General features: G+C 38.6%; 1 protein-coding gene across 1 annotated transcript; it reads left to right on the top strand.

Annotated features, from left to right (window-relative positions):
- Positions 1–41,026: 41,026 nt before the first annotated feature.
- On the top strand, positions 41,027–42,990 carry LOC109241862 (ethylene-responsive transcription factor CRF4-like). The gene has a single exon (XM_019408687.1). It carries the CDS (start codon positions 41,523–41,525, stop codon positions 42,681–42,683), a length of 1,161 nt encoding a protein of 386 aa, XP_019264232.1. The 5' UTR covers positions 41,027–41,522; the 3' UTR covers positions 42,684–42,990.
- The last annotated feature ends 29,099 nt before the right edge of the window (positions 42,991–72,089 follow it).

The raw sequence follows: 72,089 nt of genomic DNA, 5'->3' as shown, positions 1-72,089 counted from the left end.
ATCGCCAAAAAGAAGAATTCGGCCTCGTCTGAATCAACATTCGGCCTCGTCCGAATCAGAATTCGGCCCTGTCCGAACCAACGTTCGGCCTCGTCCGAACCAACATTCGGCCTCGTCCGAATCAACAATTCGGCCTCGTCCGAATCAACCTTCACCCTTACGGCTAAGGCTGTCGCCAAAGGAAAGAGTTCGACCTCGTTGGAACCACAACGAGTTAATATTTCGACAAGCTCGAAATAATACCCTGACGGCCAAGGGCCATCGCCAAAAAAGAAGAGTTCGACCTCGTTCGAACCACGACGGGTTAACATTTCGACCAGCTCGAAATAACACCCTTGACGGCCAAGGGCCATCGCCAAAAAAGAAGAGTTCGACCTCGTTCGAACCACGACGGGTTAACATTTCGACCAGCTCGAAATAACACCCTTACGGCCAAGGGCCATCGCCAAAAAAGAAGAGTTCGACTTTGTTCAAACCACGACGGGTTAACATTTCGACCAGCTCGAAATAACACCCCTACGGCCAAGGGCCATCGCCAAAAAAGAAGAGTTCGACCTCGTTCGAACCACGACGGGTTAACATTTCGACCAGCTCGAAATAACACCCCTACGGCTAAGGGCCATCGCCTAAAAAGAAGAGTTCGACCTCGTTCGAACCACGACGGGTTAACATTTCGACCAGCTCGAAATAACACCCTTACGGCCAAGGGCCATCGCCAAAAAAGAAGAGTTCGACCTCGTTCGAACCACGTTGGGTTAACATTTCGACCAGCTCGAAATAACACCCCTACGGCCAAGGGCCATCGCCAAATAGAAGAATTCGGCCGTCCGAATCAACATTCGGCCTCGTCCGAATCAACCTTCGGCCTCGTCCGAATCGACCTCCGGCCTCGTCCGAATCAACATTCGGCCCCGTCCGAATCAACTATCGGCCCCGTCCGAAACAACATTCGGCCCCGTCCGAATCAACATTCGGCCCCGTCCGAAGAAACTATCTGCCTCGTTCGAAACAACATTCGACCCCGTCCGAATCAACATTCGACCTCGTCCGAATCGACCTTATGGCCAGGAGCCTTCGCCAAAGAAGAAGAGTACGACCTTGATCGAACGACGACGGGTTAATATTTCGACAAGTTCGAAGTAACACCCGTTAAGGCCAAGGGCCTTCACTAGAAAGAAGAGTTCGACCTCGATCGAACGATGACGGGACCATCACCAATAAAGCCAAGGTCGGACCGTCATCAGTAAAGCTGAGATCGGACCGTCATCAATAAAGCCGAGGTCGGACCGTCATCAGTAAAGCTGAGGTCGGACCGTCATCAATAAAGACGAGGTCGGACAGGCCAAGGTCGGACAAGCCGAGGTCGGACAGTGATGAAACAACTAGTCTGCTTTGGAATCCTCAAAAGGAATATTCTACTGAATATTCCCTCTAATTGTACCTTTTCTTTTAATGTTTTTCTAGGAATACCCCTTATAAATAGGAAGGGAGGACTTCCCAAAAAGGGGGGCTGGCTCTCTCCCTCTCCCTTTTGCTAGAAAAATATGTAAACACTCCTCTCCTTCGAGAGGAGAGGATCTATGATCCCATACCTTCATCAGATCCCAAAAGGGTCCAATGGGTCTTGTATTTTTTCGATCATTCATCTTTATCAAATGAAAGAAGATCCGACTCACCCAAGATCGGGTGAATCTTCTCCTTTATCTATATTTTGTCGCCATTTAATGTTATTCAATGCATCTTTCTTTATGCTATTAAATCTGGCTATAATCACGCCCAATATTTATACTCGGCTATGTTTTTCTACTCGTATTATTCGTCTAGGATCTAGAGCTAATTATCTTTAACTAGGATTTACCCCTTCATCTTTGATTGATTTGTTCAAAAAGATTTAAACTAATTAATTGACGAAATAGATATTCTTAACTATGTATTCATATTCGTTAGAAAAGATATGCTTTCGATATCTTCAATCTCTTTACTTCCAAAGGTTTCTTCATCATCCTCTTCAAAATTATACTCCTTCAATTTCAATTATATGATATACTTTACTTATTAATTAGTTCGTACAAAAAAAGAAAAAAAATATTTATATGTTTGAAAATAATTCAACTTTAAACTTGTTATTTTGTTTATTTTAATCATAATGAAAATTTTTTATAATCACATAAATATTACGATCCCACAAAAATTTTAAACTTTAAACTGTTAGCATCACAAGTTTTAAAGATCTCTTTTTTGCTTAATTCAGTGTCGAATTATATTATTTTGTGCCTTTTGACAATATTTTTGTGAAACCTCTTTTTTGTATCGCAATTTTATGGTCGCAAAATTTTGTGGACCTAAATATTTAATATGGATCCACAAATGTGTGAGATAAGAAAAGGCCTCGCACAACTAATATTATACGTATTAATATCCGTTCTTTTTTCGTTTTTCGCATTCAGTGGTGGCAAAATGGTTAAAAGAAAATAATTAACCACCCATATTATCCACGAAAAAATGGGTTGGATGATGAACTTTTTAAAACGGGTCAAATATAGATAAGAACCATATTATCCATTTAAAAAATGGTTAACCAACGGGTAACCAATAAATTTAACTTTTACATTTGTAAAGTCTCAAATTAGATGTTCCTCAAGTTTGGGAGACTAGAAATTCTTCCAAAAGTGATTATATTCAAAAAATCATAGATAATATGGTTAACCATATTATTCGCCGGTTAATCTATTTTTTTTCCGTATTAAATATGGGTCGGATCGAATAATTTATCCACTTTCATTACTCGTTTTCGACCCGAACTATATCCGACCTTTCCTGCTCGTTGGTCACTCCTATTCCCATTCATTCCTACCTCCGGTCCATGTCTAACTGCACTTGACTAAAATTGAAAAACTAAGATGTATTTGTAATAAAAAATTCTCTAATGTAATTTTTGTTGAAAAATAGATTATTTGTTGAAAATTTTGTTAAACACTTTCGCTAACCTATTTCATATATTTTTCAAAATTTAGGAGCGAATTCTGATTTCTGAAAACTACGTAGAAATTTAAAAAATAATTAAGCTTTTATATTTTTATTAACTTAATTAAATTATTAAGAGAACTTATTCATGTGTCGGAATAATTTATATTTGCCAAGCACTTGATTCCTTTATCCCCAATAATTGATAGTGGTAAGTTACAAAACTAAGAAATTTGTTTGTTTGAATACATTTTAGGAGTACATAATCGGACAATCTTATTTAAAAGAATATAATTTTTGTTACTTTAATTATATCTTCGACAACTTAAACAACGTGCGAAGTCCGTTTAGCGTTATTGTTCATAATATAATCTTTACAAAGATAATTTAAGAAAACTACAAAGCATGTATATTAAGAGAGAAACAAAACAGCTAAACAAGGCTAGATTTTAAGATCATGCAACCGATGCACACTCGTGTTCTTCCTACTGACTATGGTAGTAATCATGTTTGAGAAGTTATTTACGTATTTATTGGAAAAATATTATAACACCCAATACTATTAAGTATATACCTCACTTATTATTGTCGTAGATAGTGTAAAACGGGAACCAATATAACCGTTATTCCTTCCGGTCCACAATAAGTGACCATTTTATCTTTTTGACATACCCGTTAAGAAAATGCGAACTCATAGAAAAAAAATGTTTTCACTAAATTAACCTTAATTAATTGTTACATTAACACACTGAAATATGTAAATAAGGGCAATTTTTTAGAATATAAAATTAATTCCTTCTTGGTTATGTAAATTGACACTTATTTTGGACCAAAATAAAATGGGTAAAATGGTCACCTATTGTGGACCGGCGGGAGTAGTAATTATATTGGAAATCATCCAATATTGCTGTTATGTACTCCCTTCGTTCACTTTTACTTGTCCAGTATTATAAAAATAAATTTTCACTTTTACTTATCACTTTTAGCATATCAAAAGAAGACAATTTCTTTTTTTTTTTTATGTTATAACCACGGTATTAACTATCATTACTTATTTTTTGCTAAAATTTATTATAAATCTGCATCAATTAATATAGGTAATACGGTAAATTATGTACTTCAATTATTATTTCTTAAGGGGTACGTAAAGTTCATTGTGAACAAGTAGTTGTCAAATCTAATGATTAGTTGAAACTAGAAACATTAACTAACCTTACATTGTTGTTCAAGACTTAGGACTTTATGTCATGAAAAAGGGAACCAGTGCTACTCTGGACTTTTGCGATTCTCATCTTCTATATTCTGGATAACTTCAATGTCCCATGTTGAATTAAAGCTAGTTTACATTAGTTTTCCAAAATTTGAACCACTCTGGTCTTGTTTGGACTAGGTAGTGACACGTAAATTTGAACTAAGATTTTCAAGTACAAGACACATCGATATATATATATTTATATTGACTTCCTCTTTTGAAAAATTGCAGTTTAATTAAGTATAAGTATCATGTACCGATAAAATTAGTTAAGGTGCGCCCGAGCTAACTCACACACCACAATTATTTAAAAAAATTCCCAGCTTTGCATTATTATTTAATTTTGCAACACTTGAATGGTAAGTAATTTTTTTTTTATATAATTTATGTAACGTTTAGTTTGCCGTATTTTATGTTGATGGAATGGAGATTAAGTATATTGGTGTTAACAATCCCTGATTAGAGTATTTAATGACAAAACTAACTTTAAAGTAGGCAATTTCTGCAAAATAATATATCTAAATTATGCACCGCATAATAATTTCAGCATAAGTAGTTCGTGAATTAAACACCCTCAGTGTTGATGCATTCATAAAATTTTTTGAACTATTATTATGTAGTTTAAATGAATGCATTATTATATCCCACTTGCTAATTACAAAGACCAACATCTCTTGCTTGTGAGAAAAGGTTGCAAGTGTTCATCGTCTCACATGCTGAAGTTAATGCAATGTACTTAGTGATAATAATTTAATTAAGACATGAAAATTCGAGCTAAGGGTATTTTGTTGGCTTCCTCCTCGATCACTAGTATCAAAGTAGAGGCCATTAATAATGAAAAACTCGAAGATTGTGTTCATATGTGATGGCCCTTCTTTTAAGAATATAAGTACGCTTGTTTGCTTACTTCTTGATTTCTTTGGGATTAATTAGAGAAACATTGGGATTTAGCCGTTGTTTATCTTCCTATAATTTTGGTTTTTCATTATCTTCTCCAATTTCCACATAAGTCGAAAAATTATCATTTTCAGAGATACCTTAAGTTGCATAACTCTTCGTTTTTGGTGCAGCACCCGTCTCGATACGGGACGGGAGCGGGTGCGGGAGCGTGATACAAGTTCATCGATAAATTTGGGGGAAAATTTAGATTTTGATTTCGATCAAAATTAAAAATAAAACAGATTTAAGACATGAGAAATAACATACCTTCAATATTGTAGTACTTTTGTTTCATATTTGCTGCTTTGTATTTCAAAAAACCCAAGAAGTCAAAGGGTCGTGTTTTGAGTTCGATCGGACTTCTGGTAGACGGTAGCAGCGATATAGATGGAGAGTTGGTGGAAGCCTTGAAATCTTGAATGGCTTTCTTTTTCTCTTTATAGCTCTATTTTTTATAATCTTTTTAGCGGAAAAATCCTGCACTCATATCCATACCTGGATCCACAGCCCCGAGTTTTAAAGTTTAGATTTTGTCGAATCCAACATCCGGATCCGTGCTCGTATCGAATGCCCGCACCCAAATCCGAACAACTTAGTTAGGAGATACCCATGCTTATCATCAGCGTGCTTATATTTTATGTACCTTTTGGTTTTCGTTCTCTTGTGACTTCTCTAGTGTCCGGTAATTGGTAAACTTATAATTTGCTCTACTCATCGCTTTAAAGTTTTGCGTAGAATATTAAGATTCTCTCACAAGAATTCCATGCATGGAGTGGAAAAGTTGACTTACAAACTTGATAAAATTTCGAAGGTAATTTAATATAGGGAAAAGCGAAAATTACCGTTTACTACTGGAAATGTTTTAAAAATTTACCCGACCTATGATACCATTCACTTAACGAAACGCGAATTGGGGACCTTAAACCATGTCAAATTTGAAACAATAAATTCCATGTGTTAAAATTATAAGGAAAAATATTCAAACTATACCTTTCTAGTTTTGACTCCGTTTTAAAATGAACCAATATAGTTAATATTCGTTTGTTACTTGTAAAGTATTTTTTTTAATAAAAGTTTTAAAGTTTTAAATATTTGGTAGCGAAGTTATTATATACGGGTAAAATCGGACCTATAAGACGGCCCGGTCACCGATAAAACAAATCAAGTAAGGGACGTGATGGCAAGAAGTCGGAATCGAGGTAAGGGAGTCATCGAGACAAGTTACGGGGGTACGACGCCTGCCCTCGAGATTATCGGGGCCATGACCCCGGATCAGTCTAAATCCCAAAAGACTTCAGAGAACATTATCGGGCAATCTAACACAATTAACAGAAGGCCGTAAGATTCGTCACCAGCCGGATATCACGGCGTGGATCTCGGCACGTATCGATAAAAAATCGGAGATTAGTTAAATAGAAGATCTTTTACCTTTTATAGAATTGTTCTTAGGATAAAACTTCCCTACTACATAAAAGGGAGTCTCATTATTCATTGGACACATTGTAACGCACGCATACCAAGGCAATATACTATTATTTTCTCTGTTATTCAAAGCTCTTATTCCTGTTCATTTGTGCTGGTCATTGTGAGCCCGGATCGAGGGTCGATATTTCATTGAGGCTGGAATCCTCCTCCCTCATGTGGTTTGAATTTACTATATCTTTATTTATTTAATCTAACGCAATTCATCGTTTGTATCGAATTAATCTGTGTATCCTTAAAACCACTTACAAATTCAATTGTTATCCGTTTTTTAGGGTAAACAGTTTGGCGCCCGCCATGGGGCTAAGGATAATAGTGGAAATTTGATACAAATTCCCATAACACACTCTATTTCACACTTGTTATTTGAAGAGTCTTTAATTTCAGGTCAGAGTTTAAAATGTCAAACTCCCAATCTGCCCCTCTAAACATATATGCTGAATCCGCCCACCATCGCGAGAACATAAATATGGTACCCAGTAACGAGGTGGCCCCTGTCGATCCCAACGGGGTTCCTGCTGCGGACCCGATCGATGCCAACTCACATGTGGCCATCAATGCAAATTTGCCTACCGATCCTAAGAACAGCATCTGTAGGGGAGTCCGATCGATAGCCCAAAATACATGCGACGGTGAAGGAGATGGGATCAACTTGCGGGTGATCTTCGAAATGCTACAGGCTCAACGGGGAGCAATAGCCTAATTGCAGAACCAAAGCCGCGCTCCCAGTAGAGTTGAGCCCGAACCATCCCAAGAAAACACTCGCAGAAATGAATCAGCCACAGATAGGCCAAGTGAAGCTGAATCCAGGACCAACCCTGAGATAATAAAGATTCTTGAGGAATTGACAAAAGGGGTAGAAACGGGAGAAAAGAAAATCGAAGCTAACGACAAAAAAGTAGAGACCTACAACTCCAGGGTCGACCAAATCCCAGGAGCACCACGTATACTGATAGGCTAGATTCCAAGAAGTTTGTTCAAAAACCTTTACTCCCAGCGCAGCTCCGAAGCCGATCCCAAAGAAGTTCCGCATGCCCGAAATTCCTAACTACAACGGAACAATTGACCCAAATGACCATGTGACCTCCTACACATGTGCGATCAAGGGGAACGACTAGGAAGATGATGAGATTGAATTTGTCCTGTTGAAAAAGTTCTGAGAGACCTTGTCAAAAGGAGATATGATATGGTATCACAACTTACCCACCCACCCCCCCCCCCCAATTATATTGACTCATTTGCTATGTTTGCAGATGCTTTTGTAAAAGCGCACGCCGGGGACATCAAGGTCGAGACCAGGAAGTCAGACCTTTTCAAGGTAAAGCAAAGAGACAACGAGATGCTCAAGGAGTTCGTGTCAAGGTTTCAAATACGGATGGACCTGCCGCCGGTGGCAGACGATTGGGCCGTTCAGGCCTTCACCCTAGGACTCAACACTCGAAGCTCATTGGCTTCGCAGGAGTTGAAGAAAAATATGATAGAATATCTGACTATAACTTGGGCCGATGTGCATAACCGATATCAATCAAAAATTAGAGTCGAAAATGATCAACTTTGGGCCCTTTCCGAGTCCGTTTATCCCGTCAAAGCTAGTGACATATCCAAAAGAGACATTGATCATGAACCAAGATCGAATAGAGATCGGTATCAACCGTACAACGGTGATCGAAGGGGTAATGGGTCTAGACGAAACCCCTGAGAACTGAAAGTAGAAGCGATCGAGATAAAAATAACCGACTCATGAGCAAAAGCAGTATCGACAGGCCCATAGGTCTAAGGAAGCACCAAGGTTATCGGAGTACAACTTCAACGCCGATGTTGTTGCCATCGTATCAGCCATCGGACACCTCAAAGATACCAAGTGGCCTCGACCTTTACAGTCCGATCCTGCCCAAAGGGACCCCAACCTAATTTGTAAGTATCATGGCCCTCACGGCCACAGAACTGAAGATTGCCAACAACTGAGAGAGGAAGTAGCCCGGTTATTCAACAACGGATACCTCCGAGAGTTCCTGAGCGATCGAGCCAAAAATCATTTCAGGAATAGGGACTCCAATAGGCAGATTTAGCAGGAGGAAACTCAACACGTCATTAACATGATCATCGGTGGAGTCGACGTCCCCCAGGAACCAATGTTAAAGCGCACCAAAGTGTCCATCACAAGAGAAAAATGGACTCGAGATTACGTGCCAGAGGGAACCGTATACTTCAACGATGAGGATGCTGAAGGCATTGTGCAACCACATAATGATGCACCGGTAATATCTGTACTCATAAATAAATCTTGAGTTAATCCTGTGTTAATTAATCCAGGTAGCTCGACCAATATCATCCGATCAAGGGTCGTAGAGCAGATGGGTCTACAAGACTAAATTGTGCCTGCAGTCTAAGTTCTAAACGGATTCAACATGGCATATGAGACCACTAAAGGGGAGATAACGATGCCGGTGAACACCGCCGGAACCATTTAGGAAATAAACTGCTACATGATCGAAGGAGATATGAGATACAATGTTTTTGTTTGGGAGTCCGTGGATTCACAACATGAGGGCATTACCCTCGACACTACACCAGGCGTTGAAATTCCTAACACTAGGAGGAATAAAAACAGTTTACGGAGAGCAGCCGGCCGCAAAAGAAATGTTTGTGGTCGACGAGGTGGTCCCGATATCCACATTTTTAACACCAAAGGTTTCGAGTTTGGTTGCCAAGGGAGAAACCAAATAGAAATCAACGACACCGGCCCCGATCGAACTAGAGAAGTAGGGGACGGGTGAGGATGACGACTACTGAGTCCCTAGATCTTTCATAGTCCCCGAAGATTCCGACACCACCAAATCAACGGTCGAAGAACTAGAGCAAGTCATATTGATTGAGCGCCTGCCCGATCGTAAGGTATACCTGGGCACGGGGTTAAATCCCGAGCTCAGGAAAAAACTCATTAAATTCCTTATAGCTAACATAGATTGTTTCGCTTGGTCCTACCTCGATATGACAGGGACCCCCCCCCCCCCCCGGGAATAACTACTCACAAGCTGAGCCTGGATCTGAAGTTCCACCCGGTCAAACAGAAAAGGATGCCTTAGTCCGAAATCAAGCATGCATTCATCAAAGACAAGGTATCTAAAATCCTTAAAATAGGGTCCATTCGGGAGGTTAAGTACCCGGATTGGTTAGCAAATGTAGTGGTAGTGCCGAAAAAGGGGAATAAATTAAGAATGTGTGTAGAATACAAAGATTTGAATAAGGCATGCCCCAAGGACTCTTTCCCTTTGCCCAACATCGATCGCATGATTGATGCGACGACCGGCCACGAGATCCTCAGTTTTCTCGATGCCTATTCCGGGTAGAACCAAATTCGGATGGACCCGGGTGACCAGGAAAAGACGTCCTTCATCACTAAGTACAACACCTACTGCTATATTGTAGTGCCATTCGGACTAAAAAATGCCGGTGCCACTTATCAACGCCTAGTAAATTAGGTGTTCGAAGAGCAAATAGGAAAATCAATGGAGGTTTACATTGACGATATATTAGTTAAGTCCCTGCTAGCAGAGGACTATTGAAACATTTGCTGGAAACCTTCAACAAATTGAAGAAATATAATATGAAGCTAACCCGAAGAAATGCGCATTCGGAGTCTGGTCCAAAAAATTTCTTGGATTCATGGTGTCTAACCGGGGAAACGAGAGCAATCCCGATAAAATCAAGGACATAGAGTACATCACCGTGGTGGAAAATGTCAAGGCCGTTCAAAGGTTAACGGGGCGCATAGCCACCTTGGGTCGATTTATCTCGAGGTCCTCCAACAAGAGCCATCGATTCTTCTCAATATTAAAGAAGAAGAAGAAGAACTTCTCATGGACCCCGGAGTGCCAACAAGCCTTGGAAGAACTCAAGCGGTACCTCTCGAGCCCACCTTCACTTCATACCTCCAAGGCAGATGAACAACTGTACCTGTACTTAGCGGTATCCGAGATAGAGGTAAGTGGAGTCCTGGTTCGGGAAGAGTAAGGTACGCAATTTCCTATCTATTATGTTAGCAAAACTCTAGGCAAAGTCGAAACTAGGTATTCTCACCTAGAAAAATTGGCGCTCGCTTTGCTAAGCGCCTCTAGAAAGCTAAAACCGTATTTTCAATGCCATCCCATATGTGTCGTAACTACTTACCCGTTGAGAAACATAATGTATAAACCCGAGCTCTCGGGACGGTTGGCCAAATGGGCTGTGGAAATCGGCGGGTACGATATCGAGTATTGACCTCGAACCGCCATCAAATCTCAAATTTTGGTAGACTTCGAGGCCAACTTCTTGCTGGCCCTAATACACGAGGTCGAAAGGGAATTGTTGTTGAACTTAAGGACTTCCTCGGGAATCTGGACCCTCTTTACGGGTGGTTCCTCAAACGCATAGGGGTTCAGACTTGGCATTGTGTTGAAGCCATCGACGGGGAATGGGCATCGTCGGTCCACTACCATGGGCACCTGTTAGGCTCAATGTATATTATTTATGACTGACTAATTCTCTAAGTGGGTGGAAGCCCAAGCATTTGAGAAAGTCATGGAGAAATATGTTATTGATTTCATTTGGGACCACATAATATGCCGGTTCAGAATGCCGGCCGAGATCGTGTGCGACAATGGGAAGCATTTCATCGGCAGTAAGCTAAGTAAATATTTCGAGGACCATAAGATCAATAGGATCCTATCAACACCCTATCACCCTAGTGAGAACGGGCAGTCAGAGTCTACGAACAAAACCATACTCTAGAACCTTAAGAAGAGGTTGACCGACGCCAAAGGAAATGGAAGGAAATTTTGCACGAAGTCCTATGGGCATATCGTACGAACTCAAAATCTAGTACCGAGGATACCCCTTTCTCGTTGGTTTACGGTGCCGGAGCACTAATACCGGTGGAAGTACGAGCCTGGAACTGTTGGACGAGAGGCGCGAGGCCGCCTTCGTCCAATTGGTCGCCTAAAAACAGCAAATCGAAAGGTATTACAATCGGAGAGCCAACCTCCGACACTTCAATGTCGGGGACTTGGAATTAAGAAAGGTGACACTGAACACCCAGAACTCGAACGAAGGGAAGTTGGGACCTAATTGGGAAGGTCCATATCGAATTATCAAGATCACCGACAAAGGATCATACAAACTCGAAGCAGCAAACAATGAGCGACTACCGAACAATTGGAACGTAACCCACTTGAAATAATACTATTGATAAGGTACAACCCCATTCATTTATTTTCTCTACATATATTACGAATTGGACTAACACTTGCAGGTAACGGCCAAGGAATGATGCGACTTTTAGGCCTGAAAGTACGCGTTGTACTCTTTTTCCCTTGAACCGGTTTTGCCCCAAGTGGGTCTTTCGGCAAGGCTTTTAACGAGGCAATACTGGATCATGCTAACTTAGAATTGAAGACCGGCTATGGATCGGAGTCGAGGGTCACATCAACAGTATTCGAGCCCTCTCTACGATCAACCTTAAATACTGGGGGCCATCACCCTCGGATAATGATTTTAGCAAGGAAAGAAACTTTGTGCTCAAACAGTCTGGGCTCGATGGATAGGATTTATTGTAAGGGCCTAACGGTCAAATGAACCGTGCCCATATAGACCACTTAAGCTGTAACATGAAGCTTGTACACATTTACAATCTTGTATGTTGCGCACAGAAATGAAAGAAAGTTTCTACCTTGCAGATACATATTTTGTCTCCTAAATACTACTACATTTTGTTCCTTAAGGATATCGAGCCCAAGGGCCACCTCTATTCGGATCCAAGAGATCGCCCCCGCTCGGGGACTGTCGAAGGGCCTAAGCTCGATGGTCTTAGGAAAACCTACAAAATTAGAAGGGAAGGAATGAAAACATAGTGTTGAAAAGGAAAGCCTAGTGCTACCTATAGGACCCTTACCGTGAGAACGGGCCTCCCAGCGGCCCTTCGAGAGCTCACGCCACGATCGCTCGGCATAAGGCATCTGCGAACAAATACCTTTGATCCACTCCTTAAGTCGAGGAATGGCGTTTGGGACTCGAGCGAGGGCGGCACCACAACAAACACCGATGAGAAAATAGAAGATAAAAGATAAAATCGATGTTTAAAAGGGAGTTATACTTACATGATACGTTCTACTTCTCGGGGAATGACCTCCACTCGGCAGGTATCAGGTCGGCGATCCTCACCCAGACAAAGCGTCCTTGCCAACCCCGATCCCAGTCCTCGTCGATACTTGAAAATAGGGCTTTGCTGGCCCGGCGTACAAGCTTTATCATCCCTCCCCCCAGAAGATTCGGGGACTGTACTAGCGGAGTAGATGATCGATGGTGAACGTCCATGAATTGATTTTTTTCACAAAGAATCGGAGGAGGATTATGATCCTCCATAGCGATCGGTGAATTTGGCCGAGGCATACGTTGTACCTCCTACAAAAGTCCAAGATGACTGGGTCCACCGGGCCTAATGTAAAAGAATAAGTGTAAACACTCAGATATCCCTCAATATGGATAGTAATGTCGTCATAAGGCCCGGGAATCACTACGTCCTTACCCTTCAAGCCATAGTCCTTTCGAACCACAGGAAGAACGGCCTCAGTAATCGAGCAGATGTACCGTGACACCGCCTCACATCGGCCTTGAACAGAAGAGGGCTTTTCGACCTTGAAGTCGTCATTAACCGAACCCCCCCCCCCCCCCCCCGAGGACAAATATTTTCAAGAGGGCTCGGACGCCGGTTCATTAGTGGCCTCGCCCGGAGCGGACTTCTCGAGAACAACCACATCGAAAACGGTCTCCTCGACCTCAGTGGTGGGCTGCAAAGAAGAAGGAGTACTTTTTTGGAGAACGGTCTTGGAAGTCTTCGCCATTTTTATCTGGATAAAAAGGTATGAAAGGATGAAGAAGAATGAGGAGAGGAACAGTGAAAGCTTGCTAAGAAAATCAGGTGCACTGGCTTAAGTGAAGGATAAAGAAAGGGTTGCAACTTGGAGAACGAAGGTAAGAATATTGAAGAATGAAGGGAGGAACTGATATCTTGAAAGATCGAAGGTAGATGCTTGGTCAAAAGTAAAAACTGAACGAAGGAAGGAGTATTTATTGGGGCTTCGCGCCGTTTCGCATTCAGGAATGACTCGTCGACGGCTGACACGCGTTGGGGGTCATTATGACGCGGCTGATGGGACATTTCGGCTTCTTTGTCGTTTCGTGTCGCAGCGTGTTGAAGAAGTGATCGGAGAACTCATGCCGTTCCTCGTCGTGTCCGTAAAACTTACTCTCCGAGAAACGAGGGGACTATCTGTATATGGAAAAAATCGGACCCATAAGACGGTCCGCTCTCCGATAAAATAAATTGAGTAAGGGACGTGATGGCAGGAAGTCAGAATCGAGGTAAGGGAGTCATCGAGACGGGTTCCGGGGTACGACGCCTGCCCTCGAGAATATCGGGGTCATGACCCCGGATCGGTCCAAATCCAAAAGACTTCAGAGATTATTATCGGGCAATCTAACACGATTAACAGAAGGCCGTAATATTCGTGACCGGTTGGATATCACGACGTGGATCTCGGCACGTATCGATAGAATATCGCCGTTTAGTTAAATAGAAGATCTTTTACCTTTTATAGAATTGTACTTAGGGTAAAACTCCCCTACTATATAAAGGGGAGTCTTATTATTCATTGGACACATTGTAATGCACGCATACCAAGGCAATATACTATTATTTTCTTTGTTATTGAAAGCTCTTATTCTTGTTCATAAGTGCCGGTCATTGTGAGCCCGGATCGAGGGTGGATATTTCATTGAGGCTGGAATCCTCCTCTTCACGTGGTTTGAATTTACTATATCTTTATTTATTTAATCTAACGCAATTTATCGTTTGCATTGTATTAATCCGTATATCCTTCAAACCACTTACAAATTCAATTGTTATCCGTTTTTTTTAGGGTAAACAATTATCAATTTGATATCATGAGATATACAAACACACGTCACCTATGCGATTCTATCAATATCTTTCCATATTCTTTTTCATATTCTTTTCTCTGGCTATATTCATACATTAAATAACTTTTAAAAAATGTTATTCCATTTTAAGCGAAATGAATAAGGGAAAACTTTTATACTTATCACAAATATAACATGGAATTAAGGTATACGAATATGTTCATGTTCATGCCTTAGATATATGTGTTAATAGCTAGCTCAGCGAGACAACTAGTTAATTTATTGGATGAAAATACATTTGCATTTTTAGTTTGATGAAAATACAAAGCACTTCATATAGCTAGCATAATACAATATATAAGAAGTTCATATACAAGATTAAAGAAGTATATATATAATCTTGATGAGAAATAAATGGGGAAGATGTATTCTAATACTTCCCGAAGTATTATGGAATCATCAATCGTGTCAATTTTCGAAAAGCTGTAAGCTCATGCTGAGCTACATTAAAATCGAGAACAAATACAAACCAATTTACGAATAGCAAAATTATCAACTGCTGAAAAGTATAACGGTGGATAATATTAAAACATTTCTAATTTATAGAGAGACATATTTTTCTTATACATGATTTGAAATGCCAAATATATCAAATCGTCAAATAATTCAAGGTAGGGGTGTACATGGACCGGGTTGGTTTGGTTTTCATCAAAACCAAACCAAATCAACTATATCGGTTTGGATTGGTTCGATTTTGTTGTGTTTTTTGTTATATGAATATTATTTTAATCTTACTTTGTTAAATTTTTTATATGTAAATATATATTTACTGGAAATTAAAAAAATCGATGAATATATGATCTATTTTAAAATATTCTTATCGAAGAATTTTCTTAGAAACACATGATAGTTATTTTTTAATCGTTTGAGAATAATTTTATGTTGATGTATACTTTCAAGGTTAAAGGAATTTAATAATTAAATATAAAAAATAAATCTGAACCTATATAATGATATGTTCTATTTAATTTTGAATTTCAAAATACTATTTCAAATTCGAAAAAGATATAAGAATTTAATGGATATTGGCATATGAATATGAAAGAACAAAGAGATTGACCCATTTCACTAACGGTTAATAAGAAAGTGATCATACAACCCATTATATAAAGTTAATAAATATGGAGCACTTCAGATTTAACTAAATATTTAAGAGAATCGCAAATATTTTCTGATATTTTTTAAAGAAAATTCTATAAATAGTATTAAAAGTATATATATAAAAATTATATATTTATATGTCGGGTTGGTTCGGACTTTTTACTCAACCAAACCTAATCTAATCTAGTTTTTTAATCAGTTTGATTTGATTTTTCGGTGTGGTGCGATTTTTCAGTTCGGTTTGTACACCCTAATTCAAGGAGATTACATAAATTATTGCTCAATTCAGAATCAAAAGTTGAATGATGAATTCGTAAAAGAGCCAGAGCATGCCTCACTGGGTATTAAAAGACTAGCTAATTTCTTCACAATTAGTCTTTACAGTGTGATTCTTCTCATTTACAAATCCTAGTATCCTACCTGTTATGCTAAATGACAGTAGGGAATATTTACTGGCGATTTACCGTGTTCTCACCAACAATGTGAACGTCATCACTGACGTAATCGGTAAAAAACCAATTCCTTGCGAATTGAATATTCACATATATTTTAGATGCTAAATGTAATTAAGTAAAAAAATTGTATATTGAATTGTTTTTCCTCAAGAAACATAAACGAAAAAGAAGTGAAGTCAAATATTTCCTTTGAGTAGAAGGTCAAGAAAATATTTTTTCAATAATCATATACCTGAAAATGACTCTCGCACCAATTATTATGTTCATAATAAATGACCTAGAGACATAAGGAGTAAGATAAGCTGGTATACACTGGAATCAAGGGCATCTAGTGTTTGATGACAATTAAGTTAATTACTCCTTTAATTTTTTGATTATTTAAGGACCGAGTTGTGACTACGATGACTAAAGATCTCCATATAAAGGCACATTGGATTTGGTGCTCATTGACTTATCCCTTAAACTGGTTTTAGCATAACTCGCCATTAACGTAATTACAATATAACAAGAACGAAAAAATTTCTCTCTTTGAGGATCATATAAAAATGAACGTAGTACAAAATAGTTTAGTTTTCTTTCTGTTAATGTATATCTCGAACGTAGATCCGAGGTGTGATGTTGTCGATTTTTGGGGTGTTTCCGTTTTCTTTGCTTCTTATATATATTTGATATTTGATTTCACTTGGCTCAATGAGAGGCCAAATTCCAAGATCCCCAAATCATACAACTTTCCTTTGGGATTATATGTTTCCCTTGTTTAATACATGCAACGGGATCTGCATATTTATGTTCTTAACCCTCTATGTTATTTGTGTTACTAATGCTTCTTGCTTTAAATCCTTTATTTACATACTATTTTTCCTATTATTGGTTTTTGTTAAGGTGTGAATGAAAAATGGAGGGACATAATAATTTAGAATTAGTTTCTTTTTACAAAGGAATTTCGTTCCTCATGGGACGAAAAGAAAAAGATTATTGTGCTTATATATAAAAATATTTTTTCTAACCCTTAAAGAGTCGAGAAGAGAACAAGCCTCACGCTATTGTCGCTCGCTCGACTTCGGATTTAGATTCAGTCAAAAGATCTGATTAATTGATACATCTTTTGGACCAAATTTATTTCTGCCGAGTAAACACCTTTTACATGAACAAACATGTTGAAACTCCATCTGGTTGGCTATAAGTTTAGAGGTTTCACCTCATTTTTCACTAATCGATATCCGCAAACTTCCCCTCTCTTCTTTGTATGCATAATTTTCAAAAGCAAAATGTAAGTGTGCAGTGTGTGACTTGCTCCGTTATTAATTATTGTTAGTATTCTGTATTCGAAAATATATTTAAAAATAAAAATGATATAAAACCAGAAATACAGAATTTATTCGAGCCCACTGAATCTACAGTATTTTCTTAAGAAACTTAATCTCTTCCTAATACCCGAGGTTTAGGATTATTTCCTCCCAGGGTAGAACAGATTACCCTCACTGTATAGCGATACTTCTAACCCAGCGACCAACAAACTCAAATATCAGTAGTAAATCACACTTACTGCTTTCTTTCTATTTAAAACAATGCATAATGAAGAATGAGAAATCAAAATTTTCGTAAGGAAAATCTGAGGGCGAGTTCATGTATTTATAGCCAAAACGTTGGGCAATACCAAAGAGTTACAACTCTTCATGTATGGATGCAACTCAAAATGGTTGTTTTATAAAATGACCATTTATGCAAACCGCCAAATTCAAATTATAACGGTCTAATTTGGATTAAATAATATTATATTAATATTAACAAACAAATTTTGTCCAAAAATTTAATCAACCAAATCCAAATTCGAATCGAAACTAAAACCGAATCCGAAGCCAAAGCTGAAACCGAGCAGATCGAGCGACGACGTCGACGCCGCGAGGCTTGCCTTCTTCTCAACTCATTAAGAGCTAGCAGAAGTGCAATTGTATATATATATATCCGTCAAAACTCTTTTCCAGCTCCAATATGGGACTATGTCCCTTTGTCAAATAGGGAAATTAAAAATAATTTATTTTTCCTCCATTTTCCATTCACAATATTTTAAGCTCTAAGAAGCTTAAACCCAATAATCCCCCATATGAATGGAAAATGGCTATATCACGGAAATATGTATGAAAAACTATGTGATTTACAAGCAAGAATTAATCGCATCTAGATAAATAGGTTTCCCTTTGGACTTTCCGTAATGAACTTAAGTCGGATATACTCAATCAATCCGTAGATTTGATATCTTTGAACACGTTCGAACTTTGGTGTATACCTAAACAATCATAACTCACACAATCAACCATTAATCGTCTTTGATTTTCATTGTTGTGTTCGTTTCATCCATAAACACCGCCTGGTTTCATAAGTGCGTAGAGAACTGGCCTTGCAAAATTCTCCTTGAAGCGGCTAACACTTCACACTTACATAGGTGATTCCTAAACGTGTCATCCCGTAGATACACTCTTTGATATACCCTGTATTAAATTTAGAAACCATTAAAAAGCCTTAATGTTTTATCCTTGATACTGACCACTGTCTCATCATGAGAATGGACCAAAAATTTTAGTTGACAATCTTGAACCGTCATTAATGAGTTTGTTTGATCTTCTTGAACCTAGATCTTGGGATCTCCAGTCTTCTAGGTCGAGTTACCGCCACAATGCCTTGTCCTCGGTCATAGTCCCATTCCCCACGATAATCTTTCAACCACCTCTCTAGTTAGGCCTTTTGTAAGCGGATCTGACATATTATCGCTTGACTTTACGTAGTCAATTGTAATGATCCCCCTAGAGAGTAGGTGCCTAACAGTTTTATGTATTTGTCGTATATGACGAGATTTACCGTTATACATAACGCTCCCAGTCCTTCCAATTCTTGACTATCGTAGTGTATGCATATTGGTGCCAACGGTTTGGGCCAAAATGGAATATCTTCCAAGAAATTATGGAGCCATTCAGCTTCTTTACCAGCTTATTCTAAGGCTGTAAATTCAGCTTCCATTGTAGAGCGGGAAATGCAAGTTTGTTTGGACGACTTTCAAGATACCACTCCTCCACCAATAATGAATACAAATCCACTTGTAGATTTAAAATCAGTTGAACCGGTGATCCAATTTGTATTATAGTACCCCTCAATCAACGCAGGATAATTATTCTAGTGTAAAGCAAAGTCTTGGGTATGTTTAAAATATCCCAAAACTCGTTTCATCCCCATCCAATGAGATTGACCTGGATTACTCGTGTATCGACTCAATTTACTTATAGAATAAGCTATATCTGGTCGAGTACTATTCGTGATATTCATTAAACATCCCAACACACGAGCATAATCCAATTGTGTTATACTTTGGCCTTTGCTCTTTGCAAGTGCAAGATTCACATCAATTGGAGTCTTTGCAACTATAAAATCTAAGTACTTGAATTTTTCAAGTATTGTTTTAATGTAATGAGATTGCGACAATGCCAGACCTTGAGGAGTCTTATGGATCTTAATAGCCAGAATTAAATCGGCATCTCCCAAGTCATTCATATCAAACTTGCTAGTTAGCATACGCTTAATCGCATTTATATTGGCAATGTCATTACACATTATTCACATATCATCCACATATAAGCAAACAATGACTATGTGATTTGTAACATGTTAAATGTACACACATTTATCACATTCATTTATCTTAAAACCAATTGACAACATTGTTAGGTCAAATTTCGCATGTCATTGTTTGGGTGCTTGTTTTAATCCGTAAAGCGACTTAACAAATATACATACCTTCTTTTCTTTACCTGGAATCACAAACCCTTCAGGTTGTTCCAAGTAAATTTCTTCCTCCAAATCTCCATTTAAGAAGGTCGTTTTAATGTCCATTTGATGAATTCAATACCATATACCGTAACTAATTCTACTAACGTTCGTATGGACGTAATTCTTGTAACTGGAGAGTATGTATCAAAACTGTCAAGACCTTCTCATTGTCTATACCCTTGGACCACAAGTCTTGCCTTACATTTGTCAATAGTACCATCATCTTTCATTACCCTCTTAAAAATTTATTTATAACCCAATGATTTATTGCCTGGAGGAAGATCAACCAATTCCCATGTATGGTTGTTCAGTATAAATTCTATTTCACTATTGACTGCTTCTTTCCAAAATAATGATTCGGAAGAAGACATAGCTTTTTAAAATATCCGAGGCTTATATTCTAATAAGAAAGTTACAAAATCTGGTCCAAATGAATTTCTTTGACGTTTACTACGTCTTGGATCATCCTGACTATACGTACTTTCTTTTGTTTCTTCCCGAAGCCGTTTAGATCCTTCACTAATCGATTTTTACATTCCTTTTTATACGGATATATATTTTCAAAAAATTCAGCATTATCTGATTATATAATCGTATTATTATGAATGTTGGGATTTTCTGATTTGTGAACTAGAAATTGATATGCTTTACAATTTGTTGCATATCCTATGAAAATACAATCAACGGTTTTCGGTCCTATCTTTATCCTTTTGGGTTTAGGAACTTGCACTTTTCCCAAACACCCCCACACTTTAAAATAATTCAAGTTGGGCTTCCTTCCTTTCCATTTTTCATATGGAATGGATTGCGTTTTGCTATGGGGTACTCGGTTTAATATCCGGTGAGCCGTAAGGATGGCTTTGCCCCACAAGTTCTATGGAAAACCAGAACTTATGAACAAAGCTTTCATCATCTCCTTTTAATGATCGATTCTTTCTTTCCGCAATCCCATTGGATTGGGGCGTGTAAGAGGCCGTTGTTTGATGAATAATTTCATATTCTAAACATATCTCTTCAAAAGAAGATTTGTATTCACCACCCCTATCAGTTCTTATCATTTTGATTTTCTTGTTAAGTTGCGTTTCAACATTTTGTATTTCTTGAATGCATCTATTGCTTCATCTTTACTATTAAGTAACTAAACATAGCAATATCGATTATTGCCGACAATAAAAGTTATGAAATACTTCTTTCCACACATATTTGACATTTTGATTTATCGCATTCAAAGGATTTGAATTCCTTTGAACTGACTTATAAGGATGTTTAACATACTTAGATTCCACACATATTTGACATTTTGATTTATCGCATTCAAATTTAGACAATACTTCCAAATTAATCATCTTTCGCCAGGTTTTATTATTTACATGTCTCAAACGTATATGCCATAAATCGTTTGACTCATGTAAGTAAGAAGAAGCTAAAATTTTATTATTGTAAACAACCATTACATTCAGCTTAAAAGACTCTCAGTAAGGTAACCTTTTCCCAAGTACATCTTGTTTTTACTTTGTTGACAAACCATTCAGCTTAAAAAACTCTCAGGAACATGACAAACTTTGTTCAGAGTCACCACCTTGCCAGAGGTCATCTTCAGGAATATTTTTTCATAACCTTCAATTTTGGCAGTTGCAGAATTTTTCATAAATATGGTCTCGTCGGGTCCAACGGGAGCATATAAAACAAATGCTTTCCTAATAGCACAAACATGGTGGGCGACTCCAGAATCAATCCACCACCCCTTAGGATTTTCCACTAAGTTGCATTCAGACAACATAGCGCACAAGTCATCAATATCATCATTTGTTTCAACCATATTTGCTTGACCGTTTTTCTTCTCTTTCTTTGGAGCACGACATTCTGCAGCTTTGTGTCCAATCTTTCCATAGTTGTGGCAGTTTCCCTTGAATTTCTTCTTGCTAGGATAGTTGTTTGGTCCAGAAAACTTCTTCCTCGTTTTCGGATTAGTTGGAGCAGTCACAATAATATTTGCCTCCATAATTGTTGAGTTCCCACATGTCTTCTTTCAACAACTTTATTGTCCTCTTCGATCCTCAATCGGACGATGAGATCTTCGAGTTTCATCTTCTTGCGCTTGTATTTCAAGTAGTTCTTAAAGTCTCTCCATAAAGGAGGCAAATTCTTTATTATTGCTGCAACTTAAAATGCATCATTGATGACCAAATCTTCAATTAAAAATTCGTAATTAGTAACAAAATTAATACTTTCAACAGAAGCATTAATTCGGATTATACCTTCAGTAAGGAGATCATGGATTATGACTTGCAATTCTTGAACTTGGGTAATGACAGGCTTGTTGTCTACCATCTTATAGTCCAAAAACTTTTCTGCAACAAACTTCTTCAAACCGGCATCCTCGGTTTTATACTTGTTTCCAACGCGTCCCATAGTTCTTTAGAAGTTTCCGCATTACTATAGACGTTGTAAAGATCATCCTCTAGTCCGCTAAGGATATAATTCTTGCACAAGAAATTTGAGTGCCTCCATGCCCCAGTTACAATAAAACGTTCATTATTAGGAGTTAATTCCGGCAGAACCGGAACGTCCTCCTTGATGAACTTCTACAGACTCAAAGTTGTCAAATATAAGAACATCTTTTGTTGCCATCTTTTGAAATCAATCCTGAATATTTTTTCGGGCTTTTCCGTTGGAGCCGGTGGTGGCACATTACGACTGGAAGTAGCAACATTGCTCGTAGAGCCACCAAGGGGGTTCCTGTTTCTGTCACTTTTGTTAATCACAAAACAAAAACAAAATTAATTAACGGTGAAGTATTAAAAATCTTCAAACCGAATAACTTAACAGAAACAGATTAAATACCACGGTGAAGATTTTATTTCTTCAAACCGAATACACAACGAATAGAAAATCACAAAAATTTTAATCTCGTAATTGAGTAGAAAGTCCAAGGACTTTAATCTCAACCAAGGAGTAGAAAATTCGAAGATTTTAGTCTCCAAAAAGATAGTAGAAATCACTAGGATTTAATCTTCCACAACCAGAATATAAGATGTGTCACGGCCCAATTCTATAATAGGTCGTGATGGCGTCTAACGTCGCCGCTAGGCAAACCAACTGTGAACTAGCCACATGATTTCCTCATCTTAAATAAATTTTCCAAGTTATTAAACTTTACTTAAATTAAAAAGATTTAGAAAATAGTAGATTTGAAATAAATAACGCGGAAGCAACTGAGTGCAATAATAATCATGAAATAAAAACCAAAACCACGAGTCTACTAGTGTGTGTGCCAATACCTGGTGTCACAAGAGTATGGGCTACTAGTAGAATATACAAAAGACTACTACACTACTGTCTGAAATAAAATAGACAGAACACTAACAACAAAAAGACTTCGGCTGCTGCAGAACGACTCAGAAGGGCAGCTCACCGTGTAGTCTCGTACCAGGAGTCAAGTGTGCGCGCCGGACCGATAACCAGATGTACCTGCCTTAGATCCTGCACATTTAAGTGCAGAAGTGTAGCGTGAGTACATAAACAACATGTACCCGGTAAGTATCCAGTCTAACCTCGAAGAAGTAGTGACGAAGGGTCGACTTTGACACTTACTATGGGCTAAAAATGATATATCAAAATCTTATACTAAGCATGGATTACAGAATAATACTGAAAACTCAATAACAGGGAATAGTAAATACTCCTTTCACATATATCAAGTCCCAAGTTTATTTTCATCATTTAACAGTTTGTATCTCAAGGCATTTAAGCACTATCAATTATGAATAGTTCCAAAGATTTATCATGCGCAAATTATGTTGAGGTCGTACGGCCTGATCCAACATGATATTTAAATTGTGCATTGCCGAGGGTCGAACATCACGAACCATAGATGCATATATCTGCTATCGAGGCGTTTTGCCCGCTCCACAAATAGAAAATACTTCAAAGAAGCACAAATTTTCAATAACAGTCAAGTGTCTCTTTAACAACTTCAAGTATGTGGATTTAACCTTTTAAAATTCTTTTATCAAATTCCAACATGACTTAAGCAATTAAATTAACAAGTAGGGGTGCAAATATGTCAAGTATAGCATGATACGGGTCCTAGACTACCCGGACAATAGCATAATTAGTAGCTACGTACGGACACCCGTCACCTCGTACGTACGTAGCCCCTCTATCCACAAATAGAAACACATGTTAATTAATTCACTTATGGGGTTAATTCCCTCTTACAAGGTTATAAAAGAAACTTACCTCGTCTCAAGCCTACTTTCCGGTCCAAGGTTGTGCTCAAACTCCCAAATTTGGTGCCAAACAATTCGGAACTAGTCAAATATTATATAAAATAATTAATATATGCTCGAAAGTTCATATTCTAACTGTCAAAGTGATTTTCCAAACCTATTTGAAGAATCCCTAAAATTCACTCCCGGGCCCATATGCCCGGATTCCGGAAATATTCCAAGTAAGTTGTTACCCATAACCTAATGAACTCAAATATATGATTTTCACTAAATTTCAAAATCAATTTCGTGGTTAAATCTCATTTTTATTAAAAACCTAGATTTTCATCGAACCTTTGATGTCACCAATTTTTACATGTTAATCTACCCATAATCTATGTATTTAACTCATGTTGAGTAGAAATTACTTACCTCAAAGACTAGGTGAAATCCTCATCCAAAAGCTCCAAAAATCGCCCAAGAGGTGAAAGAAAATGAGCTAAATGGTCTAAATCTCGCAATTAATAAGCTGTGCACAAGCCTCAGATGTCGCATTTACGACACCTAGTTTGAAATGCGATAAAACCATCGCAAATGCGAACATGGGCCTCCACAGCTAAGGTCGCTAATGCGATCAAGGAGTCGCAAATCCGGACTCTGTTGAGGTCGCAAATGCGAACACTACCCCAGGTAAGGCTCCATCGCAATGGCGAAGCCTTTCTCGCAAATGCGAGGTTCGCAAATGCGAACAAATTTTTGCATTTGCGAGACCTGCAACTGCTGCGAAGAAACACCAAAAAAACTAGAGTTTTTCTCATCCTCCCGAACATCTGAAATTTACCCGAGCCCTCGGGGATCCATACCAAACTCCCACACAAGTCTAAAAACATCCTACGAACTTGCTCGCGCGATCGAAACACTGAAATAACATCAAAAATCATTACGGACCAAATCAACTCGGAATGGCACCAAATTTTGCGTGCAAGTCTTAAACGACATTATGAACCCGCTCCAACTTTCGGAACTAGAATCCGAACCCGATATCAAAAAGTCCACCCTCGGAACTTTCCAAAAACTTCAAATTTCTAACTTTCACCAAATGACTCCAAAATGACCTACAGACCTCCAAATCAACTTCAGGACGCGCTCCTATGTCCAAAATCTCCATACGGAGATATTCTCAGGCTCGGAATCCCAAACAGACGTCTGGAATGTAAAAATACACTTCAACCGAAACTTATGAAATTCACTCAAAATGCCAACTTTCACTATTAGGCACCGAAACGCTCTCAGGTCGTCCAAAATCTGATCCGAACATATGCCCAAGTCCGAAATCATCATAGGACCCTATTGAAATCGACATACGAACCTATTGAACCAAGTGTTCTGTTTTCTAGCCGAACCCTTCCAAATCCCAAACTAACCATTCCCGCAAGTCATAAAACAGTAAAAGCATGTACATGGAGTCTTATTAGGGGAACAGAGTTCTAGAAAGAAAAAATAATCGGTCGGGTCGTTATAAGATGAAAACAGGAAAAAAATATAAGTTCCTTAAGCTTGTTAGTATTCTGTATTTGAAAATATATTAAAAAATAAAAACGATATTAAACCAGAAATATAGAAGAATAGAATTAATTCGATCCCACTAAATTCATAGTGTTTCCTTAAAGGAACTTAATCACCTCCTAGTACCCGAGGTTTACGATTATTTCCTCCCAGAATAGAACGGATTACCCTCACTTGTGTAGCATAAAAAGGCCATTTACGCAAACCGCCAAATTCAAATTATAATGGGAAAATTAAAAAGGGGGGGAAATTAAATTACCGTTAGAGAAACGGTCTAATTTGGATTAAATAGTACTGCGTTAATATTAACACATAAATTTGGTCCAAAAAATTAATTAATCAGATCATTTGATCGAAGCCGGAGCCGAGCGAGCGACGACGACGCGAGGCTTGCCTTCTTCTCAACTCTTTACGAGCTAGAAGAAGTGCAATTATATATATAGCCATCAAAACTCTTTTTCTCCTCCAATATGGGACAATGTCCCTTTGTCAAAGAGGGAAATTCAAAAAAGTTCATTTCCCCTCCATTTCCCATTCACTATACTAACAAGCTTAAACCCAACAATTATCAGTTTAGTCGTATATTTATGATATCAACTTCAAATTTAAAGCAATTTTAAACATTTGTTGTTCATCGAGTTCGAATTTTAGAAATAGTATCATCAAACTATTTTATGATAATTTCGCTTCTTAATATCATCAGCTACCGTACGTGAGCAATTGCTCGGTACGGCTGTACCTAACCTAGTGATATACAACCAGAATTAGACCACTCGTGTTTCAAGTTCAGTACAAATGTTTCTTGATTCAACAAACATGATATGAACACTCGAAATCTTTTATTTTAACAAAATGGAAACATTTGAAGTTCCACATGTGACCTCTTTCTCATTAGTAATTTGATTTGCCAGCATACTAAGGGATGTCCCAAACTGCATTTCTCCCACTTGTGCCCTTTGTTAATGTCACTTGTATTTACACTTGAACTAAAAAGTATCTAACAACTATAAAGAAGGGAATGTACAATTTTATAGATTATTCACTGAATTACTAGTTTTGAATAAAAGAAAAATAAAATAAAAACATGACTCGTGAATATGTCCAAGGTTTCATTAATGTGTAAAATGTAGATGTTGCAGCCTAACTTAGACAGTTGCTCGGGACATGTAAATAAGAAATTACCACCTTTTTTGTTTTTTAAATAATACAAGTTATAAAATAATAATGATAAATTCAACAACAACAACAATAATAATAATAATAATAATATCTTAGAATAGATTGGACCGAAGTTTAAGGGGATAAATACATATTAAGCATTAAATAATATAATCTTGAATGCATATAGGATTTGCCCAAATATAGTCATTTTTTCTTTTTAAAACAATTACATAATAGATTTGTTGGCAAACCAGTGCGCACTTTGATTTTTCCACCGGATATCAAGAACTCATTTATTTAAATAAAAAATATCATCTCTTTTTTGTCCGAATATAACAAGATTAGTGCTTAATGAGTAAAACACCAGGGCATTATCTGTTGCTTAGTTGTTTGCATTAATTATGTAATTGCTGAAATCTCATCTATTTTTAAGAGCTTTGTACACGGTCAAAATCAGAGGCCTCCGATTTACAGGATCGAGGATTCGTCATAGGCCCAAGTTCAGGCGATGTCGAGTTTGAGACCGGTGGACCAGAGGCAAGCTCGAAGACAGAGTGCAATGCCCGGAGATAGGAGTACGAGGAATACCAGGCCCGAGTATACTCGACCCCGAAATAGTACCGTTAGGAATTCGTAACAGAATGAGCTAGATTCCCGCCACGCCCCCAAAATCGCGGCGCAAATCCCAAAATAAGATTGTACGATTCCGTACTAGGCGGTTAGACAGTTGTATCAAGAATATTCCCAACTGTAAATAGAAATATTCCTTATTTAGGGTTCCCCTATTATATAAAGGGGACCCCAATCATTTGTAACATCATCTTATCACTGAGCAAAGAATATACTCTACCTTTTCGCCTACGTTCATCAGCATTGTCTTTTAGCTCTATTGTTCTTACTTTACTTTTATTATTTAACTGTTCTTGTTATTCCAAGCCTACCTCGAGGTCACCGAACTCGAGGTCACTGCTGCTGAGTAACTTTGGTTTGATTCACTTGTCTCTTTCATTTCTACTTCATACTTCTAGATCATTAATTGGTATTGAACTAAATCACGTATCTTTAAAATCACAAATCAAATTTAATTGTTACTCATATTTTCGAGGTAAACAGTTCGGCGCCCACCGTGGGGCTAAAGATAATAGTGATTGTTTCTTTACTGATTCTCATTACACATGTTATTTTTACACTTTTTCTTGTCAAAATTTTTTGATTCTCAGGCTGAAACACGTCTAGCTCACAGAATGCACCTGTTCATGACAATGAAGGACTTGGTGAAAACAACAATATAGGGGCTGGTGTACCACTGGTAAACCCTAGGGAAGTGCCAAACGCGAAACTAGTTGATGTTGGTTTTCATATTGCTCTAAACACCAACTTAGGCACGGACCTTGATGGGAGTGTACGTAGGGAAGCCCAACCAGGGGACCAAGGAACACCAGGAAGAGGAGAAGGGGGAGTCAGCCTCCAAGTGATATTCGAGATGTTGCCAGCCCAACAGATCGCCATTGCTCAACTTCAAAGTCAAAATAAGACCCCGAGTGTAGCTGAACATGAAAATAATCGACGTACTGAGCCAACGCCAGAAGGGTCAAATGGAAACGACTCGGGGACCGACCACACCATTATGTAAATGCTCGTAGAGCTCACTAAGAGGATAGAATCCGGAGATTGAGGATAACGATAAGAAGGTGGAGACTTATAACTCCTGTGTAGACTAGATACCGGGGGCACCTCCAGTTTTGAAAGGTCTAGATGCCAAAAAGTTCTTACAAAAACCTCAGAGCGCAGCTCCGATGCCCATTCCTAAGAAATTTTGCATGCCCGACATACCCAAATATAACGGGACAACCAACCCTAACGAACATATTACTTCATACACTTGTGGGATCAAAGGAAATGACTTGAATGACGATGAAATCGAGCCAGTGTTGTTGAAAAACGTTTAGGGAAACACTATTAAAAGGAGCTATGGTTTGGTATAACAACTTAGCTCCTATCTCTATTGATTCATTTGATGTGTTAGCAGACGCCTTCGTTAAAGCACATGCCGGGGCCATAAAGGTGGCCACAAGAAAATTGGATGTCTTCAAAATAAAACAAATTAACGATGAGATGTTAAGGGAGTTCGTGTCTCGATTTCAGATAGAAAGAATGGAATTATCACCGGTCTCCGATGACTGGGCAGTATAGGCCTTTATGCAGGGTTTGAACGAGCGGGGCTCGATTGCTTCTCGACATCTAAAGCAGAACTTGATCGAGTATCCAACTGTGACGTGATCAGATGTGCACAGCCGTTAACAATCAAAAATCAGGGTTGAGGACGATCAATTAGGAGCCCCCTCGGGTTCAGTTCATCCTAACAGGTTTGTGACCAAGCCCCCGAGGGATACGAATAGGGAATCGAGATCGAATAGGGAAAGGTATCAACCGTATGTCGATTGAAGGAACCTCGATTTAGGTCGAAACGCTCCTCGGAACGATCGGAGAAACGACCAGGGTCAAAATTCTTGGGGACTCGTAAGTAAAAATGGATTCGATTAGCATACCGATCCCGAAGAGGCACCTCGATTATCAGAGTACAACTTCAGTGTAGATGCATCAGGGATTGTGTGAGCTATTGGAAAAATCAAAGACACCAAGTGGCCCAGGCCTATACAAACCGATCCTTCTCAAAGGAACCCAAACTTGATGTGCAAGTATCACGGTACATACAGCCATAGAACAGAAGATTTCTGGCAGCTAAGGGAAGAAGTGGCTCGGTTGTTCAACGAGGGCCACCTTCGAGAATTTCTAAGTGATCGGGCTAAGAATCACTTCAGGTAGAATGATGCAAGGAAAAACGAGCAAGAAGAACCACAGCATGTAATTCACATGATCATTGGCGGAGTGGATGTCCCTCAACGACCTGTATTCAAGCGCACCAAAGTATCAATCATAAGAGAAAAGCGGACTCGGAGCTATGTGCCCAAGGACGTCCTATCATTCTTTGACGAGGAAGCAGAAGACATATCTCAGCCTCAAAACGACGCCCTGGTAATCTCTATCCTCTTAAATAAAATTCAAGTTAAATGTGTTTTAGTTTATCCAGGCAGCTCAGCGAACATAATCAGATCGAGGGTCGTGGAACAACTTGGCATACATGATCAGATTGTACCTGCATCCCAAGTGCTGAATGGCTTCAACATGCAAGCGAACCAACTAAGAGAGAGATTATATTGCTTTAAACGTAGCCGGGGCCATACAAGACATCAGGTTCCATGTCATCGAAGGTGACATGAGGTATATCGGGAGACCATGGATTCACAACATGAGGGCAGTGCCTTCAACTCTTCACCAGATGATGAAATTCCCAATAGAGGAAGGAGTGAAAACAGTCCACAGAGAACAACATGCTACAAAAGAGATGTTTGCAATCGAGGAAGTGGTGCCGATACCAAAACCCTTGGCCTCAGAGAAATCAAGCTCCAAAAGTAAGCAGGAAGCTAAATAGCAACCACAGCTCCCAGCCTTGACGGAATCGGAACAACAGGTAATCAAAGGCGAAGAAGAGGACTTCTTTACTCCTCGAACCTTCGTTGTTCCTGAAGAGTCTGGTGCTACCAAGTCAAGCGCCCGAGAGAAAGGTACACCTGGGAACGGGATTGACCCCCAAGCTCTAGAAAAAACTCATTCAGTTTCTTATTGATAATATGGATTGCTTTGCTTGGTCCATTTAGATATAAAAGGGATTCCAACAGAAATCACCACGCATCAGCTGAGCGCCGATCCCAGGTTCAAACCGGTGAAGCAAAAGAGGAGGCCTCAGACCGAGGTAAAACATGCCTTCATAAAAGGCGAGGTAACCCAGCTTCTTAAAATATGATCCATTCGGGAGGTAAAAGTACCCCGGGTGGTTAGCCAACGTAGCTGTAGTTCCTGAAAAAGGAAACAAGCTTAGGATGTATGTAATCTAAAGAGACTTGAGCAAAGCATGTCCGAAAGATTCTTTCTCGTTGCCAAACATCGATCGAATGGTCGCTGCCATGGCTGGCCACGAGACCCTAAATTTTCTCGATGCCTACTCCGGGTACAACCAAATTCAGATGAACCTGGAGGACCGGGAAAAGACTTCATTTATTAAAATTAGAACTTACTGTTACAACATAATGCCCTTCGGACTTAAAAATGCAGGAGCTACGTACCAACGCCTAGTTAACAAAACGTTCGAAGAACAAATAGGTAAAATAATGGAAGCCTATATTGATGATATTATTGGTTAAGTCCCTGCGCGCAGAGGACCATTTTAATTCATTTGCAGGAAACATTCAAAGTTTTGAGGCAATGCAACACAAAGCTTAACCTAGAGAAATATGCCTTCGGACCGAGCTCGGGTAAGTTCCTCGACTTCACGGTGTCAAATCGGGGTATCGAAATCATCCTCGATAAGATCAAGGCTATCGAAGATATCATGATCGTGGATAGTGGGAAGGCCGTGCAAAGGCTAACAGGGTGAATAGCTGCTTTGGGTCGATCCATTTCGAGGTTGTCGGATCGGAGTCACCGGTTCTTCTCCTTGCCCAAAAAGAAAAGGGACTTCGCGTGGACCTCGGAATGTCAACAAGGACTGAAGCGATACCTGTCAAGCCCGCCTTTGCTTCATACCCCGAAGGTAGATGAAAAACGAGAACCAACACTTGTTCGAATGGCCATGCAAAAGCAAAGGATCGAAAGGTCACCCTCAGTACTCGAGATCTGAATGAAGGAAAATCGGGCCCGAATTAGGAAAGACAATATCGAGTCCTCGGAATTGTTGGTAAAGGATCTTACAAACTCAGCATGATGGAAGGTGAAGTTACAAATTGGAACGTATCACTACTCGAACGATGCTACTGTTAAGGTATGACTTTATCCTTTGCCCATTTGAGTTTAAAACTAACTTATTACAAATTTTCGATCGAAGCTCTCTAAGGCATGCGATCTCGAAGACACCCTTTTTACACGAAGGCCTTAGGTTTCAAAGCATACGTTGCACTCTTTTTCCCTTAGATCGGATTTTGTCCCAAATAGGTTTTACTGGCAAGGTTTTTGACGATACAACAATTATGTGCTACCTAAGGAGAACTCAACAGTATCCAAGGCTTATTTTCAATCAACCTCGAATACTGGTGGGCATCACCCTCGGAGGTTATATTTTCAAGGAAAATACTTCACGCCTAAGAGGGATAGGAAAATTTTGTAATGGGCCAAACGGTCAGATGAACTGTGTCCATATAGAATAGTCGAGCCCCGACGGCAAAACATGTACGCATGTATAAAATTACTTGAAGAAGCATTCTATTTATATCAAAAATACTTTGCGTCTCAAAGAAGCCTACTATTATACGAGCTCTACACTTATAATCCTACAGGAAACGGCTCAAGAGCCAAAGCATAAAAGCACCCCCCGAATGCTCGGGGACCGCCATCAACTGTCAATACATCCGAGTCACCAAAAACTCAGACTCATAATACTTCAAAGAGGCATCCCCTCGAAACAAAGGCCACGGCCAATACACTCGGGGACTAACTTTTCAAACAAGTTTGAAAAGTTATCGGGAGACAAGCCTAAGCGGCATACCCGAAGGCTACGGCCATATTAAAGACTACGGTCGTGTAAAAAGGCTACAGCCTAAATAATGCGGCTCGGAGATGTCCGACTTTCGCTATATACCAAAGGCCTTCAAACACTTTGTAAAAACCGGTTAAATCAGGCTACCCTCGGCAAAAACAAAATATAATGGGCTTCAATAAATTCAGCCCCCGAATAATTTGATGGGCTTCGATAAATTCAGCCCTCAAATAATTTAAAGGCTTCGATAACACTAGCCCACGATAAAACCTCAAGAGGTATTCGATTATCAGTACACAAACGCGAACCCGATGCGTCGAACCTTCGAAAAACCCAACGGGTACAAAAAACACATGCTAAGGCATAACTGAATTTTCACTAAGTCTTTTAGCCGAAATGAGGGGAAAAATTAAATAGCCATTCTAGAGGCCGAATTGGCCCAATTTAAAGTGCCTAAAGGCCAATTCAAAGAGACTAAGGGCCAACTTAAAGGGCCTAAGGGCCGATATATAAGAGCCCAAGGGCCAACTTCGAAAGGCTTAAGGGCCAAAAACATATAGTTCGAGACTCCGTTCTCACTCTACCCGGACTTAAGAGTCACGATATCCCGAGCCCAAAACCAATTCTCGGACCAATCATTCAAGTTATACAAACGAAGTATTCCATAAATAAAGACAATATGAAATCCAGCACAAATCAAAGATGAGATAAAAAGTTCCCCTTGTATTTCCAAAAGACGATTACAGAAGATATTTACACAAGGGATACTTGCACAAAATAAGGAAACTAAAAACTACTTCGGGGTCACATCTTCAGGAGCCGCATCCTTGAGAGCCTCACCCTCGAAGACTTCATCTTCGTCTCCTCCACTCTTGGAGCCACTGGCTGAATCATCCTCATCGGAAAGTAGAGCGGCAGCCTCTTCTTCCAAAATATTCGCCCTTTCAATATCGGCTGAGAGATCGAAACCGCGAGCATGTACCTCCTCGAGGGTTACCCTCCGGGATTGTCGCCTAGCATGGTCAAGTGAACTTGATAACTTAACTTCTGCCGCAGAAGAGATCTCTTTTGCCCGAGCATTAGCTATTTCAGCATTGGCTCGGTATGAAGACATAATTGCCTCAGCGTCAGATTTGGCCTTGGCCAGCTCAGCAGCGGATCTAGCTTTAAGCTCCTCGATTTCGCGGCCTCGAGCTAGGCTCTCCTCCTTCACACTTTGAAACAAACGTTCGAGTGAAGCCAGCTGCTGCTCTCGAAGAGTTTCTTTCTCAGAGACAAGATTGTCCATGCTTGCCTCCACCCTAAGGTCTCGACCTCCTTCTTCTTAAGCTCCTCCCGAAGCTGCACCACCAATTCACCCTTCTGATGAAACTGCAAAATTAGAAGTATTAGTCATCAAAACAAACAAGTACATAAAAGACCCTCAAAGGCTATATTACCTTTTCAACAAACTCGGCTCGTTCTTGGCAAGCCTTCGTCAATTCAACTCGTAGATCGCTGATCTCCCCCTCTTTCTTAACATAAAGGGTTTCAAGATTGTCCCTCTCTTCCGAGATCTTCTTAAGCTCGGCTTCGCATCGGGCAAGCTCAGTCCGAGATTTGGTGAATGCTTGTCGGTGAAGCGACACAACCTTCTCACAAGAAAAAGAGGTCAGAATCAGAAAGATGGAGATTAAACCCGAAATAATGAAAGAAAAAGCTTACTTGTTTGAGGAGCTTCTCGGCTTCCTCAAGAATAAACGAGGCATCAGGATCGGGACCTTCATCGATCCCCATGAGACACTCCCGAAAAATATCGTTCCCTTCATGAATCACTGCCACATCGGGAGTCCCCATGTCCCAGGCATCTCGGAATTGCCCTTCAGAAAACACCGGGCCCTGCGGCGAGTCATCTATGTTGATTACCCCAAGTGATTCACTTGGTGTGTTATCCTGCCTTTGAAAAGCCTCGGAGTTAGGTTCTTCGAGCTCGTTCACCAAGCGTCCCCCTGGGACAAGGTGCACCTTTTCTGCCTGATGGCTTGCGGACTTTGCTCGAGCTCCCCTCTAAAATTTCTTCGGTTCGAGATTTAACCGCCTCGGTCGCCATCGGTTCCGCGACCTTTGGAGCGTCAGAGCTTCCTCCTTCCCGAACTACCAACATGCAGTCATCATCCTCTTTCTCTTCCTCCTGATCTCGAAGGCGTTAACCGTTTCTGGAGATAGGGCCAGGGTGTTAGCTTTGGGCTTTTCTTTTGCTTTGGGGAAGTTGCAGGCGACCTCCTTTTTCTTTTATTTTCCTTGGAAGGTTGTGATGTCTCTTCTTCGCCAGGTGGGGTTGGCATCATGGCAACGGTGTCTCCAAGGCCTGCATATAAAACAAAGTAAGTATTTCACTGAGAAACACAAGTAAACAAACAAAGGGACTCACCATGGTTTTTAGCCTCCCATCGAACCTTGGCCAGATCACGCCAGCAGCGCTCCGCGTATGAGGAAGTAGAGGCCAGTTTCGGACCCAATCTTCAGGGTATGGGACCGCTCAAGGAAACCAAGCAACGGCTACACCATCTGAAAGAAGTTAGATCGAGAAAAAGGCGAAGTCGAGAAAGAAAAGAGGAAGCAGGATAGTAAGTTATTATCAAAAATCATGTACTTACGTTTCATGTTCCATTCCTCGGGGAATGGCATCCTCTCAACAGGAATTAGGACGGAGGTCCTGACTCGGACAAACTGGCTCATCCACCCTCGGTCTTTATCCTCATCGATGCTGGAGAAGAGAGATTTCAATGATCGGCATTGCAACTTTATCTAGCCACCTCGATAATGGCGAGGTCTATACAGCCTGATCAAGTAGTCGAGGGTAAAAGGCATCCCCTCGACTTTGCTCTAAAAGTATCTAATCAAATTAACAATTCGCCAGAATGAAGGGTAGATCTGGCCGAGCGTCACTCGGTATCGTTGGAAAAAGTCAAGAATAACAGCATCTATAGGACCCTAAGTTGGAATGGCAAGGCCCAGCGTGAATGGGTAGGTATACACGCTCAAGTACCCTGTTTATGTAGTGATATCCTCCTCGGGAGAAGGGATCACTACTTCTTTGTTCTCCCACTTGCAGTCCTCCTTTACTTGCACGAGCTTGTCCTTGGTTATCTAACAGGCATATCGAGACATGGGCTCGCACCGGCCTGGTGTTGATACAGGTTTCTCGATCTTGAAATTGGATGTTATTTCACATGGCGGGGGAATGCACTCCTCAATACGAGGGGGCACTACCGATTTACTATTGGTCGGTCGAGAAGATGAAGAAGCTTTTTCTTTTTGGGGAACCGATTTGGAGGTCTTAGCCATTATAATGCGGAAATTCAAGAAAATGGAGAATGTTGATAATTAAGTAAGAGCTAGTAGAAGAGAAGAGAGAATTCAAAGAAATTGAAAGAGCTAATGAGGCTTTGAGAACAATATGAGAATAAAGTTTGCAAGATAGTGAAGTTTATCTATTTATAGAGGTCATTTAAGCGTACTGAGGAAGCCAAAAAGCCGACCGTCAGCCGCCTCTAATTAATGACTTTGGGAACCGCACAAAAAACAACCTTTCAGTCACTTCAGTCGCTGACGTCACGAGATTGGCATCAGGATCGAGGCGTCAAAGAACAATTCATTTTTTATCGATTTATTTCGAGTTTGAGCAAAGTGTTCACTCGACTACTAAGCCCAAGGGCTACCCGAGTTTGAGAAAATTCTCACTCGGGGACTATAAAAAAGCCTAAGGGCTAACTTTATTTCAAGTTCGAACAAGTGATCGCTCGACTGCTAAGCCCAAGGGCTACCCGAGTTTGAGAAAATTCTCACTCGATGATTATCTACGAAGCCTAAGGGCTAACTTTATTTCAAATTCGAGACCTTGCTCTCACTCAACTCGGACTCAGGAGTCCCGATGTCCCGAGCTCGCATCAAATCAATTTAAGCTCAGCTCGAGGATTAACAAGAACCTTAAGGGATATTCTATTGATCGATTGAAAACCTAAGGGTTTATTATGTCCAGATTCCGGTATTTGGACTAGTCATAAAGTTATACAATCAAATTTTTCACAAGTATAGACGAAATGGAATTCAACACGAGCCAAAAGGAAGACAAAAAAATCCTATTACATTTCCAAGAGATGGTTACAAAATATAACTACAACATCCATGAAGGGTACTTACACAGGAACAAAGAAGCAAAAAACAAAAGCCTAGAACCTAATCTACGTTTAAGGCCACGTCCTCGAGAGCGTCATCTTAAGGAGCCTCCTTCCCGGGGACCCCAATTTGATCTTTGGAAATGTCTATGTGCCCGAAGAAATTCAGGGCAGAAAAATCCTCGATAAATGTAACTATATTTCCAGCAACGGAGACTGAGCATTCTGTTGAAATTTTGGGCCATAATCCGTTAACAAAGAGCAGTAAAAGAAAAAGACCAGAAGGGAAGACAAGAAGAAGTAGCTTCGCCTTCAATCACAAGAAAAACCAAAAAAGGTTGCAAGATGCACGAGCAACGATCCAAGAATGTTCATCCTTGGGACGTTGTGCCGATGTAGGATGCAAAAGTTAGTAGATGATAGTGTCACCTCATTCCATGGAAAGCAAAAGGAATGAAGTGCCACACCAGGTAAAAGTTAAGAGAGATGAGCAGCAGGGAGAAGTTCGCATATTTCCTGATGCGGGAAGGATTCTGCGCCCTTCTCTCGTTGTTTTGAATCGAAGCTTTGAAAAGGGGAGCCTTGACGTAACTAGTAAAGTTGCTGCCGTGCGAACTTGTGATCGCAGGTTCGAACCATGGAAACAGATGATTAGAGAAAGAAGTAAAGAAGAGAAAGAATCAGAGTGAATGAAGATGAAATGCGTAGAGTTCTTTGTTCAAAAGAGCATCCTCATATTTATAGAAAGGCGACGGCGGTTCGGCGATGCTAGTGGCCGACCAGCACTGGTGCGCATTTGATGTTTTGGGGAAGAGCGTCGACGTGACATTTCGGTCACTTCAAGCACCTATGTCACGGGCATGACGTCATCATGAGAAGCTCCGAAAATCGAAGTTCTAATCATTTCTTATCATCTTATTCTAAGAAATGCGGGGACTATCTGTATACGGTCAAAATCAGAGGCCTCCGATTTATAGGATCGAGGATCCGTCATAGGCCCAAGTTCAGGCAAGGTCGAGTTCGAGACCGGTGGACCAGAGGCAAGCTTGAAGACAAAGCGCAATGCCCTGAGATAGGAGTACGAGGAATACCAGGCCCGAGTATACTCGACCCCAAAATAGTACCGTTAGGAATTCGTAACAGAATGAGCTAGATTCCTGCCACGCCCCATAATCGTGGCACAAATCCCGGAATAAGATTGTACGATTCCGTACTAGGCGGTTAGACAGTTGTATCAAGAATATTCCCAACTGTAAATAGAAATATTCCTTATTTAGGGTTCCCCTATTATATAAAGGGGACCCCAATCATTTGTAACATCATCTTATCACTGAGCAAAGGATATACTCTCTACCTTTTCGCCTACTGTTCATCAGCATTGTCCTTTAGCTCTATTGTTCTTACTTTACTTTTTTTATTTAACTCATCTTATTATTCCAAGCCTACCTCGAGGTCACTGAGCTCGAGGTAACTGCTGCTGAGTAACTTTGGTTTGATTTAATTGTCTCTTTTATTTCTACTTCATACTTCTAGATCATTATTGGTATTGAACTAAATCACATATCTTTAAAACCACAAATCAAATTTAATTGTTACTCGTATTTTCGAGGTAAACAAGCTTAAAATGCCAATTAGTTTCTTCATCATCTTATGGGCGAAATCAGAAGTTTGGGTGGATTTATATTTCTAACTTAATTAGTGAAAATAAAGTCTCATTATACCCTCTATTAATAAGTGGAAGTAAGTACGAAGTTACTATAATTAATACATTTTTCATATAAGTGCGTACGCCCCATACAAAATAGTACATAAGAAGGGTGAGAATTGAGGGAATGTGACTGCTAAAGGACACTGTTGATTAAGTTCAATTATTTTGTTGCTCTTATAATAATTTAGGGATTTTACGGCAAATGATATTAAAAAGTACACTCTGTTTTTCGATACAGCCATTAAAAGGGAAAGGAAAACCAAACCGAATAATGAATTCGAATTCATGACAATAAAAGTCAAATTAATTGTATTCTATTGACTACAAGATATCATGACAGAGACATAAAATTACGCTCTTAAAAAGGAGAATAATGACATCTTGGTATTAAGAAAACTGAAAGAATAAAATTATTTGAAGCCAATGTTGTTGTGAAATTCAAGTAACTCATTGATTACTAGTATCAAATAAAGGTCAAAGTTCCATTTGACTTGCTTCAATAAGTATTTATAATTTCTATATTTACTACACTCAATTAAGTAGTTATTTATTTTCATCATCAATTCAGCAATTTTTCTTAGTATTCATTTCATCTTAAATATAAAATCAGAAGAAACCATAATCTCTAAAGGGAATTAAAATGTTACAGTTCATGTCCAGTAGTATTTGACATTATAAGCTTTCAGAGAGTTAATCATATTAAATTTTGTCCATAATTTCTGAACAATTTTAAATACTTTGTAATGAAAGAAACTTATGTTGTAGTTGTCCACAATTTTCTTGACCATACAATTAACTTGTCGTATTTCTCTTTGTAATTTGTATTGTAAAATAATTTGACATTTCTACCTAAATTTAATATCTTTAACAGTATTTAATTAATTATTATATGAAGGAAGAGAGATAAAAAATCTTTAAGAGGAAGTGGAGTGATAATAATACAAGAAAAGAAAATAATGATAATAGGAAATAAGCACGTGCTGGAGCCCCCAAAAGAGTCACAAGAATAATCACATTGCGCAAGAGACCAACTCTAGTGAGTTATCATGTGCTATTTTTGTGGTGAAAGATAGTTTTTTGGGAACAATTTTACCGACAATAGAGTCGACAATTAGGTGATATACTTTGTTCACTTCCTCACTCTCTAAAACGCATCTCTTTCTCGCGTGCGCACACATTAACCACAACAACAACAACTATATATTAAGTAAAGTCATACCTCTTTATAACATCATCTCATGTAACATCACTTTTCTATAAAAATCAAATTTTTTTGGAACCAAATATCATTTTTTGTTATAATATATGTTCTATATAACAGCAATTCGCTATAACATCCAAAATATTCGGAACAAACGAGACTGTCATAGAAAGGGTTGACATTTTAATCTAACAAATAGATTATGGAAAGAGTAGTGTGTACATAGTCTTTACCCAAATTTTGTGTAAATAAAATAAATTCTTTTTGAATAGATCCTCGGCTTAAGGAGATAGTATAGAAAAAAACTACAGTAATAAAGAAGTGTGGGAGAAAAAACAACTTCAAAATAATACGAAAAATCGAAGCAGAAAAATTATCATGTAGTGTAGCGATCTGAGAATAATACTAGTACTACTTGTAAGGGAAGGAAAAATATTCGACTACCTACAAACCTTTTACGTTAGTGTGCACACACTAACGTGACAGTAAAAATTTATGCGCATTGTATTTACATAAAACTAATTAATATAAAATATGTATCTTGCATCCACGTATTTATTACTTAAACATGAATAATGTGATAGGTATTAATTTTTCAAAATTAAATTAAATTTTATATACTCGCTTGTGAGACTACGAAGTTGCTTGATGCACGGGCCTCACGATCGCGTGAGTTTCTTTTGCCTTGATATACGTAAATAGTAAACAAGGTAAAACCCACAGGCCACCAAAAGCGGCAAATTCTAGGTGTCTCGCATTATTTCTAGGCTGTAAAAGTAAATTTAAAATTGATTATAAAATACAACTCATCTCCTAATGGAATTACTAATAGTAAAAATTGAAAATCCCAAATTTTGTAAATTAATTAAGAAAAAATAAAGGGACTCAGATCAACCACCAGTAAGTAACTATGAAAAAAATCCTTTATTAATTGGTCAAAGAGCTGAGTTGTTGGCAATATCTTTGAATTTGACTGGCATATTTTAACTGGGCCGGGTATCCTGGGCCTCACGTGACAAACCACACGTAATTCAAGAATACAATTAGGAGCTGATTCAGCAAGCGTTTGAAATTCACTCTATTGGACCAACGCCGTTAACCGGTCCCACTTTCCCTACGTGTCAAAATCACTAACGGTGTTGCAGACTCATGGAGATGTGGCGAATCGTTATTCTTTGCCGTCGGCTATAACCGGAATCTTTGGTCCCCAGTTACCAACCGCCGGTGACTAGGTGTAGATATTTTACAGAATCTAATAGTATGAATATATTTATTTATTTTCCCTTATTTGGTTTTAAAAAATAAAGAAAGAGAAAATCTTTAAAAATAAATAAAAAATGGTGTACTTATTATGGAGCTTCTAATTTCGGCTGGTTGGATCCTATAAAACAGCGAATTGATCGTTTTAGACTCACGCTAAGTTTCAAACACAACTCTGTCTCTCTAAAATCTCACTCTCTCTCTCTCCTCATCATCAGCATCTTACCATTTGGAATTCAAAAGGAGCAAGAAAGTCATTTACAGTATCTATTCATTGCAAAATCTGGATTCATTACTTATTTCTTTTCCTTATAAACTCTCTTCCTTCCTTTACTGTACCCCTTAATTCCTTTTTTTAATCCCAGGCTTTGTTCTACGTGTGGGTGTATGTGTTTTCCTTTTACCATTCCGTCTTTTAACGTTGGGGTCCTCTTTTTGTCAGATGTTGTTATGAATCAGCGTGTTTTTGCGTCTTCTCTTTGACGATTCCATTGCTCTTCTCATCTTTTAAGAGTCCTATACTTTTGTGTCACTCTCAAAGCAATCATCCTTTACCTTCATTGGACCTCTAATTCCCCTTTTTGTTGTGTTAGAAACAGAGAAATAGTGAAAATAGCTAATCAAAAGAAACAGAGCTTCAATGGATCACGATATGTTGTGTCCGATCAAATATACAGAGCATCGAAATGTTATTAGAAAAGTCACTAAACCTTCCCCAATAAAATCCAAAAAATTTCCCGAACCCCAAAAATCCAACCAATACAATCGCTCTATTCCTCCTAGGACTGTTCGGATATCTGTTACAGACCCAGACGCAACGGATTCTTCTAGCGACGAAGAAGACGAGCTTTTTGGAAGAAGGCGCGTGAAAAAGTACATCAACGAAATTAGTATTGAAACCGCCGTTAAGTGTGAAGTCAGCATGCCTACCAGTGGCAAAACGGCGGTGAAGAAACGAGCAGCTGACGTTCTTCAGCCTAAGCAGAAGCCAATGAAGGTGAAGGAAGTACAACCCCCACAGTCGGCTGGTGCTGTTAGAAAGTTCCGTGGCGTACGTCAGCGGCCGTGGGGTAAATGGGCTGCTGAGATCAGAGACCCGGCTCGTCGGGTCAGGCTTTGGTTGGGTACTTACGACACTGCTGAAGAAGCCGCCATGGTTTATGACAACGCTGCTATTAAGCTTCGTGGGCCCGACGCCTTAACCAACTTCATCACTCCTCCCAAGCCTGAAATCGATGTCCCGTCAAACTCCGGCTATGAATCCGGGAACGAGTCCCGTAATATTCCTTCTCCAACCTCTGTTTTACGGTTTAGAATGAGCCAGTCCAGTGAAGAAACAGAGCAACAAAGCCGGTCTGAACCGGTTCAGGAAGAGTGTCCATCGGTTCAAGGACCGATGGAGTGTGAGCAAACAGTTCAGGATGTTGAGCCGGTTCAGGGTGTTGAACCGTTTGGGTTACCGGTTAAGCAGGAAATGGAGGAGTGTCAGGGCGAGACCAGCATGATACCAGATTACTCAAACGATTATTTGCCAACAGATGTTCCGTTTTTAGAAGATTTCTTCAATTTCGAAGCAGCGGAACAGACATTGTTTGAGGATACAACGACAGGTTTTCCCAATGATTTTGGCACGTCGTACAATGACACATCATCATCGGATTTTGTGAACGACTTCCTATTTAACGATGATTTTGGCAATTTTGATGATTCGTTTCAAGACTTGGGAACATTAGGAGTGGATGATTATTTCCAAGACATTGGTGCTGATTTTTCAAGTGTTGATTCTCTGTTGGCAATATAATTTCAGTTCTACTTTATTAAATTTTTGTGTCACAGTCCCGGCTTGCCAGTGTTAATTGGCAAATTTTGTCTTCCGGCGACAACAAGAAATCGGCTAGAGTTTTGTTTATTTTTTTCTTTGAGTATATTAGTATTTATTAGTATTATATTTATTCGTTTTAGAATCTCCGTGAAAGTGAACGGAGTGAAGAGTGGAGTTTTATTTTTAGTTTATAGATGTTGGCTTTAAAATAAGTAGAGGTGTCCTTGGAAAGAGTTGTATCGAAAAACTCTATGGAGATTTAATGAGAATCACATCTTCACTGAAATTTGAGTTGTTCCGAATTCAGTATTTTTTTCTTTTTTCGGTTTCTTTAACCTGTTTCCTTAGTTAAAATATTTGGTGCATATAATATGTCACTTCGCAGAATAAAATGAAGGCAAAAAACGAATCAACATCTTGATGTGTACTTATAATTAATTTCATATGTTATTTATGATTAATTCTAGGATTTTTAATGAGTTTGTCAAAATTTTAAACGAGTTAAAAATTGATCAGAGGAAGTATAATGTAACATCAACAAAATTGATTTAATAAATAGGTGAATCACCTCTTAGATTTGTATAGTGAATCCATTTGAATATACTGATACTGCCAAAGTGGCATTCTCTTTGCCACACACCATTAGGCGTGATTTGCGGTTTGTTCAATTGACCTAGTCAACTTGGTGTGGTTTATCTCGTGTGTTAGTAAAGATACAAAAGACATTTTTTTATGATAAGCACTAGAAAAGATTTATTCCAATCTTGGTTAAATTTGAAAATTAATAAGGGTATGCTCCATTAAAAACGTGATGTTTTTCCACATTTGTGCCGAAATTCAGCTGCGGGGGTTTACGAGGAGAATAATAGAAGCTATGCAAATAACGGGAAATAAATGGAGAAAGGCTCAACGTAATTACTATGATATTATAGCCTTATTAAGATTGTTACCACTTTTTTGTAACATGTTCGTATGCTCGTGTTAATTCACGTTGAGAATTCAATTGTCGGTTGTTGGGAACAAAAATAATTCAATTTTGGGATAAAATGTTTCACCTATAACTAATGCAATTTCATCCGTTTTAATAATAAACTATTGCATGTACATTTCCTGTAATTTCATATGAACAACTCACCTTTTTCTGCAAAAATATTATACTCCTATACAGAGGTGGAGTCAGGATTTCAAGTTTTTGAGTTCTGGGATTCTAAATATTTTAAGTTACTGGGTTTTAAATTAATAATTAATATATATTCAATGAATTGTTTAAGACAAATACATGGTTCGAACCAAAGCTATTGGCTCGGCCGAACCCGCACGGGCACTCTAGCTCTGCCCCTGCTCCTATATGGTTTTTAATCCGAATATGTAAATATTTGTGTACCGTTAAATGATTAAAGAAACTTGTGCTCTAGTTTAAAAATTTAAATTAAAAAAAAAAGAGAAAAAAAAACTCCTTTTTGGAACTTCCTTTTCATACCTTGAACTTTATGTGGAAACGCAAGTTCATTCAATAATTTGCGCGAAGGCGCAGAAAAGGCCATTGCATTTAGTGGACAAGTCAATTTTCTTTTTCTCTAATTGCTCTGCGTATATTTTTTTTTTCTTTTTCCTAAAAAAAACGACAGAATTAGCAGAAATTAAGAGAGAAAGTGAAAGACGATGAAAAAAAAGCAATTAAAAAAAGTAATAATAGTGGCATGGTGCCTTATGTTCTAACAAACACAAAAATCGACAAAAACCAAAATTAGTTATGCCTCAATACTATTGACAATGTCCCGAATACCTGGAATATAAGTGGCTCAAAGCCTCAAATTGGAGCAACAGTCCAAAATTTATAATCAGCCAATTAATTAAACAGTTCACAATTCCAATATACATGTAGCTTTGACCATAACCTACTAACGTCAACAGCATCTTTTATGTTCTTGGTCAACGCAAAACTTAGCCTTTCACTTCTTGGGCGTGAAAAAAAGAATGTTTATTTCTTTTTTAAATATTTGAGTGTGAAAAAGAATAGATTAGAGTAACATATTTTCCACAAGCAAAAAGGCTAAAAATATGAGTCATACGCCACCAGCCAAAAAATAAAAAATGACCAACTACTTATTTTCAAGCTTAATTTCTTAAAATAAGCCTCCATATTATGGCCCTCACCACCTTATATTAGCAGACAAATTTCGTGGAAAAGATCTTTGAAGTGCACTTTACAATATTCAATTATCAGTAAAGTAAAAAAACATATGTTATTTTCTCCTAATTGAGAATTTTATGCACGCCTTTTAGGAGGGTGGACACACGTCTCAACAGCGCTTTCCTATTTCATCCATAAAAATAAGATATTTCTTGTTAGTGGAGTAATTGGTATGAAACAAAAATAGGGTATTCCCATTTAATAGGGTGCTGCAATCAAACAAATACTGCTACTTATCTTGACGTAATTTCAATTCACTCTTAATAAATTAATATACTCATTCTCCTGGAGGATAAAAGAAAAGTATATAAGTCATTGTCAATAGAGGGTGTTACAAGATAAAATATGTATGACAATAATTGTTGTTCTCACTTGCCTTACCCAAATATCAGATATTCACGTCAAATCTATAAATATAATGAGTGTACTATTTGAAATATACTTTTATCACGAATATCAATTAACTACTAGAAATATGTAAAAAGAATTTCTTAAATTTTTAACGTTAACTATAGTAAACTGTTATAAAAATATCACATATGAGTAAAAAAAAAAATTACTTTCTCAATTTTAAAGTGATATAAGATGGTCAAATGGGCTTCCGACCATTAGTTACTTTCACAAGCCAACATAATGATTATGGATTAATTTGTGTGTTTCTCTCATGCATGTGTGAGATTGACAGTAGGCTGCTGATTAACCTCCTCTTAGATCACTATCACTCTAATCAAACTTTACTCTTTATTCTTCTTCTTCTTCTAAACTTTTTCCCCAAGTAGTTTTTGCTATTGGAAGATAAGTCAAGATTGACAGACAACGTTGAGATTTTTTATATAACATACCGTTCATTGATCTAAACATCTCTTATAATTTGAAAAATGTTAATTCACTTTTATCCCAAAAAGGACAGCATTGAAGAGCCAAATAATTAGTAGTCTTTGATTATAATCTTTTAATAATCTTTTTAGAAAACTAAGATGTGTATAGTAGTCTTTTTATTTTCTAAAACTACATAAATTTTAGTTTATAAAAGTTATGAAATCAAAATTTCTGATTTTGCAGAAGACCCTCATCAGTACTTTATTAACGGATGGAAAAAGCTCACATTTTAACTAAGTAGCTCAAATTCCCAAAATACCATTTATAACTATATATACATTCTAACAAGCTACCCGATAAATTACTTTGGAGGAGGAGCAATACTTTTAAGGGTCGGTTGGTAGAAAACAAAGCTATCTAGAATTTTTTGGGATTATATAATTAGGATAAATAATCTCATCTTCTACGGAATAGATAAGTTCATGATATTAATGTCACTATCCGAATTCCTACCGTCGGAATCGTGATGGCGCCTGATATTTCACTTGCTAGGCAAGCCAACATTAGAACAGTTTATCCATTTTTTTATAGTTTAAATCAAATCATGAGAAGAACTGAAATAACTGAGATAATCCAAAGTATAAATGCGGAAGCTAAAACTGCCAAACGCCCGGTACAATCTTGAACGTGTCACAAGTGCACGAGATACTAGAATAGTACAAACAAGAGTCTGAAATAACATAAAAGTTGTCTGAGAAAGAAGTACACAGCCAAATAAAAAAAGGAAGGGGACTCCGGGAGCTGCGGGCGCTGAGCAGTTGCACCTCAAGTCTCCGCAAGCTGTCCAATCCGAGCTCGCTAATAACCGCCACTGGGACCGACTCCAACATCTGCACAAGAAGTGCAGAGTATAGTATGAGTACAACTGACTCCCGTGTACTCTGTAAGTGCCGAGCCTAACCTCGACGAAGTGGTGACGAGGCTAAGACAGGTCACCTACACTACAACATGTACACAGTATATAATAAAGACAGAAAAGGAAATGCGAAACAAAAGAAGATAGTCAACTGAAGATAATAGCTATAGCCTCAAGAAATAAGCCAGTGTCGTTCAGAATTACCAATCGTTAGAGTTTCAAATGAAAATATCGAAAACCAACACAGCTCAAGGAAATAGAAACACATAGGTTGTTGCGGCACGCAATCCGATCCCACCGTACTACACAAAATCCTCCCTTATTTTACCGTAATATCGATAACAGTAAATAATATATATATATATATATATATATATATATATATATATATATATATATATATATATATATATATATATATATATATATATTGCAGCCCGCAACTCGATCCCGCCATATAACACTATCAGTTTCATAATTCACCCTTATTTCACCGTATCAATCCACCCTTGTTCCACCTGTTGCGGCATGCAACCCGATCCCACCGTATCAGTACAAATTCAACCTTACACTACCAAATCAATCCACCCCTATTTCACCTGTTACGGCGTGCAACCCGATCCCACCATATCAGTACCAAATACTCAATGTGCACAATCACATCAATAATTCAAATCACAAGAACCTTTACGATCATTAAATACCAAGCTGAACCCAAAAGGAGACCTTGTACAACACGGGAACTCATATAGGTAATACTACACAGCAAGTCAAGTCCGGTAAATGACGATTAGAAGGTGCAAGTAAGTCAGTTAAAGCAAGTAGCAGTGAATCATGAAAATATGAAAGGATCTAACATAATTAACATAAAAAAAATATTGATTAACAGATAGCAAATAAGCATGGAAGGCAGTTAGAGCATATAACACTTAAGACAAGGAAGGAGATAATCAAGGAAAATCGAAAAATCAGGGAAAACAGGTAATTCAGCGTCGTATAAGCACTCGTCACCTCGCATGTACGCAGCAACACATGAAATTCACATAACACATAGTCTGAGGGGGTCCTAATTCCCTCAAGTCAAGGTTAGACTCAACACTTACCTCACTCCGCAGTCAATTCAGAGCTCTACTGGGCTAGAATCCGCCTCCAAACCACTCGTATCTATCCACATTTGACTCAATAATATCAAATATTGCTAAAGGAATCAATTGCTATGCATAAATTCTGAATTTCCAAACTTTCCCCCAAAATTCAAAAATCGACCCCAGGCTTGCTTGGTCACAACCCGAGGTTCGGACTAAAATCCATTACCTATTCACCCGGAGCCCGATTATGTAATTAGTTTCGGAAGACCTCAAATACAGGCCTAAATCCCCAATTTGCAAACCCCCCCCCCCCCAATTCTTCCTAAATCTCAAGTTTTCTACCATGGAAGAACAAAGATTAGGGCTAGGAATTAATGGATGATGTTAGAAATTGATGAAAATGAGTTAAAGTGTACAAAATGAATTGATGTTGAGTTTTCTCTTCGAAATCGCTCCTAGGCCGAGCTCTAATGGAAGGGTTATGAAATGGGATAAATCCCGTTTTTTTAAATGTTTTAAGGTCTGGGCGTCATGCCTTCTTCGAGTCCGCGAAGGGTCTCCCGCATTCGCGATGTGCAGCAGTCCAAGTGGCTTTCGCGTTTGCGAGTCCTTCTTCGCGTTCGCGAAGGCTGCTCTCCCCAGCCTTCGCGTTCGTGAGCTAGTGCTCGCGTTCGCGTAGAAAAATGTCTGTCCCCTACCCCAGGTCCCTTAAGCTACGCGTTTCCGAGAAGTTGGTTGCGTTCACGAAGGGTAAGGCCCCCCTTGCTCTGCGTTCGCGACCCAGCTATCGCGTTCGCGATGAAGAAAATCTACTAAGCCCAGCTCACTCTTCGCGTTTGCGAGAGTGCCTTCGCGAATGCGAACTAAGGAACACCAAAAACCAGCAGAGGTTAAGAAAAACCAGATTTTTCAAAGAACTAAGGTCCGTAGGCTATCCAAAACTCACCCGAGCCCTCGGTGCTCCAAACCAATTACGCACACAAGTCCAAAAATTTTATACGAACTCGCTCGTGCGAACAAAATATCAAAATAACGCCTAGAACTACGAATCGGACACCAAATCAAATAAAATTTTCAAGAAAAATTTAAAACTTCTATTTTAACAACCGAACGTCCGAAACACGTCAAACCAACTCCGTTTCTCAACAAATTTGACAGACAAATCATAAATATAGTAATGGACCTGTACCGGGATCCGAAACCAAAATACGGACCCGGTATCAACAAAATCAAACATCGTTCAATTCTTAAAATTATTAAACCTTTAAACTTTAAATTTTTGGCAAAAATTAATAACTCGAGCCAGGAACCTCCGAATTCGATTCCGGGCATATTGCTCAGGTCCAAATCACGATACGGACCCACCGAGACTGTCAAAATACGGATCCGGGTCGTTTGCTCAAAATGTTGACCGAAGTCAACTCTAATGAATTTTTAAAGCAAAATTTAATATTTTATCAGTTTTTAACATAAAAGCCTTCTGGAAAAACACTCGGACTGCGCACGCAAATTGATGAAGGCTTAAAGAAGCTATTGGAGCCTTCGAAACACAGAATTAGGTTCTAAAACTCTAGATGACCTATCGGATCATTATAACTAATATAAATTTTATTTTGATTTTAACTAATATTCACATTAATCAAATACTAAACAAATTTTATAATGAGATAACCCCTAATGCCCACAACCAAATGGCTCGTCCGGAATATTTTCGTAGGTAGTGTAGAGGACATGTAAGAGCTTTGCAAGAGAAGTTTTTACTCTTCAAAAAGGAGAGCAGTACTTGTTGTGTGTCATCAATACACTTGGCATATAAACAAGCAAAACAGTATCATGCGGAGCTACAAACGAATGACAGTCGTTCCTACCAAATTGACACGACACCTTATTGTTTCAGGTTCCACAGGACCCGCTATGCCTTTTCACTGATCTTTCTGCACTTTCATTTAGTTCCTCAACAGCTGAATTTTAATATTATGGGTTCTGAATATTTGAATAATAATTATATGTGCTAATAATTGAATTTAAAATTTAACATCTATATATATAATAAATTTCATAACATTAAAAAAAATAGTATGGTGGACAAAATATTTTGTATTCACACCGGGTTTAGAGATAGGGGTTTAGAGATAGGGCCGCACAATTAAAGGGTGTGATTATAGGTAATCTATCCTAATACAAGTATAGTAATTGTTTCTACGGCTCAAACACGTGATATACTATTTGAGCAAAAGCTATTGAATCCGACAGAATTTACTTCTAGCTGCTTTGGGCTTCGGCTTAATAAATATCTTCGTGGAAGCATTCATTAGCATGGCCATAGCCCATATGCATGTTTTACAGAGATTTATGCTTAAGATGCAAGTTTCAATCATAGTTAATTAGCAGATTAAGCCCTATTTTTACTCTGCTTTCATAATCTCCATCTCACTCTTCAGGGAAACGGATAATATATAGAATGGTCAATCACATGCACGCATGCATCCTGATGCACATTGCACAAAACTGCTTATAATTAAGCTAAGTAAGATCCACTAAAAGAGTTTAGCTATACATATTTTCAGAGTAAAAAATATATATACAGAACAAGTCATCTAAAAAGTTATTAGGTATAACAATTCATAAAAATCATGTTATCTGCATCAATGTAGTTTATAAGTTAATTCCTTAGTAAAATTAACAAGCTTCATTAGCTGTAAATAATAATCCAGCTCTTTAATATAATGTTTAGCTGAAAGGAATTACATGTAATGATAAACATATACTCCTATAATATGTATGTGGTCCTAGTGTAGCACGAATTATATATACAAGTATTATTTACGTCTCCATTAATTTCAGTGGCTTTTTCCTTTTTACAGAAAGCTTACATACAGCCATCGTAAGGTTTAAAATCAGTAACTTCTAGCAGTATACGCTGAATTTATTTATACCTTACAGTGTATCCAATCACCCACCTCGTTATATTTATGATATTTATCAGACTGTAATATTTGAAGTATCGGTTAATATGGTATGTTCAAATTAAAAGCAAACACAAAAAATCTGACAATAAGAAAGTAAGAAATTTTCTAGTTATTTCATTCCAAGATGCAAAAGGAAACTACAAAATTCACACATTGAAAACGTAAAGAAACGCAACATTTTAGTTTGTCGGTTCTGTAACTTTGGTGTTCCATATATAGCCTCATATTGTTAACGTTTTCTTTTTAGATTTTACTACAATAGGGAGGGGAGTAATAAAGTGAAAAATTATAACGAAAATCGAAAAACTATTTGGACCACGGCCGCCTACTAACTTTAAAGATATTGGTACTACTGCGAACTAGGTTAAAATCAATCATAAAAAAATCTTCAGAAAATCTATTAACAGACAGATTTGTCAATGTTATATGCAGAAACATTTAATTTGAAATGGCCAAGTGCAGCAAAAGACAACCCAATAAACCATGCTTTTTCCCTTCAAACTTGCTGAATTTTTTGTCAATATTCTTCACAAGAAGAAAAGATGACCGTTTTGCAGAAACTTTTACAGTTGGGATTTTGGGATAATATTTAAAAAAATTAGACAGAAAGAAAAATGTAAATCTAATCCTCATTTCCCTTATTGTACTAAATATTTAACTCTTTAAGTAAACCACGTTCTGAAATTGACAATCTTTATAAACATGTTCGTCGCACTTTCTTAGATATAAAAACCAAAAATCTGCTTACTTTGCATCAACTTCAAAAACAAAATAAATAAAGTGGAAACAAACTTCTATGTGAAAAATATAAAATAAATTATATTTTCCGTTTACAAAATGTATAAAAATTGTACTTAGTTTGATTGGTTATAGAAGGCGGCTGATACTAATTAACTCCCATTGGAAGAATCTACACCTCTTTAGAATTGGACCTGCTATTCTGTTAGCTAGCTAACTAAGTTCCAGCAAGCTAGCTTTTTTATCTAAATTTAATTTATAATACTACAATGTAAAAGAAATTATATTTCTAGTAAATGTTAACATGTTATAGCAGATAATATGTTTTACCTTTTCTAGTTATGAGTTTCTTTATGGCAAATTACTTATAATTATCGAGATGGTGATCGCGTGAATTTTTTTTTAGACAAAGTAAATTTGTTTAGGTTGATTAGAGTGAAAACATGGGGGAGGGAATAGTAATTAACTAGTAACAAAAGGAGGTGTTGGCAGACTGCGGATGCCCAATTTGCTTGGGTATGGCAAGACAAAATAACTGTGAGAAATCATCATGTAATGATTATTTGCAAGTGTATTCAATAAGTTCTACTTAAAGGGTTGTCTTAATTATAGGCGAAACAAAGATTTAAAGTTTGTGAATTTAATAATATAATTTGTTTAAGTTATTAGGTTCTAAATTAATAATTTGTATATATTTAATTAATTTTTAAGACAAAATTAAATGTAAACAAAAGTTGTTGGGTTCGGCTGAACACGTATCCCGCTTGCTAGCTCCGCCCCTTATGTTAAATGCTAAATTAAGTACTGCATGCCTGCATGATTTCTTCAGGCCTTACACGTTCTACAAGTTTCTTCTTCCAAGGTAATCATAATTTCTTTTAAAAATATTTATATGGTTATTATACAGTGGATAATATTCATGGTTAGGTCAAAGTTAAAAGTGTGATATATACAAGTTGGGAGTAATAATTAAAAAACCTGTTTGCACTGACTACTTATATTATGGGACCGAACTGATAAAATTAAATAAAAGGGCTACTGGAACAAATATTTATAACTACAACACCTCTGCCTGCCCAGATAACTAACTATACTAGGAGAGGCGGACACACACTTTAACAAGAGGAGTCACCGGTACCCGGTAATTTTCACAAAAAATTTATGTATGCTCGTAAATGTCTTTAAGAAATAATTAAATATTAGCATAGACCCCGTATAAATATTTATAAGCAGTGATAAATTTATATTGAATGTCATGGTGCCCACGCGATCACTGAATTTTGAGTCCGCCTCCGACTAGGACACTTGCAACCTCTGTGGTCCACAGTTCTATTTTAAGAAATTCTTCACTGCTTACAAGCCAAAAGGAGTTGGGACAAATTGGGTAGAGAGGTTTGGTGAATTTGGTCACTTTCTCAACCAAAAAAGGAAAGAAAGTAAAGGGTATTAAATTTCACACCTAAAACAGTTAAAATTCCTGACAATTATAATCTTTAGGCATAAACATGTTGGTAAGCACCGTATTAAGATTGACTTTGTGAAAGTAACACTTTGGTCCCAAAAATCAAGTCCGTACAAAATAAAGTTGATTTTGTAGGTGGACTTTTTTACGGGTAAATTTTAAAAATAGCCAGATTTACAACTGGTCGTTCAAAAATAGCCCAATTTCAAAAGTAATCGAAATTTACCTACTTTTTATATAAAGATAAATCTGAGCGAAAACACTGTTCAAAATCTGGAAAATACTCCAGTATATTATGCTGGAGTTCCAGCATAAATATACTTGAACTCCAGCATATTATACTGGAGTTCCAGAATAAGTATGCTGGAACTCCAGTATAATATGATGGAGTTCCAGCATAAGTACACTAGAACTCCAGCATAATATACTGGAGTTCCAGCAAGTATATTGGTCCAGTATAATATACTGGAATTTGGAGCACCGGTGCTCCAGTCTCCAGTATATTATACTGGAGCCAGCAAAGTATACCGGTCCAACATAATATGCTGGAGTTCATACACAAATGCACCGAACTCCAGTATATTATGCTGGACCGGTCTCTATTGCAGCAAAATAGTGGCTATTTTTCATTGACTTGGTAAACGCTGGCTATTTTTAATTGACTAGTCCAAAAACTGACTATACCGTGCTATTTTTACCTTTTTTACAGAAGAACCAAATGTATGTTGCAGCTAGCTAGATCATTTAAAGTCATTAAGATCTAGTTCAACTTGCTTTTCCTGTCCTTCACATTTTTTAACGTTTTACTTCTCTTTTTTCTACCCTATATATGTTGATGATTTTTCATGTTAACATCTCTAGTTAAACCATTAAACTTGGATTAGCAATTCAAATGGTCAGACGACAAAATATGTTTGATTATTGTAGGTGCTAGAAAGAGTTGCAACTATATTTAGTCGTATGTCTCAATTTATATGATGCAATCACGCAATTGGAGTTTCTAGAGCTGAACAAATTTTTCTTTGGCTAGAATTTTCTTATATGTCTCTTAAATTTTTACTTATTGTGACTTATAATACTCTTTTATCTAAATATATAAATTTCACTAAAAAAAAAAAAAAAACTTTATGTCTAATTTTGTGATCAAACTTAAAAGTGTTTACTCTCAAAATTTGACTACATCATATTAACGGGAAAATATACACTATTTTCATCAATTGGTGGATGAAAAAGCTAGGCACACATTTCCTGGCCTATTTAATTACTCCATCTGTTCCGGTTTATGTGAACCTATTTTCTTTTTAGTCCGTTCAAAAAAGAATGTCCTTTCTAAATTTGGTAACAATTTAGTTTAACTTATAATTCTACCTTATGAGAAGCTTTTATAACCACACAAATACTCTGAGCCACTTTTTCACTTGTTTAGGACCACAAATTTTAAAAATCTTTTTTTTTTTTAAATTCTGTGCCCAGTCAAATAGGTATACATAAATTGAAACGAAAGGAGTATTTACTACTGGTATAGTGTATGAGCTGAAACTAAGAGGCCATAGGTTCTTTCCTGCAAAGATGATGAGCATATCTATGTTGAGAGAAAGGGCAAATAAAGAGACTTTAATGATAGAATTATGATAACAAGTCAAAAACTGTGGGCTATTTATCAATGGAAATTGGCCCCTCATCCTTTAACCCTACTGAGTTGACACATAGTAACATCTTAAAGAGTAGAGAGCCTCGATACAGAAGTCAGAACCGTCAAAAATACAATTTCCTTATGTATGTGTACGTAACTGATGTACATGTAACATAATCAAAGCCGACACCTTTTTGTCATAAGCTTCTACGGAACCCAATACACAAAACACCTCAGCCAAGGGTCATGGTCCACCATGGCAAAGCTAGGAATTTAGTCAAGGATATTCAGATTTCAAAGAAGTAAAATTTTTTTTGATAATGGGTGTTCAATATATGTTATATATTTCTAAAATATACTCCCTCCGATCCAAAATAAGTAATTTTTTGACCTTTTTCTTGTGGTTCAAAATAAGTGATTTTTCTAGATTTCAAGAATGAATTAATTATTTTTTTCCTACATTGTCCTTGGAGTAAATAGTGTTGGAATATGTGTTAGGAGTGTTTATGTAAGATAGTAAAGGTTAATATGGTCAATTCCATTGCTAATTAATGTTAAAAGGTGGATTTCTTAATCTGTGTGAAAACATCCAAAAAAAATCACTTATTTTGGACCGAAGGGAGTAATATTTTATCTATATATACATTAGTACAATTTTTCGACGGAGAGTGGTCAACTGACCACCCTTGTAACCATGTGGCTTTGCCACTGATTGCCTAATTGACTTCTATACACTAATAACGTATTTTTTTCTTCTTTTTTCATAGTCTATAAATAACCATTCATTAAAAGTGAAATTAGTACTAAAAAATAAGACATGTAATTTAATAAGTACACAGATAATATAAAAGTTTACGATACTATTATTGTATATAAAGGTTAACTCATTCAAAATAATAGGGGCAGAGATAGAAATAACTAAGAACGGATTCGATTGAATTTAGTAGCTATGCTCAAATGTTGTATTAGTGTTAAATTTTTTATTAAGTGTGTGTATATATATATATATATATATATATATATATATATATATTACATTCATGACTCAATTATTAGCACGTGTTGAAATCGTGTCATTCTGTCTCCGTAATTTATAAAGTTGAACTTCTTGCTCCGGCAAAATATACATGCAATTTAATGAATAGCTACAATTAAACGTAACCCAAAGCTACGTTTTTCTTTCTTACGTCCCTTTCTTATAAGATGCATTGTACTAATATTTAGTACTAACATGTTATTGACGATGCCTACGTACATCGATTTTGGCTGCTCGAACTTAAAGAAACGCATGCTATAATTCATTTTTGGTTGGTCGATTCGATTTCATGGTCTTATAACAACTTGTCTTGTCTACCTGCTATCTGCATGCAAATTGCATCTGACTTAAAAATTAAAATTAGTGGCGGAGATCAATTCTCACACAAAGACAAGAACAACTACAACAACAACAACAAACTCAGTTTGATCCCAACACGTGGGGTTTGGGGAGGGTAGTCTGTACGCAGACCTTACTCCTACCTAATACAAGTAGAGAGGTTGTTTCCAATAGACCTTCGGCTCTTCTCACACAAAGACAAAACCGTAATTAATTAAATGCTCACCTTCTTTCCCAACATCTTGTGTGAATGCGAAATATTTTGTGCGCAAGGTTTTTCTTCCTTCGGTTTGTGAAAATCTCTTCTCCGCGGAACATCTAGATATATGATAAAGATATAATCATATAAAATCACTTTGATATATGTTTTTCCAAATAGAAAATATTTACTCTTTCGGTCTTGCCTAGTATCCATCCAAACTCCAAAGAGAAAACATGGTGACGTATAAAAAAATATTTATATCATTTAGATAGGTAAGTGTTTTTCATCTGAGGATCTTTTAAGTTTATAATGTTGCAGTTTAAATCTTACCCTCTCTTTGTAGAAATTCAATGGAAAGCCAAATAATTCTTAGTTGAATCGATGAGTTACTTCGCGCTTTAATTTATTCAAGGATCATACCATAATAAAGCAGCAATAATCCAGAATAACAGGCGAGTATCTACGTAATAGAAGTTGAAAAACAAATTTCTATATGCAACCAAATTAGTCAATAACACCTTTTGAAATTCCGTTCGATTTCTATAACTAGAATCAGCCTTTCCACGAAATAATTCTAAACTACTCTCAATCAAAATACTTGGTCAAACTAAAATCTCCAAATGTTGACAATGGAGACTACTCTTTGACATGATTGGCCAGGTGTCCTTGCTACATTAGCCAACGGCGTTAACTTCCTCAAAAATCGACTACTAGTATCATTTTTTATTTTTTTTAAAATTTAATAAATTATGTAATCTCACTTAAGATAATGTAGGCATTTCACATCTCGTTTTCCACTTCGAACTCATGGACCTTTCTCTTCTTTTTACTTTAAAGATTTTGCATTTACATTAAATTTTCACATCCGTCTTTTTTCTGTAGCATAAACATTTGAAAATTGTTTTGCTATGTTTGATTATTTTTTTTAACTTTAAATTGTAAACATAATCAACGAAATGGAACGTGAAATGTTTATGGGCAGTGGGCTTGTCAGTACCAAACTGTTTCATAATGATTAGGAGTCAACAAAATGGTATTATGAGTCACGTGGTTTGGGTCAGTTTATGTCAAAGTTACGAAAATCATCTCCTCAAGTGGGAAAAAGGCCCTGTTCAAACGGGCCCATTTACACTACTATTTACCCACCGACAACACGTTGATGGGTCCGGGTGCGTTAAATCCTCTCTCTGTGGGTCGGGTCCTGTGAATTTTCTTCAACTTTTTCCACGAAACTGATCTGCCAACTGCTCATATGATCAAAATAGAGATTTGTACAATACAGTAGCCTCCCAGTCTAATAAAAACCAGAACAAATAATTACAAAAAAAAAAAAAACAAGGAAGATCGACACGTAAATAAATGGTGAAATCTTACTCGCGTTCGGTGTTTAGAAGAAATCAATATATTAGTTTTTAATCAGCCCAAAGTTACACTCGCACGGCAGTCAAGTTGCGCACTTGACTTAGCCTTCCCAATACTTAACCAAATTTCAGCAAATTTGCACTTAGGGTCATTTTAGGTAGAAAAGTAAAGAGAACACAATCAAATACGGGAAAGTCCCAACCTTAGTATTAATTCGAAAACTTACAAAGGAAACCCTCATTTGGCTATGTTCACTAGTCGATCACATCCCACTTTGACAAAGAACACAAGTCATTCTTTAACCAACACTAAGACCTGCCAAATGCCTAGCCTTAGTTCCTTTTGAAACACTTAGAAATTCTCACGTTTCACTCTTGTTTCCCACTTGAATTTCACACGAAATTCCCTCATAAATCTGACGAAGTCCAAAAGCACCTATTTATAGCACATACACAGCCTTTGGCACTTGACAACAAATTGACAATAGTTGCCTACAACTTTTGCCACTTGGCGGGCTAACACTAAATCCATTCCTAACTTGTAGTTGACATACCCAACTACATAGGCCATGATCTACACGAAATGATAGTGGATACAAGCACTAAACTGACATGGGTACAAGTAGTTACAATAAGGTAACCGCCCACTACTTTGGCACGTGCATTGCATGTTCACCTTGGCTTGGCGAGTTGCTGCAAGCCCAAGGCTGGAATTGCGCCCTACCTTGGCTCCTTTTGACATTCCTCCGCACCAATGCCTTGCTCGCAACCTGTCACCCATGGCTTTGCCGCACACGCCCAACACCACTGCCACGCGCACATGTCTTGGCCAAATTTCTGCCTTGTCCATGTCAACCCTTGCTTTTCCCGTGCCATTGCTTGTATTTTTCTTTGCATAGCCTTGTCTTAGCTATCTGAAGCCTTTGCAATCATCCCGCACTATTTTGCCTTAGTTTAGCCCGCATTTGGTGCTGCCATAACCTAGAGTGCCCGTGTCATTGACTTTGGCGTCATGCCATGCCATGTTATAAGTGGGTTTGACTACTTATTAGCGCCTTCTAGCTTTCGTTTTAGTCCAAAAGTGTTTATTTGTGTTCCCGAAAATTGATAAAATATGCTTAGTTGCAGGAGTATTGGAAAATGAGCCACTAAGATGAAATCCAACTCAAGAAGGAGTGATCCGAACTCAAGGACAAAAATAGGCACATAATCTCAAAGTGCGGACCGCAGAATATCATCTGCGGCCGCAGATTCTGAAGACAAGCTTATCAGAGACAAGTGCAAAGTGCGGTCCGCACATGAAATATGCGGCCGCAGAAGCTATGCCAGAGCAAAAGTTTAGAGAGTTTGCATATCCAGTTCAAAAGAAGTGCGGACCGCACAATTATTGTGCGGCCGCAGTTGCATTTGTGCGGTCCGCAGAAGAGCCTTGTGCGGCCGCACCCGGAAATGTGCAGACCGCGGAAAATGAGAGATACGGCTGCGGTTAAGAATTGTGCGGCTGCAAGATTCAAATCCTGTGAAGCTGAAGCAAAGTGTGAACCGCACATGGAATTGTGTGGCCGCAAAACCTCCGAGGGGGCATTTTTTCCCAAAAATTCCAGCTTTGTATAAATAGAAGAGTTTCACTTTTTAGGTCAAGTTTTGAATACCAGCAGCCACAGTAGACGTTTTTCTTTACCCTCTTTAGTACTTTTTACTATTTTGAGCTTTGTGAACATATATTTGTTATTTTAATTATCAATATGGGTTTAATTATCATTTCTTCTTCTATTTCTTCTGTTTCAAGCATGAGTAGCTAGATTTTCACTAGGGTTGTGACCGAACCCTAGAGTGTAAACTTAATGGATATTTGATTTATTGCTTGTTTATGGTTGGGTGTTTATTATTTATCCTTGTTCTTACTTTTAATTTTAGAATTAATGATTGTAAACATTAGTTCATGCCTATTTGACTTGGTCTCTACTTGAGAAAGAGAGACTTAGTCTAGTAAAACTTGGCTAATAAGAAATTGGGGTAAATCAAGAGATTGATAGCCCCAATTAAAGGGTTGAAATTAGAGATAGTAAAACCCGACTTGAGCTTTTTATCAACCGTTTTGTTCAATACCCATGTGGGCTTGAGGAAGCCGAATTTGGCAAAGTCACTCTCTTATCGAGAGGTATTGAGTGGGTACTTGAGTGTTGATATCTATAATATACCCCGACTACCAAAACAAACTTTAAAGTTTACAACCCAGTAGGCAAATACCTAGGTGAAGGTCATAGCCCTAGGCCTTTTTGTATCATTTGAAAAACAACAAAAATAATTTCCTAGTTCTAATTATTAGTTGGTACTCTTAGTTTAACTTAGACATAAAAATAACCCAATTTTGTGAAAGTGTAATTTGAGATAATTCAAGATCATTCACTAAAGTATATACTTCTAAGTCCCATTCATAGCTCCCTGTGGAAAATAGACCCTGACTCCTTTGTTGGGTACTACTATTGCATCGACCATTTCATGACCTTAAATAGAGGTGTGACTTGGACGAGATCAATTTTTGGCGCCGTTGCCGTGGAGCTAAAAACGGAATTAGATATATATTTGGTTTTGTGTGTGAATTGTCTTCTTTTCCTTCCGTGTTACTGATTTTTTTGTGAATCAATTGTAGGTGTAACAATGGCTCTTAACAATGATCAACTCGAAACATGTCTTTAGGGGATCTGGACGTGGTGACCAAGTTGAAGAGGTTCCTCTTGAACCTCAAGCAAACACAAGAGGCCTACAGTCTCAAGACAATGTCCAAGTTCCACCCCCACCTCCACCAAGAGCGGTTCCATACTGGGTGTTGCCGAATGAAGGGTATGCAAGTGCCACAGTCCCGCCCGTATTAGGGCGGAAATCTTTTAAATTACGAATGTAATGCTCACATTGCTAGAGCAACGGGGATTCTTCACCGAGGCTCCGTGTCAAAATGCATACAAACACTTGAAGGGGTTTGTGGACACTTGTTGGGGGATTAAGCAGACAAATGTCTCCGACGATGCTTTAAGGTTGAGGCTATTTCCTTTCTCTCTACGGGGGAAGGACTTGGATTGGTTAGAGAGATTTCCAAACCATTCCATCCATACATGGGATGAATTGGTGGAGAAATTTATTTCCAAGTTCTTTTCTCCCAAGCATATGACTACTCTTAGAGACGAGATTCTAGCATTCAAACAAGAGCCCAATGAGCCGTTGCATGAAATATGGGAGAGGTACCGAACAATGGTCAAAGAGTGCCCCAATAATGACATGAAGGAGGCTATGATTGAACAAACTTTCTATCGGGGGATCAATACTACCAATCAATGCATGGTCAACCAACTTGTCAGTGGAAATTTCATGACAGCGCCGCATACGAAAGCTTGTGAGATTTTAGATGAAATGGAGGATACTTCATCGGTATGGCAAAGTAGAGCAAATGTTCCTCAAGGTGATCGATCATGGGCAAGCCATTGCCGAGTTGACCACCACAATGAATCAATTAGCCAAGGCTCAACTTCAACAAGTGCAAAGTTCTAAGCAAGTCAATGCAATGGAGGGAGTTATTATGATGGTGAACAAGAGAAGGCAAAAGGGTCCATAAGTGCAAAACCGTGTGGAGACTTATGTGCAAGAAGATAGTGGGTTTGATCAAGATGAATCTTAAAATGAACAAGAGGAAGAAGTGCAATGCGTGAACAACTTTCAAGGGCAAAGAAAAAACTCTCGAGGCCCGAATCAACAACAATGACGACCTCAAGGTAATCAAGGTAATTGGAATTCTAACAACCAAGGTAATTGGAATGGTGGTAACAATCAAGGGAATTGGAATAGTAACAACAACCAAGGAAATTGGAGTGGTGGAAATAACTACGGCAATTAGAGTGGCAATAACCAAGGATATTAGGGAGGCAACAACCAAGGGGGATGGAAAATTAACCAAGGAAATTGGGGGTCGGGCTTTTAAAGGCCCCCGATGTATCAACAACCGAGCAATCCACATCCTTATCCTTACCATGGTCCAAGTTCTTCCAACAATGAGATGGGACGAATTGAGAATATGTTCAAACAAATGACAGAAATGAATTCCGACTCCGATTCCCAACTAGCCTCCCACAACACATCAATGCGCAACTTGGAAGTTCAATTGGGGAAAATCTCTCAAGCTCTAAACACTCGTCCTAAGGGCTCACTACCAAGTGACACGGTGGTGAACCCAAAGGGTGGGAACAACACGGGACATGCCATGGTTGTTACTACAAGGAGTGGAAAAGGTGGGGATGCACCCACCTCAAGTCAAAGGATACTTGTGGATGATGAGAAAATGGTATAAGAAGATGAGACCCCGAACAATGTGGTGCAAGCAAATGAGGAAATGCATATTGATATTGATGACAATGTGGAGGAGACTCAAGAGGAAGTGAACCCGTCTAGGGAGCACATTGTTGACATACCGGAACCGGTAGTGCAAAAGGCTAAGGCACCAATGCCTAGGCCTCCTCCTCCATATCCTCAAAGGCTTGCCAAGAAAAATGGCGAGAATAAATTCAAAAATTCATAGACATTATGAAGAGTCTATCAATCAATGTGCCATTGGTTGAAGCTTTGGAGCAAATGCCCCGTTATGCAAAGTTTATGAAGGATTTGGTGACAAAGAAGCGGTCGATGAATTGTGAAACTATAAAGATGACTCATCAAGTGAGTGCAATTTTGCATTCAATGGCTCCTAAATTGGAAAATCTCGGTGCTTTCACAACCCTTGCACCATTGGAAGTGCCGAGTTTGTTAAAGCTCTTTGTGATCTTGGAGCAAGTATCAACTTGATACCCTATCGGTTTTTAAGACTTTGGGAATTGGGCAACCATGACCCACATCTATGAGATTACAAATGGCTAATCGTACCATGATGAGGCCTTTGGGAGTGATTGATGACGTGTTGGTTCGTGTTGATAAATTCATTCTTCCGGCGGATGTTGTCATTCTTGATTGTGAGGTTGACTATGAGGTCTCGATTATTCTTGAGAGACCTTTCCTTGCTACGGGGAAGGCTCTAGTTGATGTTGAAGCCGGAGAACTTACCTTCTGAGTTGGTGATGAAAATGTGGTTTTCCATGTGTGTAAGTCTATGAGGCAACCCAATAGCAATGAGGTGTGCTCTTTCATGGACTTGGTGACCGATGTGATTGGGGATGAAACAAGTGCTATGATGAATGTTGATGGTACATTGGAGGCCGTCTTGCTCAACTGTGATGATGAAGAGATGGAGGGTTACGTGGAATATATGAACTCTTTGCAAAAAATGGAGTTGTACACTTATGATCCCCGCTAATTGTCCTTGGATCTTGAAAATAGAACAACTCCTCCAACAAAGACTTCAATTGAGGAGCCTCCCATCTTGGAGTTGAAGCCATTGCCTCCACATCTTCGGTATGAATTTCTTGGCCCCTCTTCTACTTTATCGATTATTCTTTCCTCTTGTTTGACTAATGTGCAGGTAGATTCTATATTGGCGGTGCTACAAAAGAGGAAGAAGGCTATTGGATGGACATTGGAGGATATTCGGGGGATAAGCCCCGCTTTTTGCATGCACAAGATTAACTTGGAGGAAGGTACCAAACCATCTATTGAACATCAAAGGAGACTCAATGAAGCCATGCAAGAGGTTGTCAAAAAGGAGATCATCAAGTGGTTGGATGTCGGGGTTGTTTACCCCATTTCTGATAGTTCTTGGACTTTCCGGTTCAATGTATCCCAAAGAAAGGGGGCATGAAGGTGGTCACCAATGATAAGAATGAATTGATTCCTACAAGAACGGTGACCGGGTGGAGAGTGTGTATGGACTATCGGAAGCTCAACAAAGTCACAAGGAAGGACCATTTTCCACTTTCCTTCCTAGATAAAATGCTTGATAGATTGGCCAGTCGTGCTTTGTATTGTTTCCTTGATGGGTATTCCGGCTACAATCAATTTCTTATTGCTCTGGAGGATCAAGAGAAAACTACTTTTACATGTCCTTATGGTACTTTCGCATTCTCGCGGATGCCATTTGGGGTGTGCAATGAACCGGCGACTTTTCAAAGGTGTATGATGGCGACCTTCACGGACATGGTGGAGGATTACCTTGAAGTCTCCATGGATGACTTCTCGGTGGTCGGGAATTCTTTTGATGATTGTTTAGCAAACTTGGATAAAGTGTTGGCAAGATGTGAAGAAACAAACTTGGTGCTCAATTGGGAGAAATGTCATTTCATTGTTGAGGAAGGCATTGTCCTTGGCCACAAGATCTCAAAGAATGGCATTGAAGTCGACAAGGCAAAGATTGAGTTGATTTCTAAACTTCCACCTCCAACTTCAGTGAAAGGCGTGCGGAGTTTCTTAGCCTACGCAGGATTTTACCAGCGTTTCATCAAAGACTTCTCTAAAGTGGTAAACCCGTTGTGCAAGCTTTTGGATAAAGATGCCAAGTTTCATTTCAATGATGATTGCATGAGAGCCTTTGAATTGCTAAAGCTCAAGTTGACTACTACTCCCATAATCACCACTCCAAATTGGAGTATTCCTTTTGAGCTCATGTGCGATGCAAGTGATGTAGCGGTAGGGGCTATTTTGGGGCAATGCATCGACAAGATTTTTTATCCGGTTTATTATGCAAGTAAGACCATAAATAGTGCCCAAGTCAACTATACCGTTACAGAGAAAGAGCTTCTTGCCATTGTGTTTGCTATTGAGAAGTTTCACCCGTACTTGATGGGTGCAAAAGTAATTGTCCATATAGATCATGCGGCACTTCTTTATCTTATGAGCAAGAAAGATTCCAAAGCCCGGTTAATGAGATGGGTACTTTTGTTGCAAGAGTTTGATATAGACATCCAAGATCAAAAAGGGAGTGAAAACCAAGTGGCGGACCACTTGTCTCGTTTGGAGGAGGTGGGGAGGCCGCATGATGGCCTTGAAATCAATGACTCCTTCCCCGATGAGAAACTCTAGGCTATTTCAATGAAAGAGGTGCCATGGTTCACGGATTAACAAATTTTCTTGTGAGTGGTATCATCCCGGATGAGTTCTCTTCAAACCAAAGAAAGAAGTTCAAACGGAATTGTCAAGACTATTATTGGGATGAACCATACCTTTTATGGATTTGTACGGATGGAGTGATTAGAAGATGTGTACCGGAAGAGGAACAAGTTGAAATTCTTGGGGCTTGTCATTCTTCACCATATGGTGGTCACCACGATGGAGCAAGAACGGCGGCCAAAGTGCTAAGTTGCGACTTCTATTGGCCCACTCTTTACAAGGATGCAAGTGATCTCGTCAAGCATTGTGATGAATGTCAAAGGGCCGGTGGAATCTCAAAGAAAAACGAAATGCCCCTCACCACCATTTTGGAGATTGATAATTTGGATGTGTGGGTTATTGACTTCATGGGTTCTTTTGTGAGTTCTTGGGGAAAAACCTACATCTTGGTCGCAGTTGATTATGTGTCCAAATGGGTTGAGGCCGTTTCTTTACCCAATAATGAAGCGAGAAGTGTGGTGGCATTTTTGAAGAAGAATATTTTCACAAGATTTGGCACTCCAAGGGCTATCATAAGTGATGGGGGATCGCATTTTTGCAACAAAGCTTTCGATACCTTATTCACCAAGTATGGTGTCACTCATAAAGTCATGACTCCCTATCATCTACAAGCAAGCGTTTAAGTGGAAGTCTCCAACCGGGAGATAAAGAGTATTTTTTTCCAAAATAGTGAATGTTAATCGGACGGATTGGTCAAAGAAACTTGATGATACTTTATGGGCTTATAGTACGGATTACAAAACACCGATCATAATGTCTTTATACCGGTTGGTGTTCAAAAAAGCTTGTCATCTTCCGGTGGAACTTGAGCACAAAGCTAGGTGGGCCTTAAAGAAATTGAATCTTGAGTGAGATGTCGCCGCCAACTTAAGGGTGGCACAATTGAATGAGTTGGATGAGTTCCAGTACCATGCATACACAAGTTCATCCTTATACAAAGAGAAGATGAAATACCTCCATGACAAGTACATTTGGAGCAAAGAGTTTAAAGAAGGTGATCTTGTGTTGTTGTTCAATTCTCGGTTACGGATGTTTTCTGGAAAGTTAAAGTCTAAATGGAGTGCCCTGTTTGAGGTTGTGGGTGTGACACCCTTTGGTGCATTGGACTTGAAGAATAAAAATGATGAGGTGTTTAGAGTCAATTGTCACCAGGTGAAGCATTATCTGAGAAAAGTTGGTGATGGCCATGTCGTGGCAGTAATTCATTTCAAGTGATGGTTATCTGCGTCGTGCCGCAATGTTAAATCAGGCGCTTCTTGCGAGGAAACCCATATTTCTTTTTCTTCTTCTTTTTCTTTGGCTAAGTATGGAAAAAGTGCAGACCGCACAATTTTGAACACCACATCAGAAGGGATCTGCAGTCGCACAATTCTTGTGCAGACAGCACAACTTGAGATGAAAAATTGCACACTCTCTAAAGTTAGCTTGTCAGAGAAATGGCCAAAGTGAGTCCGCACAAGGAAATGTGCGGTCCGCCCCAAAATCTGCGGCCGCACACGTAATTTTGCGGACCGCAGATCATCAAAGGTTAAATGCACAACAGGTAATAGAGTGCAGACCGCAGAAGGAATTCAGTAGCCGCGCTCGTCGCTTGAACCCCTAGCCAATCCCGTTAAGTATAAATAGCAACCCTCATGCTACCATTGAACGTTTACACTTTCTGATTAATTAAAACACAGGCTAAAATCTTGCACAACTGAGTCACTCATCTGCCTCTTAATTTAGCATCCTTGATCCTTTCTTAACACCACTTCATCACCGGTATGTTCAAATCATCTCTAGAATTTTTCAATTTTCTTAATTTAGTTTATAATTTGTTAAGTTATTTTTAGTCAAATTCATATCCATGTGGGTTGTAGATTATGTTGGGTAAACTCTTAGTTGCTATTAAGGGGAATGGGTATTTGCCTATCATGATTAATTGCTACTACTATGTCCAATTTGTGCGTAAAATAGAAACCCTAAGAAGTTTGCCCGATTAAGTTTTGAATTATGCGGCCGCACAAGGAATTGTGCGGCCCGCTGATGTGTAGGTTAGGGCATTTGGTGTAGCAAGATTGTGTGGATCGCACTTGAAATTGTACGGTTCGCAAAAATTAAATCGCAATCGCAGAAAAGTGTGTGCGGCCGCAGATCAAGGCATCTCTGTCATCAGAGAGTTGCCATTTTTTAGGTACCCATTGTGCGGACCGCACTTCAAATGTGCGGTAGCACTCCAAATTGCGGACCAAAATTTCATCGTTGCGGCCGCAATTTCAAATTGTGCGGTCAGCACAACCCCATCTGCGACTGCACTTGCAATTGTGCGGACCGCACTTCCCCACCCTGAAAAATATTTTAGTTCTGCAACTGTTTGCTATTGTGCACTTGAAATAGAATTGACTCTTGTTGTTGTTTATTGCAGAAAATGGTTAGGTCACGTGGTCGAGGTGATACATCAAAGGGGAGGGGTGAACCTTCCCGAGGCCGAGGCAAGAGTACCTTACCACTCGCCTTACAAAGAGCTATATCTAAAAAGGCGACAATCGAGAGAGGTAGAGCTAAAGATCTCGGTGAATCAAGTTCATATGTCCCCTATAGGGAAGCATCGGAGGGCAACTTTATGGAAGAGTAGCATGATGCTCAATCACAGCCACAACAGCTTCAGGGGAGATTTCAACTCCGAGATGAACCTTCCACCTTAGAGAGCACTTTCGAGGGTTCGGAAGGTGACAGCCAGGATTTAGAGCCCTCATCTACACATGCCCCCAACACACCAACTACTATAGTAGATGTGGATGATCTCCCGTATGATGGCCGAGAGGGTGATACCAGAGTTGATGGCCTTTAGAGGTCGAAGAAGAAAGAAATTTGGGAAGATAGGTTCGTTAGTCTGACTGCATTCAATAGTTTCCGAGAGTGGTGGCTGTCGAGATCGCTCACTTTTGAGCGTCAATTTTTATTAAAAGATCTGGATAAATACAACACGGCGGTGTCAAGACAATTCTGGGACCGGAAAGGGTGGAAATGGTTCCCTCAAAGTGTGGTGGATGCCAAAGAGCACCTGGTTTGGGAATTTTATGCCAATGTGGCGCATATAAAGAAGGGACCAAGGTGATGAAAGTGAGGAATTTGAAAGTGAGGTTCGATCAGAGCACCCTAAAGGCATATTTGGGGTTTGAGGACGTGGAGCCTGTACAATACCTGGAGAAGTTCACACTAGGTGATGCAGCTTGCCCATAGCTAGATAGATTTTGGCAACTCTAGGACCACCACCACCATGTATCACATCAGGGGTTCCCATTCAGCGGAACACCCTCAATTTTGAGGCAAAATAATGGCAGACATTTGTGTGTAGCATACTAGACCCATGCCAAAATGAAACCAATCTCCCAATCCCGCGGGCAGTGCTAGTCTCTTCTATCATGGTCGGGTACCCAATCAATGTGGGTGTCGTGATGTCAGCTAACATGTCTCTGTTTGGTAGGCAAGGTGCAACTCCTACCCTTATCCCAACACTATCACGGAGTACATAACTGATGTGGGGGTGGAGTCGAAGAGTTTTAACACAAAAGTTCGGGCAAAGAAGCCCTTCACTTGGTATCGTTGAAGGATCCGAGGAACTCGAAGAATATGGGTCAGCCAACTACTACCGTAGGCTAGTCTGATGAGCCTTCGGTGGTACCTTCAGATTCAGCAGAAATGCCTTCCACTGCAGCAGGGCCTTCCACCAGTACAACTGTCCTGCCTCCATCTCCATCTTCAGGGCCTTCAGTATCAGTTCCCTCCACTTCGACTTTGAGGCTGTTGCCTATGCCTGCTCATCTATTATTTGCGCTATGAGTCTCCCACATACTGGCGAGCCTCAATAACTGGATGCAGATAGCTACCACAAAGTTGTCTAACTTATCCAGTGTTGTTGCAGTACATACATCTACCTTGGAACCCCAGATTCCTCCGACAATGGAGGATACATTGAAGATGATTTTGGAGAACCAAAAGACCATCATGGACACTTTGGTGGCATATGGAGGAGTAATTGAGGAGCTTGGGAAGCAGGTAAAGAAGATGAGGAAATCCCAGGCATCCAAGAAATCAGTGGACAGATTGAGGAGAGAGGTCACAAAGATAGAAGCCGCTTGAGACCTTCCATTTGATATGCTGATGGAGACAGATCCAGCAACACCATCAGCACCAGTGGCACCACCTGGCCAGTCTGAGGAGCCAGACCTGGCTGCCGACACTGCTCAGGCGGTGTGACAGATGTTCGCCAACCCAGCCACTCCCAGAAGATCCAGTTGGAGGAGCCTGAGGGCGGTAACGCTGCTATGGACACAGAGATGTCCAAGGCCACATAGGGAGTCCTCTTTACTCTTACCCTTCCTTATTCTTATTTTGTTAAGCATTTGGGACAATGCTTATTTTCATTCGGGGGGGGGGGGGGGAGGAGGTGGAGTTTGTTTGATATTTGGATGATTTGACAATTGGTTTGTAATAACTGATAACATTTTCCTTTTTATCTTTTTATTATGTACATATTCTTCACTCTCTCTATTGATGTATATATTTTCTCTCTTCCTCTCTCATTTTGTATATTCATTTATGGTTTCAGTAGCTTGCTTTGTAGTTTTTTTTTATTAGTAGTCAATATTTAATTAATAGCTCTTGTTTACTCTAATAGCTTCTTTTTAATCTAGTAGTTTCTTTGCATGTTTAAGTGGACAATAAGACTTCAATTTCTTTAACGCCATGGTTCTTTCCAAAGGTAGTTTTTGTGGGAACCGGGTGACTCTTTCCAACGATGGTTGGCTTGACAACCTTCTTAAAGGATTGAGTCTGTTTTTTATGTTTAGGTAAGAATAGTAGTAATAATGAATAAAAAGACCTAATTGAGTCATACTCGAAGAGTCAAACATGCTTCACTTGGTACCAACACACTTAACTTCGTGCTTATGATTAAAAACAAATTTTTAGGAAGAAATAGCTCTAGTTAGTGAACTTCTAACTCTTTTATTGACATAAGCAATCATCGAGTAGTTTAGTCGAACCATTAGTGATTTCCAATCTTGAATATGGTTGTTGTGGGGCCTCGACTCTATCCTCTTTAACAATCCAGCTGTGTGAGAGGTGAGATGTTTTTGTTGCAACTCCAAGTACCCGTGCGAATGGTCTAGAACTTGCCCCGAATGTGTTTCTAGGCAAAATTTTAAGTTTTGCTTGGCTTGAGAAGTGATTGTAGGCTCTTCTTGAACCGCTTGAAATTTTCCATGTCCCACCAATGTTGCTATCCCTAGTCAACCTATTTGAGCCTAAAACCTTTCTCATTTGATAACCATGTTATATGCCTTTACCCGTTTTGTAGTGACCCTCTCTTGGCACCCGAGCTTTCCCTAACACTCTTGAGAAACAATTGGCTAATACATAAGTTTGGGGGAGATACGAGGAGTTAGAAAATGGTATCAAGGCACAAAGAGAGAAAAGAAATGAAGAAAAGGAAAGGCAAACAAAAAGAAAGAAAGAACAAAAAGAGAAATGCAAAAAGAAAGTGAATAAGTTGATGAGTTGAAGGGATTCAAAGAAAAGTAACGATGCAAAGCATGGAGAAAATGAATATCATGACCAAGAAAGAGTGATGTTAAGTCTCTCTAGTTCCTCTAAGGAAAAATAAAATGCCTCAAAGAATTGGCAAAACATGAGCCGAAAAGAGAAAATGAATTGCTTAAAGAAAGCTGAACCCGTTCTATTCCAATATATCCAACATTAGTCCAGAAACCTTCATTACAATCCGAAAAAAGCCCTACGTGATTTCAAGATGAGTGAACTTACATTATTGGTGATCTACATGAGGGGCAAGCATATGGTACTTAAAGCCGTACTTGTGACATTCTTTTGAGACGGATGAACGAACTTTTCACAAATCTTTGAATTGAGTGCTACATTCTTATGTTAGATATGTTAATGGAGAGTAGAGGAGGAGGAGTTTGGGATCCACAATGCCTACATAAAAGAGCGATATTCCTTGATGAATAAAGCTAACTCTTGATGCTCAAGTGTCACATTAGAACTATTTGTGCTTAAAAGTTCAAATCATTGCCTTGTTGATAATTCATAAGTGTAATGGGTAATTGTTGGTCCCAATTGATGTGATTGATGCATCTTAGATTAGCTCGAATAGCTCTTAACTTGTGGAGGTGGGAATTACCTTATTTTCTTGAGGACAAGCAAAAGCTTATGTTTGAGGAGTTGATAAGTGGGAATTTAAACTACTTATTAGCGCCTTTTAGCTTTCGTTTTTGTGCAAAAGCGTTTAATTGTATTCCCAAAAACTGATGAAATGTGCTTAATTGTAGGAGTATTGGAAAATGAGCCACTAAGATGAAATCCAACTCAAGAAGGAGTGATCTGAACTCAAGGACAAAAACAAGAACAGAAGCTCAAAGTGCAGACCGCAAAATATTATCTGCGGCCGTTGTTTGTGAAGACAAGCTTATCAGAGACAAGTGCAAAGTGCGGTCCGTACATGAAATGTGCGACTGCAGAAGCTAAGCGAGAGCAAAAGTTCAGAGAGTTTGCATATCAAGTTCAAAGGAAGTGCGGACCGCACAATTATTGTGCGACCTCAGAAAATTAGTTATGCGACCGCAGTTGCATTTATGCGGTCCGCAGAAGAGCCTTGTGCGGTCGCACCCAGAAATGTGCGGACCGCAGAAAATGAGAGATGCGGCCGCGGTTCAGAAATATGCGACCGCAAGATTCAAATCCTGTGAAGCTGAAGCAAAGTGCGGACCGCACATGGAATTGTGCGGCCGCAAAAGTCCGAATGGGCATTTTTGTCCGAAAATTCCAGCTTTGTATAAATTGAAGAGTTTCACTTTTTAGGTCATGTTTTGAATATCAGCAGCCATAGTAGACGTTTTTCTTTAGCACTTTTTGCCATTTTGAGCTTTGTGAACATAGATTTCATTATTTTAATTATCAATATGGGTTTAATTATCATTTCTTCTTCTATTTCTTCTGTTTCAAGCATGAGTAGCTAGATTTTCACTAGGGTTTTGACCGAACCCTAGAGTGTAAACTTAATGGATATTTGATTTATTGCTTGTTTATGGTTGGGTGTTTATTATTTAGCCTTGTTCTTACTTTTAATTGTAGAATTAATGATTTTAAACATTAGTTCATGCATATTTGACTTGGTCTCTACTTGAGAAAGAGAGACTTAGTCTAGTAAAACTTGGCTAATAAGAAATTGGGGTAAATCAAGAGATTGATAGTCCCAATTAAAGGGTTGAAATTAGGGATAGTAAAACCCGACTTGAGCTTTTTATCAACCGTTTTGTTCAATACCCATGTGGACTTGAGAAAGCCGAATTTGGCAAAGTCACTCTCTTACTGAGAGGTATTGAGTGGGTACTTGAGTGTTGATAGCTATAATACACCCCGACTATAAAACAAGCTTTAAAGTTTACAACCCCTTAGGCAAACACCTAGATGAAGGTCATAGCTCTAGGCCTTTTTATATCATTTGAAAAACTATAAAAACAATTTCCTAGTTCTAACTCTTAGTTTAAC

This window comes from Nicotiana attenuata, unplaced genomic scaffold (genome assembly GCF_001879085.1).
Source record: "Nicotiana attenuata strain UT unplaced genomic scaffold, NIATTr2, whole genome shotgun sequence".
Lineage (NCBI taxonomy): Eukaryota > Viridiplantae > Streptophyta > Magnoliopsida > Solanales > Solanaceae > Nicotiana > Nicotiana attenuata.
Note: the sequence above shows the minus strand (reverse complement) of the source record. Positions and strands in the feature narration are given on the sequence as shown.

What these genes read in the sequence shown, in the direction of transcription:
- LOC109241862 (XM_019408687.1), top strand. Translation starts at nt 41,523, where the DNA reads ATGGATCACGATATGTTGTGTCCGATCAAATATACAGAGCATCGAAAT.